The 71,453-nt window shown below is 45.3% G+C and overlaps 1 protein-coding gene and 1 long non-coding RNA gene across 3 annotated transcripts; one reads left to right on the top strand and one right to left on the bottom strand.

The window, feature by feature from the left end:
- Window positions 1-34,190: 34,190 nt before the first annotated feature.
- Window positions 34,191-40,995, bottom strand: LOC125413972 (uncharacterized). The gene is made up of 4 exons (XR_015736141.1): window positions 40,678-40,995; window positions 37,031-37,201; window positions 35,157-35,252; window positions 34,191-34,685 (listed from the first exon to the last, which is right to left on the bottom strand). It is a non-coding gene; the product is annotated as an uncharacterized LOC125413972 (long non-coding RNA).
- A 55-nt stretch (window positions 40,996-41,050) lies between these two features.
- Dctd (dCMP deaminase) lies at window positions 41,051-70,402 on the top strand. 2 transcript variants are annotated; one of them, XM_048455793.3, is made up of 6 exons: window positions 41,051-41,276; window positions 42,299-42,430; window positions 42,628-42,763; window positions 66,071-66,187; window positions 67,522-67,618; window positions 69,093-70,402. In XM_048455793.3, exons 2-6 carry the CDS (start codon window positions 42,323-42,325, stop codon window positions 69,184-69,186), a joined length of 552 nt encoding a protein of 183 aa, XP_048311750.1. In that variant the 5' UTR covers window positions 41,051-41,276; window positions 42,299-42,322; the 3' UTR covers window positions 69,187-70,402. The 2 variants fall into 2 exon arrangements, with proteins under 2 accessions (XP_048311750.1, XP_048311747.1); XM_048455790.3 differs by having other exon boundaries at window positions 41,051-41,367.
- Window positions 70,403-71,453: the final 1,051 nt, after the last annotated feature.

Below are 71,453 nucleotides of genomic sequence, written 5' to 3'. Positions count from 1 at the left end.
GAAGTCTTTGCTGGTCCACTGTTGATGATGAAGTCTTTGTTGGCCACTGTTGATGATGAAGTCTTTGCTGGTCCACTGTTGATGATGAAGTCTTTGTTGGCCACTGTTGATGATGAAGTCTTTGCCGGTCCACTGTTGATGATGGAGCCTTTGTTGGTCTACTGTAGATGATGGAGTCTTTGATGGTCCACTGTTGATGATGGAGCCTTTGTTGGTCCACTGTTGATGATGGAGCCTTTGCTGGTTCACTGTTGGTGGATGACAGCTGATGATAGATGTTTATGTGCCCCGTAAACTGCTGGCATACGCTGCTGACACCATGACTTCTGGACTTGTTTACTCTCTTGTTAGCCAGGGCTGACTAGATATCCTTGGTCTGCCTCGGCTCTCCCACAACGGACAGAAGAAAAGTGTGGCAAGCAAGGTCCTTACAGGGATCCTTATAAAATTAGCACGTGAGAAAAACATATTGACAAAGAGGAAGGCTAGGACTTCTCCGTTTCCACACTTTCCCAGGCCAGCTACAACCAGTGCCCTGGGCTCAGCCAGTGACACTCCAGAGGGTCCAAGAATGCCCTAAGGCGCTTTAGAACTCTAAATTACTACATTTGTATTGGGAACAGAAGACCAGAAGGGCCAGCTGATGCTTAAAGAACAAGATGCAGATTTGGATATCTGATAGGAGTCAGCTAAAACATGGTTGATACGCAACATCTGGGGACTATGAGTCAGCACAAAATGGCTGACACTGGACGTCTGCACCCCAAAGTTAGCAGTGATGTAATCTGTTGGGGAATTTCCTCTAAAGTCCTCTTGGGGTCAGAAGCCTTAGTCAGAACCTTTGCCTGGGCCTTCACCATCCTGCCCATGTGCTTACCTGCATGTGGCCTGTGCGCTGCCCTCTGTGTGTGCCTCTGCCCACCTATGTGCCTAGGTGGCTGCTAGGGGCTGCCTGCCAACCAGTCCGCAGGGCTGTGAATAAAGCATGCCTGCCCATGGTTCCTGAACTCTCTCCAACCTCTGGGTCTCTGAGCATCCTCCTTTCATGGCCTCAGAGCATGGACCTCACACACTGGGTAGAGTATTTAATATGCCATAGGATATGCGACACATGTACCGGTTAGAGCAAGCATGGCATAGCCTGCACTATGCAGATAAGCCAGAAAGCTTATGTCAAGGCAGCATAAAAACCCAGACTCATACAATGGGGTCCTAGTCCCTACTCCAGCTCTCTTCCTCTCCTAAAGTGTGATCTTTCTTAGCAATGGGTCTCCCTTCGCTTGCTACCTACCGTTTCTGTCTAGTTCTTTGTTTTGGGGACACAAGAACCAGGCCTCCCTTTCAGAGATGCCCCTGAACTTGGCTCTCAGTCGGGGGCAATGTTAGCTTCCCTCCAGCCTGCCTCGGTGGCAGCAGAGGCAGTTACAGAGTCACCTGGTGCCAGATGTGGGGCATATCCCCCGTCAGCTACCGGCTGTGTACTTCCATATGTGACGACACGCACACCCCTTAAAAGTCCCACTTGTGCCTCTTGCTTCTCTCTTGCCCTCTTGCCTGTTCCCTCTGTGTGTCTGTCTGTCTCTCTCCTGTCCCCATTCACACACACACTTACAAACCCTGCCCACCCAGTTACACTAGATCTGTTGCGTGTGGCATGTTCTCTTGGCCGTGGAACTCGCCAGCGCCCGCCACAGGTACGGTTTTGCTCCCTTACCCTTACAGGCAACACTGTGTCTTTGGTTTCCTTTTTGGGGTGGAGGAGGAGTTACCATTTTCACGCTATCCTTCTGAAATGTTAACTGGGATTTCCAGAGACAAAAACAGGTGAACAAGAGAAAAACAAATAGAAGTTTATTAATACATAAACGTCATGTACACACTAGAGAAAAGTACAGAGAAATAAATAAATCTCTGGAGTAGATTGCAAAGAAAGGGTTTAAGCCTCAGGTTTAAATAGCTTCCTTGTCAAAAACAAAGGAAGACTGGTGTGTGGAAAGGTCTTTATTTTTTTTTAAATGGTTAAGAAATGGACAGGCAGACACCTTAAACAAAGATAAGGTTTGCTACGTATAGTTCTGTCAAGCCTTCCTTCAGTCTCTGGAGGTCTTGTTATCATTTTCTTCCTGGTACAGAGGGAGTGATCGCCTCACAAATGACATTTTCCTTTAAAGATGGAAAAGATTTTCAGAGCTACAGCCTAGTCAGAAGCGTCTGAAGATAGTCAGCTCAAGACAGTTAATGTACCAAGGAGCCCCACTCTGCAGGGTCCCTTCTCATTTCTGCAGTTGTGTGTCGAGGTGGGGTGTTCCCAGCCCCTCTTCCAGATGCCCTGGCTTTCTCTTGCCTTCTCGTTTCTTCTTTAGCCCCTCCTCCCATTTCTCTTTTGGATTAGCTGGCATTCCTTGGCTGTGACAAAATAACTGAACAAACAATTTAAAAGAATGAAAGATTTGTTCCTGCTTGAAAGTTCAGTCTTTGTCATTTGGTGTTATTGATTCTGAGGCTATTTTGTTAGGCAGAATATCGTGGGATGGTACAAAACTCTGAGAGAGAGAGAAAGAGAGAGCGAGCTTGCGAGCTTCCAGGGATACATCCCCAATGACCTGCTTACTCTAACTAGGCCCTGCCACTGAAAGTTTCTAAAAGCCTCTTAAACTATGACTTTATCAAAGGAAGAATCCTTCTAAGGGACTGAGCCCTCACAATCCAATTACTTTCCAAAGTCCCTACCTTTGTGCCCTGCTATCATGGAGATCAAATCTTTAGCATATGAGGTTTTCGGGACCTTTAACATCCAAACCAGAGGGCCCGCCTTCCTTCCTTCTCCTCATTTGGGAATACCTCTTGAATACCTACTATGTGCAAGGCAGTAGATGAAACACATGGCCTCTTTCCTACAATTTAGTGAAGGGAGTTAGACAGTGAGAAAGAAGTAGAGATAAATGTCTAGGATTTAAGTGAGATTAGGAGTGGCCAGTTTTGATGGCATGTTGTGAGTCACAGAAGTAAAAAGAAACAGTTGGGCTAGGCTGGACAACAAGGTTTTATGGAGCCCAAAGCCGGGACAATTTGGGTGTCTTTCTTTTATAATTTGAGAACGAAAAGGCTATCATAAATAAAATAAATATTTATTTAGTAAAAGATTTATATCATCTGAAGAAACCAGAGCTTTGAACACTGATGAGATGAGAAAGGACTATGGTGCTAGAGTTGGTGGCCTCATCCTTAGACTAAACAGTTTGCTACAAGGTATGGAGACATACTTCCTAGTTATAACTGCCAGCCTGCTCTGTCAGCCATGACTGCTGGCAACTGTCCATGCACACAGGGTCGGCTGAAGCCTCAAGACTCAGATAAACTTGGCTGCAGTCAGTTCAGTGAGAAAAGAGGTGTGTTCAGGACTAAGAGGAGAGGAGTTGGCCAAGGGTATAGATATCTGAAGATGAGTGTTCCAGAAAGAGGAGGCTGATAGAACAAACTCCTTCTGCAGCCCCCACCTGTGCCAAAAGACTACTCTTTGTTCAAGGGTATTTCCTCCTTCTCTTCCTCCTCCAGTCCTCCTATCCTCCTCCTCCTCCACTTTTCCCTCCTCCCCCTCCTCCTCCTCCTCCTCTTCTTCTTCTTCTTCCTCTTCCTCTTCCTCTCCTCTCCTCCTCCTCCTTCTTCTTCCAGACAGAGACTCACTATCTGATAACCTAAGTTGGCCTGAAACCTGTGATCCTCCTAACACAGCCTTTGACTAAAGGAATCAGGTCGGATTTACACAATTAACAATATAGAAGACTTTGCTCACATCTACAGCCATTCATATGCAAGTTTTACAGTGTTTTTGATTTACCCTTTTCCTTTGTTGTAACTGTTAGTTCACCTGCTGCCAAGTACTGAGTATGGGCCCCCTTGCCTGTGAGTCCTGTAACCCAGGAAATGGCCGTGAGTGGAGTCTATGTTAGCCTCCTGAGATGGATTTAAGGAAGAGCTCTTTTGTTTTTCATTTTTGTTTTTTTTTTTTTCCTCAGCTTCATGTCGCATGGCCTTTCCTTTAACTTAGTGACAAGATGATGCTTTGTGGCCTTTGTTCAGCTGATCTCTGCCTTCTGCTCATCCATTCTTGATCCCCTTTGATCCCCTACACCAGGCAACACCTTCAGGCTTCTAGGAATGCTATTGTCCACAAGGCATAGCCTTGGACCTCTATGAGTTAGATCTTTCGGGCGGCCATTCCAATCTTGCTGTAATTAATGCTAGTTGCATCCACCTTGCCTTTTGCTGTTAGGTTCTGCCAAGTGACCCCTGCTAGTTGGGTGCTGTCATTCCCAGTGATAGCGTGGAGCCTCGTTTTGTATTCTCTCAGCTCCAGCCCCTAGAAGACCGCCATTGTAAAGCTTCTGGTAAAGTGTGGATCTTGACTGTCCCTGCAAACCTGGTATGCTCTTCAGGGGTGGTGGAACCTTTAGGAGGCAGAGCCTAGTGGAATGGGACTAGACCATTGGGCATGCATAGGGCCTCTCCCCTCTTCCTCTCTTTTACTTCTTGGCTGCCATAAAGTGAATACGCTCTTGAGCACACAGAGGTATGTTATGCTGCCTTGCTGTTGACTCAAAGACAACAGGGCCAAGTGACTATGGACCAGCCAGGAGTCCAAGTAAGTCTTTCTTTACGGGTTATCTGCCTCAAGTGTTTCATACGACAGAAAATAGTATAAGTCAATACTCCGTCTTGCGTATATTTCATTTTAGCACAGCTTAACTTTTTGATAAAATAGTTACAAACAGAAGTTGAAACATTTTTCATTTTATATTCTAAACAATTACTTAATACAATTCTTTTGGGTAATGATGTATACATAGAATATTAAGAAATGATATAAAATCCAGCCACGGGGGCAGCGGACCACTGTCCCACAATCCATGGTGCTGAACCATCGTTGAACACTCCTTTGTAATACTGTCTTCTAATCTTTGAGTACTCAGGACTCTTGTCTAACTTTCCCCATATTTATGTAAAAAAAGGAAAAGAGATTGAGCATCATATTTCTATTATCCTGGTCCTTAAATGGTATTTCACAGAACTAAATATTCCCATTTTTCCAGGCCGAAGGAACGAGTTTCCTTTCCACGGAAAGCAGACTGAAAATACAAAGGAGTGGGAGTTTGCAGCAATCTTCTTTTCATAAAAATAATCTCATTTTGCTGTTGAAGAAAAAAAACCCAGACAGGAAAGTGTTTTGAAAAGATTCTAATCCTCCTGTTTTCATAATTTGCTAACTTCACAGCCAAGAATGATTGAAAACAGGAGGAGGGATTTCTGTCAAATGCACAGCACAATGAAGTCGCGAGCCTCCAGGAACTTATGTTAGCAGGTGCATGGCTCCTTCAGCGACTGTTGGCGGTGGGCTGTGAGGGCGTACAGTTCCCCCTGGAGGGAGATGTGGAGAGTCTGCAAAGCATCGGCCGATGCTGTCACAAATCATTGGTTCGGATGACTCCCATAAAGATGATCGAGCCTGCAGTACTTGTTCCATAAATGATAAAAGAGTATGTTCGCTTTAAGTCTCCAGCCAGCTACATTTCAAATGAACGCAGCCTGGAAAGTCAGAGCGGTGTCAGGACTGTTGAAAAGTGGTTCCATTTTTCAGACAAGAAAAAAACTCTCTGATAACGTAGGGCAGCACCTGCTATTAACAGTTCGACCATAAAGCCATTAGAAAGCTTAAGGCAGTACAGCAACTTTCTGTAGACCATTTCATTGTTTTCAATTAAACAGCTATTTTGTTTTTTTAATCAACAGGTAGAATTGTGTATATACTATGCAGCACAATATTTTGATATGTGTACATTATGAAATGACTAAATATTTACTATGCATTGCCTCATGTTTGTGTAAGTGTGTGAACACATACATATTTTATGTTTATAATATATAGATATTAACTGTAAAACATATTAGGTATATGTCTGTGTTCATGTGTGTGCAGGGCCATGTGTGTGCACATACATGTAGAGGCCAGAGAAGAGTCTTGGGTATAAGTCCTCAAATGCTATCCATACTTTTTAATATAAGATCTCTTTCTGGCCTGGAACTCACTGGATTACATAGAAAGGCTTGGCAGGCCACAGGACTGGCTGTCTACACCTTCCCAATACTGGTTTATAAACTACCCACATCTGACTTCTGCCCTTCTTTTCTCCTCCTTCCCTTCCCTCCCTCCCTCCCTTCCTCCTTCCCTCTCTCCCTTTCTTTCTTTCTCTTTCTTTATATAGTTTTGGTTTTCAAGACAGGGTTTCTCTGTGTAGCCCTGCCTTTCCTGGAACTCACTCTGTAGACCAGGCTGGCCTCGAACTCACAGAGATCCACCTGCCTCTGCCTCCCAAGTGCTAGGATTAAAGGCGTGTGACACTACTGCCCACTGACTTTCAATTTTTAATGTGGTTTCTGGGAACCAAGCTTAAGTCTTTATGCATGCAAGACAAGTACTTTATTGACTGAGTCATCTCTCCAGCTCAATTTTATTTTCAAGACAGGATCTTACTTACCCTCAAACTTGCAATTCTCTTGCTTCACCCTCTCAGGTACTGGGCATTCAGATATTTACCTGGACTTATTCCACTGCATAACTGACTTTTTTTTTCTTTTAACCAATGTCTCTTTAAGCCCTTTACTCCTGATCTCTGGTTACGACCTCTGGAGACCATTTAAAAACTTTCTTTTTCTTTTCTAAAGCAGTATATCTTGGATTATCTGGTACCCTCAAAAATGAATCATCTGATTGTGGTTGTCTGCATCATTGTTAAATTTGATGCTATAAATGATATGCTAAAAGTTTTCTTCAATCTAAGTTTTAATATAGAATTCCATTTCATAAATATTTGATGAGCAAATATTCTGTGCCAGGTCCTGTGGACATAGAGATAAAGGAGGAGTTCTGACGCTTAAGAATTTCCCAATCAGGGAAAGGTAGAGAGAGGAAGATAAGCCAATATTATCATATTGTAGAGTGTAATTGATGTATAAATTTAGCATTGTGTCAGCACACAGAGAAATACCTGAGCCGACATACTGAGTAAGGGCAGGTTTCCCAGATAAGATGGTGCTGAGCTGCCTCCAAGGGTAACAGGCATTAGGTAAGCAAGCTGGTGGTAGACAGGCATTCTAGGGAAGAAAAGCCGTATGTGCAAAGCCGGTGAGGTGCCAGGCAGTGGAGCAAGACCCAGCGATTCAGGAGTAATTTGTTAACGTGGTGTGAAGGGTGTAAATAGGAAAAGGGCCATGTAGCACATTTCTGGGGATCTGGGTTTCCCTTAAGAGTAACGGGAAGCTATGGAGAGATCTAAGTGTGGGAAGGGGGGAGCATCATTTGCATATTAAGAACATCATTCTAACAACAATGTAAAGAGTAGATTCACAGTCTCCCGAAGAGGGAGATATTTTTGGAAAATTACTGAAACTATTGAGCTATCAACAAAATCCTTAAAAGCAAAGATGGAAGGACGAGAAAGATTTAAAAGCTATTTAGCTTAAAGAATCAAGGCACTTATTGATCAACTTTGGGGGAAGGGAGGAAGGGGGGCAGAGAACAGTTGCAACAACAATAAAGTTGTTGTCTCAGAGAATCCCAGAGGTGTGTGTGTGTGTGTGAGAGAGAGAGAGAGAGAGTGAGAGAGAGAGAGAGAGAGAGAGAGAGAGAGAGAGAGAGGGAGGGAGAGAGAGAGAGAGAGAGAGAGAGAGAGAGAGAGAGAGAGAGAATTAGGAAGCCGGAGATTGACTACATTCATCTATAACCCCGATTCTGGGGCGCTGCTGATTAGTCTAAGTGAAATGCAAGTTCAGTGAGAGACCTTTCCTTAAAAACATGGTTGGAAAGCAAATCCAAGAGCTTGATGTTGAGACGACGCTGTTGTCCGATGATCAAGGGAACACAGGAAGAAGACTGAAAGCTTTGCGAGGAGTGGACACATGCTCTGAGCAGCAGTGGGTCGTTCGAGCAGAGATGTCCAAGAGGCAAATGCCTAGCTGGTTTCGGAGCTCTGAGGATAAACTTTAGTTCAAGGTGCATGTCTGGGAATCTTCACTGGTAGCTGCTGCCAAGGACCCTCAAAGAGAGTGTAGAGTGAAGCTAGAGCCGGCAAAGGCTCTAGGGGAAGATATTTGAATAGCAGTTAAAGAAAAAAAAAAAGGAAATTTTGAAAGGCGAATAAAGCTGGGGTGTCAGAGCTCCCAGAAGAAAACCATACCAGGGTATCATGGGAGCTGGTAGAGCATTAGCCTGAAAAACTGAACACAGCCTACAGTGAAGAGAAAGATAGAGAGTCTGTGTCTCCTCCATTGTCACCTTACCAATTAAAATTTTGCTTTATTTTACATATAATAGCTATTAAACATAAAATACATGCTTAAATAGACACATAGCTACATTTTATAGCTATTCCTAGCAATTATGGCCATGTAAGGTGTATTGTTCTTTTTGTATTCCACGGTAATGCCAAAGGCATTCTTTCTAGTCACACTAGAAGAAAAGCCCAGAACCATATAAAGTAACTGTTCCTGAGATTTCCCTGTGTAGACATGAAATTTTATGTTAGAGAAATGAACTCTAATATGTGACTGAACGGGTTCTTTTGAGAGATAATTTATAATGCTATAATATAACTACTTTATACCCACAAGTTCAGCCATTCAGTTTTTATATTTGTCATAATGTCAGAAATTACCCTGAGGTGTCCAGAGAGTAGCAATACTTTAAATATGATGGAAACCTATTCAGAGTCTCAACACTGTCACATAAACATTAAGTCTAAATAATTGAGCGAGAAAATACATTTAAAAGGTTTGTTCCATGCATTAAGTCCACAACATTTTATAATAACCTCAAAAAAGATGGAGAGTCTAAATCTCAGATACTAAAAGTGCTAAAAAAAAAAAAGAAAAGAAAAGAAAAGAAAAAGAAAAGAAAGGAAAGAAAAAGGAAAGTCAGTTGAAACTTGGAAACTTCTGTCTTTGGTGTGATGTGCATATGTGTGTGTAGACATTGGGTCAATGCCGTATTTAGAGTCCAGACTGCCCCAGAAGAAAGATGGTACATAGATCTCCTTCGCTAAGAGATCTAAATTTTATAATAGATAATTTTGTTATTTAATATATAGCTATATTAACCATGATTTTAATTGAATGAAAGTCAACCAATTTATTCACAGTTAGTTAATGCACTAGAAAATAAGTACAGGTTTCACACATAGGGAGAGGATGCTGGTTTCCATGGATCACCATTCACAAGCAATGGGAGGGTTTCCCCCGCCTTGTTGTTTTTTTAAAAAAAAATCAGAAAAACAAAAACTGTGAGATGTTTGTAGTATTTTGAATAAGAAGTGTCCCTTGTAGACTGGGGATTTGAGTACTAGGTCCTCGGTTGGTGCCACTGTTTGGGAACTTAAATGGTACAGCCCTGCTAGAGGAAGACTGTCACTGGGGGCGGGCTTTGAGATGAAAGGCCTCATGCCATCCCCAGCTCACTCTCTTGGCTTTCTGCTCATAGTTGAGTGTAACATGATGGTTGGGCGCCATATGTAACATGAGGGGCCGGCTTGTTGGGTTTCTGTCCCGCCCGGTACCCCACAACCGGCAACTCCCAAGGAAAAATCACACACAGGACTCCATAAGATTATAAATTGATTGGCCCTTAGCTCTGGCTACTTATTAGCTCTTAAACATATATTACCCCATTATCCTTATCTACGTTAGCACATGACTCTGTACTTTTTTCAGCTGTCAGCTTACATGTTGCCTCTTCGGTGGTCTGGGCAGGAATGGCTGAGAGACCTTCCTCCTCCGTAGCCTTATTTTATTCTCATTGCCCCTCCTCTACTTCCTGTCTGGTTGACCTGCCTATACTTCCTGCCTGGCCAATCAGCGTTTTATTAAAATACATGATTGACAGAATACAGATAATTCTCCCGCACCATTTCTCTCTTTTTTTTTTTTAAACAAAGGAAAAATACCCATAGTCCATTTGTTGGGAATGTGGGCGTAGTATTTCAGGCTACTTCCTGCTGGTTGGGGGTGCTGATAATCTTATGGGGACCTAAAGAAAATTTTGAGTTATAATCAAGTCCTGACTGGAGTATCCTGTGAGTCTTGATCATCTCAGGCAGCAGTCTTGAATCTGTTCTGGATGAAGAATTCAGACATCTGGGCCATCTATTCCTGTTGGAGATTTCTCAGGTGGCCTCCCTTGATCAAAGATGATTTTTCTTAACTCAGAATGAATCCACAGCTTCTCATTTTCTGTGGAAACAAAAGCAAAATCTCTTCTCCAAAGTAACATACCTTTTGACTTCAATTTTGAAGCCAAGGTATTTTCAAAATACCTATCTTGGGTTAGTTCAGCAGTATTTATAAACAAAAGTCTTTTAGCAGCTGTTGCTCCTTCCTCAGCATTCAAACAATTCAAAGAGAGCATAATAGCATACAGTATCAAGATTCTCTGTGTATTTTCCATCTTTATGCAGCTTTATTTTAACCTCTGTTTCTTTTATTTTTACTTTTACTTTTTGAGACAGGTTCTCTGTATATCTTTGTCCTGGAATAACTCTGTAGACCAGGCTGTCCTTGAACTCACAGAGATCCTCCTGTCTCTACTTCCCCAGTGCTAGGATTAAAGGTACGTGCTACCACACCTTCAAGTCACAGAGGTCAACTACCTCTGCCCCTTAAAGTCTCAGAGGTCAATATACCTTTGCCTCCCAGGCATTGGGATTAAAGGTGTGTACCACCACACCCAGCTACTCTCTTTCTTTCCTTTTAACTTTAAGAACTTTAACTTTCAGCCTGCATATATTTTTAACACACTGTAAACCATTTAGAGGTTTTCTTTTGTCTTTGAATCTCTCTTTACTGTATATCTCTCTTTTTCTGACCACATGAGTCTTTAAGAAGAGGATGAAAGCTGTGGCTTTGACGGCTAGATCCTCGTGGCTGAGGTACCAGCCAGAGCTGTGTTCACTGCCACAACTCTATGGCGTTTCAAGGTCCTTGCCAGCAAGCAAACTGTGGCATTTTGCTTACAGACCACACTCAAGTGCTTCAGGCTGCCTGCCTGAAAGAGTCAGAGTTTGCCCTGGCAGGACAGCCCAGAAAGCCGGCATTTTAAAACAGCGCAGCTTTTTTTCCTGCTACGGCTGAAAACCGAAAAGCATGCATTCAGCTTTTCATCAACACCGTTTAAGTGCTTCGCGGCAGGACCTCTTAAAAGAGCTACAAAGTTTTGCAGCTAAAGCTGAGTCAGGAAGCCTCTCTTAGATGAGGGCACTTGCTTGCCTCTAGCAAACAGAGTAGACCCGAGAAATTGCTGCTACCAAGAAACCATGATTTACTCTATTCTTTCCCAAGCTTTCTCAAGCTTTCTGTGGATTCAGTTATCCACGTCTGGGCGCCATATGTAATACGAGAGGCCGGCTTGTTGGGGTTTCTGTACCGGGTGGGACAGAAACCCCAGCAAGCCCGCCCCTCATGTTACAGTTGAGGGTGTCAGTTCTCCACCTCCTGCCTCAGTTACCACGCCTGCCTGCGGTTGTGCGGTTCCCACCACTGACGGACTCTAAACCTCGGGAACCATGAGCCTAAATGAGTGCTTTCTTCTGTAAGTCGTCTTGGTGAAGCAACAGAAAACTAACTATTTTATAGCGGTGGGTGTACAATTGTAACCTAGAGCCATCGTTTTGTGTGTTTGGTCACATTTGCTTTATCAGTCTACATGAAGATTTAGGGGAATAAAACCTCCTAGGTGGTACTGTGTACTTCCCATTGCCTGCTTGGCACATGACTGGTGATGCACACTTTGCTCGCCTGATTAAATATCCGGCAAAATGCTACCTAAGGGAGGAAGAGTTATTTTGGCTTGCAGCTTGAGGGCATAGTCCATCATAGCAGGAAAGGCATGACAGCGAGATACTGGCACTCAATTGTCTTCCTCCTTTCCCCCTTTTAATTCAGCCTCAAGCCCCAACCCATTGAATGGAACTGCACCACCACATTAAGAAGGGGTTTTGTCTCTGTGGTTTAACCTCTCAGGAAACGTTCTGACAGGCACGTCAGAACTGGGTGATTCCCAGTTGATAATGAGGATTCGCCAACTAACCAGCTAAGCTGGAGCCTGTCAGATTTCCTTCATCACTGGTAAGCAGTCATGAGAACACAGCTAAGGTGAGGATTCGAGCACTAGTCCTTGTTTGGAAGCTGTCTTAGAAGCATGGGTTCAGGGGAGCCTGGGGCGGCCAGTCTTAGTTGTCAACATGACTACATCTAGAATCAACTAAAACCTAAGCAGCTAGGCACACCTGTGAGGGGTTTTTCTGGACTGGGTCATTTGAGGTGGGAAAACTGGTGGTTTAAATGAGATCGGCTCCATGGGCTCATCTGTTTGCATGCTTAGTCCTAAGTTGATGAGCTGTCAGGGAAGGATGAGAAGGTGTGGCCTTGCTGGAGAAGGCATGGCCTTACTGGGGGAGGTGTGGTCTTGTTGGAGGAGGTATATCACTAGGGGTGGGCTTTGAGGTTTCAAAAGCTCACTCCAGGCCCAGGTGCTCTCTGTCTGTCTCTGTCTCTCTTTTTCTCCCTCTCTCTCTGCCTGTTGCTGCCTTTGGGTCAGAATGTCATGCTTTCCGCTACTGCTCCAGCACTACGCCTGTCTATATGCTGCCATGTTTCTCACCATTATGATTATGGACTAACCTCTTGGAACTGCAAGCAAGCCTCCAATTAAATGCTTTCTTTTATAAGAGTTGCCTCAGTCCTGGTGTCTCTTCACAGCAACAGAAACCCCCAACTAAGGCAAAAGCCCACCGTAAATAGGAATCACTTGAGATCAGAAGACCCATCCTGAATCTGGGCCACACCTTTGGGTGGCAGCCTATATTAAAGGACATGCCAGGCAGTGGTGGCTCATGCCTTTAATCCTAGCACTCTGGAGCAGAGGCGGGCTAATCTATGTGAGTTCGAGGCCAGCCTGATTTACAGAGGGAGTTCTAGTACAGGCTCCAATGCTACACTGAGAAACCCTGCCTTGATAAAGGTTCTCATGATGTCATCCAGGGTCTGCTGCTCTTCTCGGAGACTTCCTCTCTCTCTATTCTGTCCCTTTGCCTTCCTGATAGAGTTCATCTTTGTTGTTTTCTCCTGCACAGTCAAGACCATGGCAAAGTGAGTGATTCTTGGGGGTGTCTGAGAAACACCCGAGGACCATGTAAAAACAGGCTCACACTTTTCAGATTCTGCTAAGTGAAGCACCCACCAGATAGATGACCCTCGCTGGGACTGACAGCCCAAAATATTTGACTCCGGCGCCCTTTCTGTTTTCTATAGCTTCTCTTGTCTCCTTCACATCAGTTTATACAGAGGCAGTCAGTCCAGCGGTGTGAGAAACCAAGCTGCAATAGCCCTGTTCTGGATCCAGGAGCCTCTTCACTCTGTAGTGGAAAACGGGAGGCCAGTGAGATTGGCGGAGATTCCTGGAATGGAATCACCTCGTGGACAGTGGCAAAGATACAAGATCAAGATCTACATCATTTGCTAGAATAAACCTTCTCTGGGGAAGGGACTGTTCAAACAGTACACTTAGGTTTTTTGCCCAGTAGTAAACAAAGATTGAAAGACAATAATCTTTATGGGTCGGCATGCTGAGAGTGTGACCAAAGCCAAGGAGAGTAGCCAGTACTCCCAATTTTCCATCATTTGCGTAGATAATCATCTTCACCCTGTCTGCCACCTATCTCGTTGGGTTGTTGTGTTAGGACGGACGCCCATTCGTGGTGTGGAATCATGAATTTTAAAGCGAGGGCCAAGGCAATCAGTTGCTTGATTCTGGCGCAATTCTGGGTGCAGACAATGGGGCTGGTGGGCGTCTATTCATCTCCAGGCAACTGTGATGAAGGGAGGCAGGGGCTGCAGTGCTAAAATGATGGCCCACAGATTCTAATCTAAGGAAGAAATGTGGAGAAAGGGACAGGCCAGAGGAGGCTCAGAGAAGAAGCAGTCTCTGCACAATAAAGGTGAGATGTGGTGGAAATCCCTGATCAAATAGCATTGACACTAAGTGGCGCGGGAGAATTGTCTGTATTCTGTCAATCATGTTTTAAATAAATGCTGATTGGCTAGGCAGGAAGTATAGGTGGGACAATGAGACAGGAAGTAAAGGTAGGGCAATGAGAACTGGAGAATGCTGGGAAGAAGGAAGCCCATTCTTCCTGAGGCTTGCCCAGATCACAGAAGAAGCAGGATGTGATCTGCCCTGCTGAAATAAGTACTGAGCCATGTGTCTAACATAGATAAGAATAATGGGTTAATATAAGTTACAAGAGCTAATAAGAAGCCTGAGCTAATGGGCCAACCAGTTTATAAGTAAGGCAGACTCTCTGTGTGATTTCTTTGGGGCTGAACGGCTGCAGGAACCAGGCAGGACAGAAACCAGAAACCCTAACAAGAAGGATCTCATGTTACAACTAAGAGTTTGTGGTTAAGAGTCATCTGTGTACATATAAAGGGATGGCAATAGTAAAGTAGGGAGAAAGGAAAGGGTTAATCTGTAGCTCCCAGGGGAACCAGGCACTGACTGGTTGGCGTGTTGGGTATGCATCATTTATGTAGACATTGCAGCTGTCAAGACACAGGCTGAGGCAGGTGTGAGGGGCATGGGGATTAGTGCTGGAGAGCAGGAGGAGGAGAAAGTGGTATTGATGGATGCTGTGCGGCTCAAGGCCTCCCTGGAACATGGTGCTATCCCTTCTCTATGGAGCTCCGGGTAAGGTGAGGTTACATCAGATGTGGCACCAGTGTGAGCAGGCACAAAAGGCTGAGCACTGAGGGTCAGATGATGGCCGACCAACCACCTGTAAAGAGAGGGTTTCGGAGGATGCTCAGCATTCCATGCTAGGGATGTGCCTGCTTGATATTGTTTTTAATTGATTAAATGGTAGATACTTACCAAAACCCGAAAGATTGAGAACTGTAAGAAAATATGGAGAAGCCAGGTATAGTGGTGCATGCCTTAATCCCAGCACTGGGAAGGCAGAGGAAGACAGACCTCTAAGTTTAAGGCTGGTTTCTTCTATATAGCAAGTTCCATGCTAGCCAAGATTACATAGTGAGACTCTGTTTCAGGAGAAGGAGAAGAAAGTGTGTGTGTGTGTGTATGTGTGTGTGTGTGTGTGTGTGTGAGAGAGAGAGAGAGAGAGAGAGAGAGAGAGAGAGAGAGAAAGGGAGGGAGAGAGAGAGACAGAGGGAGAGAGAGAGAGAGACAGAGAGGGAGAGAGAGAGATTGAGAGGAAGAAAAGTAAGGGGGAAAATATGCAGAAGACAATGAAAGTAATCAATAATCTGGTCCTTGGTGAGAACTTTTAACTATTTTATGTTTCCTTCCAGTCTACTCTACACATATCTGCACAACGCAACTGTGATACGTAGCTTCCCATTAAAATGACATCATATCACAGGTATAATGTTGTGTCCCTGCCTTGGTTAATTTCCATTACCAATGTAGTAGGATTTGGGGTCTATATGAAAACACAGCTCTGGGTGTATCTGTCCATAAGGATGTTTCCAAATATTTTTAACAGAACAGGGGAATGTCAAGTGGGTGGCACCAACCCTTAGGTTGGGGCTTAAGACTGAATGAAAAGGAGAAAGTGAGTTGGGCACCTATATTCAGTTCACTCTTCCTTCTTGCTCCTGCCACCATGCCTTCCCTGCTGATAATAGACTCTACCTTCCAACTGTGAGGCAAACCAAGCCCTTCCTTCTTTAAACAGCATTTGTAACAGCAATGGGGAAAGTAACCAACATACGTTCCAAGACACAGTACAGCAGCATGCTGAATACACAGACTCTGAAGCCAAAGTGATCTCAGTTCAATCTTCACTGCACATTGATCTTAGTCAGGTTCTTCTGTCTTTGATTCATGTTTCACATTTATAAAACAAGAAATCAGAGAATTAATTATGCTGTCAGTTAATATGCAGCTTAAATGGGACCATGCATATACAGCAACTTATTGCAATGATCTGGCACACATCATGTTACAGAATATTAATTCTTTTCTTTAACACAACACAGATAGTTCTCAAAGTCTTTGTAAAAGGCGGGATGTCCATGGTCTCAGCACCCATTGTATCAATGTACTCTATCTCCATCCCCCATCTCCATACCCCTTTTGAGACAGGATCTCATTATGCAGTATTGGCTGGCCTGGAACTCTGAAAGATCTGTTTACTTCTGTCTCCCAAGTGCTGGGATTAAAAGCACTCACTACCATGCCTGGCCTAGATCCATCCAATTCCCCTGGAAGCAGAGGGGCTTCGGGCTCTGCTACCTATTCATGTGGTCTGGGCTGCATAGCGTAACTTCTCTAAACTCAATTTGCTCACCTGAAGAGTGACTAACGACATCCCTACCGAGTTTTGTGATAAGCAGTTTCTACCTCACATGAAGGGCTCAGTCAAGTTAGTGACAATGGTGACGTTCACAGGTCACTTAAGCTGTCTCTGATTTGTGTCTGCCACAGCACGTTAGTTTTGCAGATTCCGGGAAGGGAGGCTATCTAAAAGGATAGTTTACCAGGAAGGTGGGGGGCGGGTCTGATTGGTCAATAGACAAAGGTGCTTTAAGTTTTTCATGAAAGGCACATGCAATGTAAAACTTTTTGAATCAATTTGCATTCTGGTGAACTTTTAGCATCCACCTGACACAAGCAAGAATCACTTGGGAAGATTCAACTGAAGACTTGCCTGCATTGGAGTGACCTGTAGCCATGTCTGTGGAAGACTGTCCTGATTGGTAATTCATGTAGGAGGGTGTAACCTCCTGTGTGCAGCACCATACCTAGGCAGGTGAGTCTAGGCTGTACGGAAAGGCTGAGCATGAGCCAGGGAGTGAGTCAGTAAGCGGCATTCCTCCACAGTTTCTGCTTCAGTTCCTGCCCCAACTTCTTTCAGTGATGAACTGTGACCTGGAAGTGAAATCTGAATCTGAATAAAAATCCTAAGTTTCTGTTAGTCGTGATATTTATCACAGCAACAAAATGAAACTAGGGAAATTTCTCTCTCTCTCTCTCTCTCTCTCTCTCTCTCTCTCTCTCTCTCTCTCTCTCTCGGTGGGGGTTAAGACTATTAAGTCATGTAAAAGGTGAACCACTTCCTTGAAAAGTCTGTGCAACTTTCTGCATAAACAGACTCTGCAACCATCAACTTTATGATCTCCAAGCCACACCTATGGTGCTTACTTTCTGCCAGGGACAGGAAACTTCAGAGGTGAGCATGCCACGTGTCAGTTTACAGTGACTTAAAGCACACACTCAACTATTAATTTTTGTTGACCTCAGACCTTAGGACTGAAGTAGAACTTAGCATGTGTCGTACTGGTTTTCATGTGATTACTAAACTCACTATTTCCCACAGACATAATCTTCTGCGTGATGGCTGAAATAATGAAGAATTCAACACAATATGCCTTATTGTCAGAGAAAATCCTGGTAGATTTTCAGCGATTATCACAGTTGATGACACAAGTCTCAGTTTTAAAATGTAATCCGAATTCTTTTTAGATGTCTTCAGTTTACCTCTTGCCCCATGATAACAATAGTTAGAGTAATATGAAACTTTATAATAGTATATAGAAGTCAGAAGCCTCTATTGGGAAGATAATGCTATAAAGGAGTCAGGTTCCCATTATGGCCAGGAATAGAACTAGAATGGGAGACTCTGACTGCTCTTTTGTTGATGTCTCCTCATCATGAGGCATCCAAAGCAAGTCAGCCAGTAAACCTCAAAGCCCCTACCTGCTTCGGGAGTTAAGATTTCTACCAAACATAGAAATTCTGCAGGACAAATCCTGATTATAAGAGTCTACAGATGCCTGGGAAGTTTACAGATGTAAGACAGGGTGTAGTAGGAGGCCGCTTGTTTGTTTCCAGCTTCCCAGACCACAAAATAACCTCTCAGAAATAATATTATTTACATCACTGCTTGGCCTATTAGCTCTAGTTTCTTATGGGCTAGTTTTTACATCTTAAATTAACCCATTTCTATTAATCTGTGTATGGCCACGTGGTAGTGGCTTACCAGGTAAATTTCAGGCACATCTGTCCCTGGTGGCAGCTATATGACTTCTCTCAATTCTGCCTTCTTTCTCCCAGTATTCAGTTTACTTTTCCTCTTCCCCACCTAGCTCTACTCTGCCCTATCAGAGGGCAAGGCAGCTTCTTTATTAATTAACCAATAAAAGCAAAACATATACAGAAGGACTTTCCACACCATTTCCCCTTTTCTGTTTAAATAAAAAGGAAGGTTTTAACTTTAACATAGTAAAATTATATATAACAAAGCAGTTATCAAGCAAGAATTATAGATACAATATTTATATCTACTTTATCTTCTATCATAACTGAGGAAAACTGTAACTCTAACTACCAACTCCATCAAAAACTCCAGAAGGATATAATATTACCTAAGTAAACAGGAAATGCTTTGTAAGCAACTTCCAAAATTCTAGAATTGACAGAGACATTTTGTTGTCTTGACAGTCACCCAAAGTTCTTCTGAATGTTGGAGCATCCCATCTTCAGCCTACAGGCCCATAGTATCTTTCAGACTTTCCCATGAAGCAGGAAATTTCAAAGACAGTTCTACCTATATTGGCAGTTTGTCAGTTACTTTCTTCTGTTTCCTGGAGAATGTCTGGCAGTCTCTTTCATGAAGCAGGAATCCCAAAGGACTGTCTCATCTTCCTTAGGCAGCTTCATCAGTCATTTTTCTGTGGGTCCTGTAAGTCCAGTTTACACAGTATAACATTAAGCAGTCCAGGCAAGAGCAGTTTCTTGCCCAAATGGTTACAAACTCCATAAGGAGCCTCTTCAGTGCCCATCATCCTCTTGAAGTAGATTGGTACTGCCACGAGCAGATGTGTCTCATTGTCATGAAAAGTCCTAAGCTCTTAAACATTTTAAATGCCTTATTCTGAAGGTCTTTAAAAGATTTGAAGAATCCCTATCTAACTGAAATATATCTCTATATATCTAGAAAGTATAACTAACATGACCACAAACTGGGCTATTGTAGATGACTGTCTATTAACCTGTATTTCTTAACTATACATTACATTTTTAAATGAGCTGCACAAATACAATACCTTAATCAAAAGCAGAAATACATATAAGATTGACCTAAAATTTGTATCAATAGACCAAGATCCATACCAATGCAAATCATTCATATCTCTAGTATACCCCCTTTAAATGTAAACAAACATTTATAAATAATATTTGAGAATTTGGGCATAGTTCTCTCCAAACTGCTTCCTGCTTTTTGTTGGTTGAAGTATTTTGGGGGGTTTTCACAGAGACCTTTCAGGTAGCTTTGGTTTATCAAACTACAGTAGTCTGAATGAAATCCATAGGTTCTCATCTTCTGTGGAAATAAAAGCAGAACCTCTTTTCCAAATCAACAATTTTTAGACCCAAATTCTGAAGTCAAAATACCTCTAAATTATATATGTTGGTTTAGTTTAGCAGCCTGTACAATGAAATGTCTCTCTGTATTTAGCTCATTAACAGTCAAAAAGTTAAAGAAAACGCAATAATGTACATAATTTAGATTCTCTGTGTCTATCCATCTTTACATGGCTTATTTTTCTTACTCTATTAATTTTCTACAAGTTTAATATTTATTTTATTATCTTTACTCCTTTAATCTACGTCTGCACTCTTTTATATTATACTTACTGTCTCTTTACCCTTTTTCTTCTCTCTCCCAAGCCTATGTACATTTTTAAACACACGGTGTCTCATTTAGAGGTCTTTTATTTCTGAATATGTCCTATCTTGTATCTGAAATCCTTTTCTGTCCAGGAGCAATTTTTAAGATGTGAAGCAGCATTGTTAGGACTAAGACTCCTATGACTTTTGGCTCTACCCAGCCCAACATGGCAGAGGTCCATTCACTGCCTCTGAGATCCATTCTCTCTGCCCCAGATCCAGGGTCAGGTCACAGCCAGTCTAAACTGCCATTAAGCAAGTTGTAGCAGTCTGTTCATAAGCCCCATTTAGATGCTCCCTAGCTGGACCTCCTGAAAGAGTCAGAATTCCTGCCAGCAGCACAGCGCAGAAAGCAGCCACTTCAAAACCACGTGTTTTTTTTATACTGCTGAGTCAGGAAGACCTCTCTTAAAGGAATCATGACTCTGCTTGTTTCTAGCAAATAGACCAAGAAGCTGTGTTAAACTTTGATTTTACATGGATATAGTCAACCATGTTGGTGTGTCAATTTGTAGTAGAAGGGTGCTTGTTTGTTTCCAGCTGCCTAGACCATGAAATAATCACCCAGAAACAATATTATTTAAATCACTGCTTGGCCTATTAGCTCTAGGTCCTTGTTGGCTAGTTCTTATATAAATTAACCCATTTCTATAAACCTGTGTATCACCACATTGACTGTGGCTTACCGGATAAAGTTCTGGCATGCCTGTCCCTGGTGATGGCTACATGACTTCTCTCAACTCTACCTTCTTTCTTCCAGCATTCAGTTTAGTTTTCCCCTGCGTAGCTCTACTCTGCCCTATCACAGGCCAAGGCAGCTTCTTTATTCATTAACCAATGAAAGCAACACATACACAGAAGGACTTCCCACACCAAGCAGAGAATTGTCTAAAAATCATATGGAAACCATGTCTTTGCATATGCCCATAGTTTTCAGAGCTACCACCAGGGTCTGGTGGATCCAGACTCAAGAACTGTCATGTAGTCCAAATCACTTTTCAGATCTCTAGTGTTTACTTCGATAAGGGATGGAAGCTGATCATGAAATCCCATGCTATTTCAGCTGTGTTAGTAGTTGGTAAAATGTTGTGACAAGACAACCCTCACCTACGAGAATGTGATAAATCCAATGCATGTTTTCATAGGGGTGTGACAGGCTGTATATTCTCTTTGCATGTGGATACAGCCTTGTATTTGTTCCATCACATCTGATGAATATTCATTTCTATAGCCTATGTCATGTCTGTAGTGAACGTTCAATAGACACACACACACAGTCAGTGTTGATGGTTCTTAGGCCTCAATGTGTATGAGAAACTCATGGAGAGTTCACAAAGCTTCCAGTTCATGTCACATCTAGGTCAACGTGGGATCTCTGAGCTTGGGACTCTTTATCATGCAAGTTACATGGCTCCTGATACCGGCCAGAAGTCTTTACAAGGAGATAACACACGTACAAGATGCTATTTTTTCATTTCGGGAGTCCTTTTTCTTTTTAAAACTAGGAGACATGTAATTTTAAAATGCTATTATTAAAGTTTTATAAAAAACTACACACTGAAAACTTCCCAGCATGAACAAGCATCTCGATGAATTAATCATGTAGGGGCACACTGTGTCATCAGCATCAAAGTCAGCAAAAAGGACTCAGTCAGCTTCCCAGGAGACAGTTCACTCCATATCTTTCCAATGCAGAGCTCCCCATGCTTCTCCCTAAAGATCCCGCTAGTTTTATCTGCTTTTGAATTTTATATATTTGGAATCATGCTATTATTTTGTGATTTAGGGTCAATTTGTAGACGTCATACCAGTTAGTTTAGTAGATTTTTTCCCCCATGCCAAGGGTTGATTTGAGGGGCTCGTGTGTGCCAGACAGGCACTATACCAAACTTCAAAATAAGTTAATATAATGATTTCTAATTGGGTATTGAAGAACTGTGGAGACAAAAAGAGATCCACAATGACACCAAGTTTAGGACACGATCACCGCCTCCAGGGATGAAGAAACCTAGGAAAGAAGCTGGAATTGTTAACATTTAAAAGACACCTCCCTTTGTCAGACATCTCAGACCTCTAACAAGATGCAGTGATGGAGGAAAAGAACTGAGAACCAGTAACAACTGATGCTATGAGAAGGTGTGGTCCTTCTTCTTCCTCACTTGCAGTCTTGAGAGAGAGAGAGAGAGAGAGAGAGTTGTGAGGAGGCAGGAAGAGGCAGAGCACAGAAGGGAAAGGTGGGCTTAAAGATGGAGAATCTACTATCCGGGTCAGTTTTCTTTGCTCTACATAATGCTTAACCATGCTGCCTGATGAGTCAGCAATTCATTAATCTTTATTGCTATATAATACTGTGCTGCATTAATATAGCAATCTTTTGTTTTGCCTTTAAAAGACTTTATTTTTAGTTGTGTGTGTACCTGGAAGGAAAGGTCTGTATATATGAGTACAATGCCCATAGAGACCAAGGGAAAAAAAAGGCATTGAATCCCCTGGGGCTAGAATTGCAGATGGTTGTGAGCCACCCACCATGGGTGCTGGGCACTGAATTCAGGTTCTCTGTGAGGCTGTATGCACTCTTGACTTCTAAGACGTCTTCCCAACCCTTGGTTACCATTTTATTGTTGATAGATACTTGTGGGTTATTTTCTATTCCACACAATTATAAATAATAATGAGAAGAGCTTTTTTTTTTTATTGAACTCTACATTTTTCTCTGCTCCCCTCCCTACCTCTCCTTTCCCCTTCAACCCTCTCCTAAGGTCCTCATGCTCCCAATTTACTCAGGAGATCTTGTCTTTTTCTACTCCCCGTGTAGATTAGGGTTCTCATTGTTGTCTAGGTTCTCTGGGATTGTTATGTTTAAAACCACTTATGAGTGAGTCCATGTGATAATTGTCTTTCTGGGTCTGGGTTACTTCACTCAAAATGATGTTTTCTAGTTCCATCCATTTGCTCTGAGAAGAGCTCTTTTTAAACATGTTTGGCATGCATGTGCATATGCTTGTGTGGATATGGTTAGAAATAAAATTTCTGGGTCAAAGGAGATCTATACATTTAATGTATCAGGTAAGGCCAAACAGTTATCCACAATAGCCCCAAGTGGACACTAGCACCTCTGACACACGAGAGTGGCCAGCGTCTGCTCATTCCAGTCCACCCTCCCTACTGTCGTTCCTCTCATGTTAGTCAGTCTATCAGGATAGCATCATGTGATTGGATTTCTAATTCTCATTTCCTTGATGAGAATACTGAGTATTTCAGATCGCCCTCTGTAAGTTTACTACTAAAATATCCTGAGCGGGTTTGGTTTTGTTTCACTAGACTATTTTTTTCTGATCGATTTGGAAGACTTCTTTGTAGATCTGAATGAAGTCCTGTATCAGTTATATAATATGCTTTTTCTTTGCTCTGTTGTGCCCTCCCTCATTCTCTTAATAAAAAAACAGAAATTCTTTTGTGGAGGTTAGGGAATAGCTCTGTGGATCATTGCTCTCCTTTAGCCTTTCTCTGACTTCTGGGGATTAAATTTAGGTGGCCAGGCTATCATGGCAAGCACCTTTATTCGCTGAGTCATTTTGTGGGTCCCAGAATATTCTTCATTTAATGAAGTACAATGTATCATGTTCCCTTAAATATCTCTTATTTTCAAAAATATTTTCCTAAGATCAAATCATGAAGACATTTTCTCCGATGACTTTGAAAACCTGTGCTGTCCCATGCAGAGCCGCCGCCCATACAGGATGATTTCGGTTGACAGTAAATCCATGAGCCATATACAGTGAGTGTCTAAGTGCATTAGGTAGCATAGAATTAATCTGAGAACATTTCCACCACTTCAGAAAGTTCTGCTATATTGCTCAGTTTTCACATTGGCTCCGCAACCCACCTGGGTTTAATTTTTGTGGCCGTGCTTGGTAGTATCCAGGGTTTAACTCTTCCCATATGGTCTTCTAATTAACCCAGCACTCTCTGCTCTTCTTCCCCACCGTTCGGGCAGCACTAACTAGTAATTTAGGAAGCTTCCATTTAAAGTGGGCCTGTTTACGTGTGCTCTCTCCTGCTCCATTAGTTCATTTCTCTACCTGCACGCCATTAAGTACCACATGGTCCTTGTTAGCATCCTTAATAACTCCTGATGTTCAGTAGCACAACTTATCCCAACTTGTTCTCCTTTGACCGCACTTTGGCTCTTCTCTTACACTACCATAGGTATTTTTAATTTAATTTTTTTTTTAATGTTCAAACAATTTCCAACTCAAAGAAAAGTTTCAAGTACGGAACAGAAAGAACTGTTTCCTGCGCCATTTTGGAGTAGGTTGTGCCGTCACTCTTGGACACTTCAATGGGTTTCTACCAAGGACACCCTTGTATAACCCACAGCCAGCCAAATCAGGTTTTCAGCTCTGGGATTTGATTGTCACCGAGTCTCACCAGTTGTCCCAAGGACCCAGCTGAGGGCTTTTGTGTCTCTGTTCGTTATCAGCCAAGAACAACTTCCTCAGCTGTTCCCTGAATGCTGTGTTCTTGACTCCACAGGCGACTACAGCCCAGTCGCTCTGTCAAATGCCCAGCAACATAGATCTGTCCTTGTTGGCTCATGTTTAGACGAAAATAGAAATAGATATGGAAATTTGGATATTGTATTCTCAAGGTCTGTCACCTGGAAAGATCTGGGAATGGAGATCAATAGAGGTATCTTCCACATCCTGGATTTTAGTAGCGCTAATATCTGTCAGCTTATGTATATTGTAAACAAGTTCACATCAATATCCAGTTCTGTATATATACCTCTTCTCTGTCAGTGGGAAACCATTGTCCTTAGGTAATTATGCAAAAAGGAGGGCAGAAAGGAGGAAGAGAAGGGAAAAAAGAACTGTCTGTCTGTCAAGGTCCGTGAAAGGGCTACTGATTGGCATTGCATTGACTCTAAACTTCAACTGAGGAAGAACTTACATCTTTACATTACAGAACCTTCCAGCCCATGAATATGGTGTAAATTCCTTCATTTATTTCAAACCCTTTTAATCTACCCTGTAATGGCTTTAGTTTTCTGTGTATTCATCCATCCATCCATCTATCTATCCATTCAACTGTATATCTATCTATTATCTATTAGTCATCTATCTAGTTATCATCTATTATCTGTCTATTTACATCTACCACCTATAATCTATGTATCTATCATATATTACCTACCTAGTTATCATCTATCTAGTATCTATCATCTATTATCTATCTAGTTATCAACTATCTATCTGTCTATCTGTCTGTCTGTCTGTCTATATACCTACCTACATATCTGATATTTGATTTCTTGTTATTTATTTTACATAGTAGCTTTATGAACTTTTTGGGTATTTAAACCAGTTTTATAAGAAATTCATATTATTTTTATAAATTGTTTTTATTTCCAATATTTCTAGAACATTAATTTTTTAAATAAATTTATTTATTATGTATACAGTGTTCTGTCTGCATGTATGCCTGCATGCCATAGAGTGCACCGGATCTCATTATAGATGATTGTGAGCCACCCTGTGGTTGCTGGGAATTGAACTCAGGACCTTCGGAAGAACAGCCTCTGAGCCATCTCTTCAGCCCCTAAAACATTAATTTTAATAATTTTCAATGGTGATGTTTCCACATACCTAATCACAGTCTGTCATTTTAACAAGTTTGTTTTGAAAAATGCTTCTGTATGTATATTGTATGCACACATGCATACTCGTGTATGTATGTGCACATGTAGAAGACACAGGTCAACATTAGGTGGTGTCTCTCCACCTTGTCTTTTAAAAAAGATTATTTATTTTATTTTATACATCTGAGTGCTTTGCCTGCATAGATGTATATGTACAGTGTGTATACCTGGTGCCAGAGGAGGCCAGGAGAAGGAGTGGATCCCCCGGAGCTGGAGCTGTGGGCAGTGGCGGACTGCCAGGTAGGTGCTGAGAATGGAACTTGGGTCCTGGGCAAGAGCAGCAAACGCTCTCAACAGCTGAGCGATCTCCAGCCCCTCCACCTTAATTTTTGAGACAAGGTCTCCCACTGAACTTGAGGCTCACAACTTTGCTGGACTGTCTGACCAGCTAACCTCAGGTACCCCCTTCTTTCCCAGCACTGAGATTATTGGGGGACACAGTTCCACCTGGCATTTTTACATGGATGTAGAGGATTTGAACTCAGCTCCTCATAGCATTGTTATCCATCGAGTCACCTTTTTAGGCCCCTGAAAAGCTTTTAACATTAGAATTCCTCCCTCCCTCTCTTCCTTCCTTTTCTTCCGAGACAGGGTTTCTTTGGGTAGCCTTGGCTGTCCTGGAACTTGCTTTGTAGACCAGGGTGACCTCAAACTCAGAGATCTGCCTGCCTGTGTCTCCCCAGTGCTGTAATAAAGGTGTGTGTCACCATTAGCCAGCTAACATTGGAATTTCTTAATAAAAATAGTATCTTAGTTAGGGTTTCTCTTGCTGTTACAAAGCACCATGACCAAAAGGTAAGTTGGGGAGAAAAGGGTTTATTTGGCTTACACTTTGCTATTTATCACTGAAGGAATTCAGTTCAGAACTCAAATAGGGCAGAATCCCAGAGGCAGGAGCTGGTGCAGAAGCCACGGAGGGATGCTGCTTACTGGCTTGCTTCCCATGGCTTGCTCTATCTATCTTTCTTAGAACCCAGGACCATCATCCCAGGGATGGCACCACCCACCATGGGCTGGGCCCTCCCTCTCCCATTGATCACTAAATGAGAAAATGCCTTCCAGCTGGATCTTAAGGAGGCATTTCCTCAACTGAGGCTCCTTCCTCCGATGACTCTAGCTTGTGTCAAGTTGACACACAAAACCACCCAGTTACAAATAGTCAAATACAGATCAATAGTCTTTTTCAAAATTTTTCTTTTAGGTATCTTTATTTTATATTTGAGGTGTCACTTGCATGTATGTCTGTGCAGCGTGCATGTGGATGGTCCCCGAGGGGGTTAGAAGAGGGCATAAGATCCCCTGGAACTGGAGAGAGGTGTGAGCTATCATATGGAGGCTGGGCCTTGGTTCCAGGTCTTCTGCAAGAATAGCACGCGCTCTTAACATCTGAGTTCTCTCTCCAGCCCTAGATAAACATTTTTAAAGATGATCGGTCCGGGTAAGGACTCTTGCTCTCTTCAAGACTTGGGATCTGTACTCAGGTGTCTTGGTGGCCTCTGAAAGAGTCTCCTTTGTAAACAGAGTTTTGGGGTCTCTATAGACTTTCATCCACAGACCAAGCATTTTTCTTCTTGTCTTAGAAAATGGAATCTGGCAGGGCTGGGGGTTATAGCTCAGTGGGCAGAGTACTTGCCTGGTGTTTGTGAAACCCTAAGTTTAAGCCCCAGCACCTTGTAAGCCATGTACAGTGGCCTACACCACTAATCCCAACACTTGGAAGGAGAGGCAGGAAGATCAGACGTTCAAGGTCTTGAGGTGGAAACCAATGTGTGAGAAGTTGTTTCAATAAATAATAAAATGAAATAAGATAAACCGTTGTCTGTCATGGTGGTTCACACCTGTAACTCTAAGACTGGACAGTCTTAGGCAGGAGGGCTGCTGTGTGTTTTAGCATAGCCTAAGCAATGCAGTGAGGGCCAGGCCAGCTGGGACTACAGAGTGAGAACTTGTGTTTAAGAACAAACAAATGATAATAAAAACAAAACCAGAAGAGGAAAGAGAAAATCTTGAGTCTCTATTCCACCTGTTGCTTAAGCCAGCGATGTGGGAGCCATTCTGTACATCTCTTCTCTCTCCACCTGGTCCGAAGCAGCACATTCTGTCTTGTGGACATCTGGAGCAGTCTTCTATCCGGTCCTCTTCTCTCCTGTTTTTCTACAGTGGCTGGATTCTCTCTCAGAACTGTACACTATGCATTCCTTCCTTCAGTGGGCTCCCTACTATGATCAGAGTACTCAAACCTCAACGCAATGGTCTGAGTCCTACCCCTCTTTAATTCCATTGCCTTGTCTTCCTTCTGGATTGTTGTCATGCCTTGTGGTAGTTTGAACGCAACTGGCCCCCATTAGATCTATAAATAGTGGTGCTATTAGGTGTGACCTTGTTGAAGTAGAAGTGCCTGGTTGGAGGAAGTACGTCACTGTGGGGGTGGGCTTTGAGGTCTCCTATGCTCAAGCTACACACACTTCAGTTCACTTCCTGTTACCTGTGGATCAAGACGCAGGGAGCAAGAAATTTATGTCAAGAGACTGAGGGGCAGGAAGTGATTACTTTCTAAGCATGGGTGCTGCTGTTTGCTTCCTGTTGGGGACAAAAAGTGAGAACAAGGACCCAGATTGTTGTCCCTTGAGCCAGTGTGTGTGTGTGTGTGTGTGTGTGTGTGTGTGTGTATGTGTGTGTGTGGTGGTAGGTGTTACAGCAACAGAGTTAGGAGCTGCCAACTATAGCTGCACTGAGAGGGCTTGAGACACTGACCAGCAAGACCAGACAAAAGGGACATCCGGTAGGTTGAAAGGAGGGAAGGTCCTGATCCTTGAGGGACCCATTCCATCTTAGTAGGTCTTGATGTCCCCAACTGGAGAGACAAAGAGACCATGTACCTGTGTGTGTTCCTTGAGAACCAAACTCCCTTCTCCCTGAAAATAAAATATTGCCTTCCACTCTTTTCACTGTGTATGTGTGCTTGCATGTGTGTGTGTGTGTGTGTGTATGTGTGTGTGTGTGTATGTGTGTGTGTGTATGTGTGTGTGTGTATGTGTGTGTGTATGTGTGTGTGTGTATGTGTGTGTGTGTATGTGTGTGTGTGTATGTGTGTGTGTATGTGTGTGTGTGTGTATGTGTGTGTGTATGTGTGTGTATGTGTGTGTGTGTATGTGTGCTTGCATGTGTGTGTGTGTGTGTGTGTGTGTGTGTGTGTGTGTATGCGTGTGTGTATGCGTGTGTGTGCACATGGATGCATTTCTCTTCCTGGCTAGAAAGAGGTGGGGAGGACAGTGCTTTACCAAAACCCGAAATGACAACGTCCACATTATTTTTCTGGATTGCGTCAGAACTCTATGGAGAAGCTGATGTAAGCTCTAGAAAAGTCAGAAAATGGACATTCGTCTGCTCGCCTGGGCTTTATGGCTTCCAGGTGCGGCTCAGATTGCAGATGAACGAGTGCCTGACACCCCTGAAAGCAGGAGCCCCGGCTTCCTGGAGGTCCAGCTCTGACAAGTAACTCCTGCTACGTGGATTTCCCTGCTGCTAAAGGTGATTGGACGGACACCTGTGAGGGCTTTTGTATATGCGTTTCCATGAATTCCTAATACGTTCACCATATGGCAGCAAGTCTTCCATCTGCTTCAGAATTGCTGCAGTCTCATGCAGTGCTTTTCCCAGGACCACTGGACGTAGTCTGCAATGACTTTTCTCTTTCATTCCTGCCGTTGGCTAGCTTTCTCTATAGAACTTCTCTTTTTCCTTTCTTTTCTTTCTTGTTTTCAGAGACAGAGTCTCACGTAATCCAGGGAGCCTCACAATTGATATAGATATAGATATAGATAGATGATATAGATATAGATGATATAGATATAGATATAGAAATAGATATAGCTCTGGGTAACCTTGAACCCCTGCTTCTTCTTCATCCACCTCTTGAGTGCTAATGTCATAGGTATTATGACTTTATATCATTTATTATTGTATTATACATACATGTATACGATGTGTGGGGTGAGGCATGCATGTGCTATGGTGCCTGTGTGGAGATCAGGGAACAACTTTATAAAGTCACTTCTTTCCTTCCACCTTTATAGGAGTCTCAGGCATCCAACTCACCTTGTCCAGCTTACGCGACAAACACTTCTAACCCGCTGAGCTGCCATGGCCACTCCGGGACTCCAGATATTATTAGGTTTGGTTTTCTTTTTCTGTTTACAAAAAAACAATTAGCGTGTCTGGCAGGAGCAGATCTGTTGCACCCATGATGCCCAGTGGAACATTGGTCACAGGCGGTCTGGCTGGTCTGCCTGTCCATGCGTTGCTGCCATACAATAGTCAGGCTGAGTCATTTCTGAAAATCAAAGTCCATTCGGCTTGTGATCATGAAGGCTGGAAAGTTCAAGACCAGATGGGTGCATGTGGCAAGGCCATTCTCATTAGTGGGCCCTCTACAGAACCCCAAGGGAGCTCAAAGAATTTCATGGTAAGACAGGAAGATGACAAACAGAGACTCCTCCCTCTTTCATAGGGTTCCTAGTACCCCACAGTCACGGTCCCATCTAACGGAGATTTAACTACTTCCCAAAGCTTCACCTCCAAACGCCATTGACAGAACTTAGTGGATTAAACCTAATTTCTTTTTATTCCTTCATTTTTAGCGCTGGGGCATTTTAGAATTTTAGAATCTGGGTTTCATGCATGCTAGGTCGGTGCTCTATTGCTGAACTACACCCCCACCCGTCTCTTTACTTCTCATTCTGAGGCAAGGTTTCTCTAAGTTGTCCAGGCTGTCCTCAAACTTGAGATCCTCCTGAGTCAACTTCCCCAATCTGAGATTACAGGGCCGTGCCACCAGGCCTTGTTAGAGGATTACAGTTCAATATTCATTTCAGAGGGAACAAATACCCAGACCAAAGCAGTTGCTGAGGCCACCACTTCCCGGCTGTGGTGTCCAGATTTGATTTGCTTCTCACTGGCCTGCAGCAATCTATGGCCTATGGCCAGCAAGGTCAACTGGATTTGTGGGTTACCCCATTACTGATTTCATGAGGTCCTTGAGTCCGGCATGTTTTTTTTTAAACCTTCTAAAATTATCTAAAATTATCAGCTGGGTGGTGTTGGTGCATGCCTTTAATCCCAGCATTCGGGAGGCAGAGGCAGGAGGATATCTGTGACTTTGAGGTGAGCCTGGTTTATAGAGAAAGTTCCAGGACAGTCAAGGCTGCCCAAAGGAACCCTGTCTCAAAAAACAAAATAAATAAATATAAAATGAGTAAAATGAGGGCCCGGGAAGACATCTTGGTGGGTAAGAGGGCTTGCTCTGCCAACATGAGGACCTGAATCTGAATCCTCATCCACCGTGTAGAAAGCTGAGCATGGCCTTGTGTACCTGTAACCTCCGCACTGCGAGGAGTCAGGTGGATCCTGAGAACTCACTGGCAAGGTATCCTAGCAAAAATGCCCAGCTTCTAGCTGCTGTCGAGATGCTGTATCCAAGCAATAAGGTCGAGAGCAATAGAGAAAGATATTTCCTATCCTGCTACGGCCACTGCGGGTACTTACACAGGCAGATACCTGCACACGCACACACACACACACACACATACACACACACACACAGAGGTGGGGGAGGGAGGGGGAGGGAGAGAGGGGAGAGAGGAGGGGTAACATCGTACAGAACTCACATTTCAGCATCAAAGTTCTCCTGGACACACCACTGTCTTTTTTTTTCCCCACCTTTACAGCTTTTACAGGACACCAGTAGGCCTTAGGACACACCTGACATTTATATGGCCCTAGCACCTGCCACTTCCTGTGACTCCTCCCTGGCCCTCCACCTGCAGTTTGTCACCTCTTGCCTTAACGTGGGAGTTGCGGGTGCTGGAAAGGATTCCTACAACACGGTGCTTGTGAGGATTGAAGGAGCACCAGGGTGTGGGGCTCTGCCTGGAATACACCCTTCTTGAATGTTCTCACTTTTCCTTAAATGGTCTTGGAGCACAGCACAGAGAGATGGCACCACAAAGGGGACTTTATGTTCTACCAAGGACTGCCTTGTACTAACGAGCCTCCTGGCAGTGTCAGGCATCCCTTCGAACCCAGACCCTCTCCCACTGCTTTGACACATCCCTGGGATGCAGTGCAGAACAGCTGAGTCTAATAATGAGCTGGTAATACCATCCTCAGAAATCCCCGAGTTTGCTTGACGGTGGTTCCCTTGGATCCAGGAGATGAAGAGACAGGGGTTTGTCTCTCCCTTGTCTCTCCAGGACACTAGAATTCTGAATCCTCTCCTGAAGTGACTCTTGTACCCACGATCATTCTGTGTTCATCTGGCCACTAGAGAGCACTTTGAGACTAACAAAGTCTGTGCCCAAGCCTCCTTTGGACTCTGCTGTCCTTGTGACGGGGTGGGGGGTGCATTTCCTCGCTGCACTGCACCATCTAGCTTCCAGCAGTGGCTCACAAATGGCCATCAAGGCTGATGGATGCACTCTGTGAAGCTTAGTGACCTGTGGTAGTGATAATGAAGTATTCTGATGCGCAGATACATTTTATTCTGTCACTATGGTTTTCTGCCTCTGGTGACATCACCTAATTTGTACTGCTTTACGGCATCTTTGGAAGGCAAGCGTTTTCGCCAGGGTCCCAGTTTCCTTATTGCTCCTATTCTTTTCTGTCAGATTGAATTTCTCTCAAAGAGAAAATATTGCTCGATATTGATTCCAGCGCACAAGATAATTTCAGGTTCTCACTCGGCAGTTCAGCCAAAGCCCTGTTTAAAATCTCGAAGAGGTTTTTCAAGGCTAAGAGGCACAGTTCAAAAGAACAGTTCTTAAATGTGTTTAAAAGACCCTTGGCTACATTTTCTGATGGTCTCATCAGCACTTTGCACTGATACAGTTCCCATTGTTATCACAACTGAACCATATCATAGGGAGTTGTACCAGCAAGACCATCACGCTCTCTCAAAAAAGCTATAAAGCTTTGATGTTTTCTGGCCTATTTCTTACTGTGCTCTTAAAATGTTTAGCTTCTGCTGAGCCAAATGTGTACTTGCAAAGGCGAACGCAGTGAAAAACTCTTCAAGCATCCTGGGTACCGCGGTAATATCCAGACGTACAGCAGGAAGATGAGTCTTTACTAGGATGAGTGGGAGGGGGGAGCTCTCCGCGCTATGCTTTGGGAATGACTAATGCCGACCTTCAGCTGGGCTTTGGGCCATCAGTGCTGGGGTCTAGCTGTGGACACAGTGACGAACTCGCTTTGCTGATCAGTGCTTACGAACATATCCCAAGGTCATTCCATCATGGCGTTAGTGTTTGCATCAAAGAGAAATCAAAGACGTGAGCTCTAGCCACGACTCCTCCACAGATGGAGGCGTTCCGAAGGATAAGCTTTCAGGGGGTTTCTTTGATGTTTTTTCTTTCTTTTTTTTTTTTTAAAAAAATCCTAAATAATTTTTCCCTCGTTTGAATGACACTTGACTCTCAAGTAGAGAATATTTCTGCATGTGAAATGTCAGCGCCATCTAATAATAACCCACTTAAAATATGCCGCAAAAATCACTAATAGAATTTCCCACCATTTTATAAAATGAAATTCTTTTCCTCTGTACCAGTACCCGGTTCCTAGAAGCTTCTGGAATGGCAGCTATTACAAACACAATGGACTTCTGCTCTGAGATGTGAACTTGCTTTCTCGCCCGTTACCAACATGTGCCATTCATGCTGTGGCACAAAAATAGCAAGGGGCAAACTGGCACACAGGTGATTAACGACGACTTTTGAGAAAAATACACCTCTGGGTTTCTCTGGGAGCCACGACTATGGAAACATCCAGGGAGTGAGAGCTGAGATGAGAACTTCTCTCTTATTGTACAGTTATTCTTGGTTTTCAGCAGCCACTTTCTTCCTCCAGTCCTGAAGGCTGAAGGGTGGGCTACCTCATGCTCTTATTTCTGTATTTCATGGGATAGCTTGTGTGGGGGTGACAAAATAGTAGTCCTCTATTTTTTTTTTACAAATATTTATTTATTTATTATGTATACAATATTCTTTCTATGTGTATGCCCGCAGGCCTGAAGAGGGCACCAGACCCCCTTACAGATGGTTGCGAGCCACCATGTGGTTGCTGGGAATTGAACTCAGGACCTTTGGAACAGCAGGCAATGCTCTTAACCTCTGAGCCATCTCTCCAGCCCCAGTAGTCATCTATTTAAAGGTAATATTAGCTCTGGCATTTCGACAAGGCTGGAATAAGGCAGTGTGTGTGTGTGTGTGTGTGTGTGTGTGTGTGTGTATGTGCGCGCGTGTGCATGCATGCTTGCCGGCCGGGTTCTCAGGAGCTCTCAGGAGCTATGGTTATGCGAACACTTATAAGGGTTTTCTCTTTGAAGGATGCAGAGATGGCATGTGCATCTCTTCATCTGGGTTTCATTCCAGAAGCAAATACGGATCCCTGCCAGTGGAAATCTTTTCTTCTGAGTTGTCCAGGAATTGAGTAGGGCAACTTTTGTCTTCCAGTTATTTTTTTATGTGTCCTTTCTCTTCGAGACAGTCTTTCTATGTAACCTAGGCTGCCTTTAAATGAATTAAATAGCCCAGGGTGGCTTTAAACTCATGATCCTTCTGCCTCCAGCCTGTTGAAGTTACAGGCATGTACCATCACAGTTAAAACGCGAATGATCGATATATATGTCTGCTCAGACGCCTATTCTTTGTGTCTTGTTTATTTTATACATGCCTACCCCCTCCAGTGAAGGTGGCCTATGAACTGGTTAGGATGCTGAGGAGAAGCAATATCGAGTGGAGGAGGGCTAACCCTGTGCTGTTTAGATAGGAGTAGGAGTTTGTTTTTAAGGCAGAAGACAACCTGAACCTCCAAGTAATCCTGGTCTGTGTGTGGCCAGTTCTTTCATTGTTGTCTTACATTGCCACGTAATCATTAATATTGCAAACACATTACATAGTTTTCTCTTAGACAGAGAGAGAGAGAGAGAGAGAGAGAGAGAGAGAGAGAGAAGGTTGATTTGACCTCGCGTTCCTCAAAGTCTTCAGGTGGCTCCTTCCATAGGGGTGTTTTCAGGAGAGGGCTGTGGTTTGATTCATAGATTCGATGGGAGTGTGGTGGGAGAAAAAAAAATCTCACCGGATCAGTTGTGTGGACTGCAGCAAGCCAAGCAATCTCCCAGGGCCGGTATTTCCTCATCTGTAAAAAGAAGGGGCCGGACTCAATGATTGCTAAGGTCACTTCCAGCTCTGTAAATTCTATGCTTTTAAAAACTGCTCAGCTCCTGCAAGGAGAACATCTTCAGTTTCTGGACAATGGCGCCCAGGGTGTATTTATGCTGACCTCCGACCACATTCTGACTTTCTGCTCTAATGAATCTGGGCTTATTCTTCACTAAGATGGCTCAGCTCCAGGAGCCCTTGGTGTGAGTCTAACACTGTGTAGATATTGATTTTTCTTGCAGGATAGTGGTTACTGTAACCACCAAACTATTAAATTCCACTCCTTTCTGGAGGGAGGATTCCACAGGTGCCTTGCCACTGCTTCCAGCTGATATTTAACGCTCAAATCCGGAGCTCATCTGAACGCAGCATTTTACTAGGATCTTAGTATCTTAAAAAGCTTCATGGCCGATAGATTTCCCCCTTCCATCATCTTAGAGTTACCTACCAGACACGGCAGCCGTCAGAGGCGACCACAGATGGGACCTGGGCTCTGTTGGCTATGTTTTCCGTCCCCTTCTCTGTCAGAGCTTAGCGCCTCTCACTGTAAATAGAATCAATGGTTATTCAAACAGGACAGGCTCCCTTCGCCATTTTGTTTGGTCTTTTCGCCTCCCCACCCAAAGGCATTAGTTCCCTGTTGTTGTCAGGGCACCGATGTCCCTCTCATCATATACCTCTCTGGGGAGCTATGACATGAAAACATTCACGGACTCCTGCCTTTTTATTCAAGAAGTTTACCCCCAGCAAGGTCTCCAGTGACTGAAGAAAAGGCCCAACGGGGTAAGAAGCTATACTAGCCGCTAACTTCTACACAAAATTTAACAGGGCTTCCATTTCAATAATTCTTAGGCATTCGCCTTGCTAGTCCAGCTAAAACACACAACACCACAACCTGAGTGGTGAGGGCAGATAAAGAACTCGACACACAGAACTGTAATACCTCCTCGATTTCCCTTCAGAAGACTCCACGGTGACCCCAGAGCAGAGCGTGTGTGTAATGAGGTCGTTAATATTTCTACAAAACCAGCGGTCTGATCAACCCTCTCCAGGTAGGCACTTCCACAGCCGCAGCCTGAGTGACGGTTCCACACGAACACCATCTTTCTGGGTACAACACAGAAAGCTTACGTGCCCGCCTGACAGAACTGAATTTTAAGAAGCGGGGTGATTGGCACTCGGTAACTTACACAGAAGTAGAAAGTGGTACAAGAAAATTGCCCGTTTCTTTTAGATCTACATTTTATGTAATTTTTCCCCCTTTAAGAAGCGATAAGACATGTAATTTCCATCAGCTTCAGTCGGTTATGTATGAAAGAGGCTACAAGTTCAGGTCTGTAGAGGAAAAGCAAGCCACCAGGAGAACTGGCACAATACGAGAAGGCAGACAGCCTTCATGGCTGCCTTCACTTCTGGGGCTACAAACGGCTAGTTTGGGGCCAAGAACAAAACCACAGAGTTGGATTCTTTTGTCTTAAAAAATAATTCTGTTTGCTCTTGGTTGCTTGACCCACCAGCCCCAAAGTCTCACGTGCCAAACGCCCCTCCATGGGCCAAATGCCCCTCTATTAAAGGTAGAAGAGGAAGCAGAGAAAGGGATTAACTAAAGCTTGCAGCTTTGTTTTATGTGTTGGGGAATACATATGGTTTGGCATAAAGCCATTCTTTTCTGCTGATTTATTTCGTCAGCCAATATTTCTTGATCAATATATTTACTGATACACAAACAGAACACGGTGAATGGCTCCAGACTGTTGTAGATGAAAACCTGTTATATTTTATTTAGAAGTTAAGGGCGACTGTAGCCTCTTGTCACACTGTACCTTCCCTTAACTCACTGCCAAAATCTCTCTGGGGTCTATGCCCCATATATAATATACAATTGCTTATAGATATGTTTTTATATCCACATATATAGGCACACACTGAGAGCAAAGCATCTTCACTTTGCATATGCCAAGTCAACCTTTCTCCACTGACCTTCATTATAATTATAAAATAATGAAGGTTAATTGGCAATCTTGAACTCATAACAAAAAGTCTATTTCTAATAGAAATATTCTGTCATGTCAGCCACTACTTTTTCTACCTCTCACTGAACACACACATACAACAGACCTCATACTTGAAAACACATATTATATATCTCTCTGTGCGTGTGTGTGTGTGTGTGTGTGTGAGAGAGAGAGAGAGAGAGAGAGAGAGAGAGAGAGAGAATATACTGAGTTTCTATATTATCACCATGTTGTTTGTTGTTGTTTTTTTAACTCTTGGAACCCTGCCACCCAGTTCCCAAATAAATACATAGAAACGTATTCTTACTTATGGATGTCCAAAGCTGGGTTGTGGTGGTGGTGGTGGTGGTGGTGGTGGTGATGCACACCTTTAATCCCAGCACTTGGGAGACAGAAGCAGGCAGATCTCAGTGAGTTTGAGGCCAGCCTGGTCACAAAACAAGTTCCAGGACAGCCAAGATGGTTACACAGAGAAACCCTGTTTTAAAAAACAAAACCAAAACAAACTTAGGAATGTCCGGTCATAGCTTGGCTTGTTTCTAGCCAGTTTTTCTAACTTAAATTTTCCCATTCCATTTTAAGTATGATTTTCCTCTGGGCCTTTTACCTTTCTTTATTCCATATATATATATATATATATATATATATATATATATATACATACATATACATACACACACACACACACACACACACACACACACACACACACACACACACATATATATATATATATATATATATTTCTTTCCTTCTTACTCCCTGGCTGGCTGTGTGGCATCCTCCTTTCCTTCTCCTTTTCTCACTACTTGTTCTCCTCCCTAGATTTCTCCTTCTATTTATTCTTTCTGCATGCCAGCTCCACCTATCCTCTCTCCGGCCTAGCTATTGACCATTCAGCTCTTTCTTAGACCAATCAGGTGTTTTAGGCAAGCAAAGTAACGCAGTTTAACAGAGTTAAACAAATGCAACATAAAGACCGCAACACCTCTTTGCATCATTAAAAAGCATAAAAGAATGTAACACATCTTACACTAATATTCCACAGCATCATCAACCTTTTTGTCACACAGGAGATGATATAATCGTCCCTTGTAACCCATTCTAGTTTGGACTGCAGCATGGAAACATAAAATAACCAATCCTTCAAAAATCAGGAACTCTGGCACTTATATACACAACTGTTGGGCCATCAAATGAAACTAGCGAATGGGGATTTAAGTTCAACTGGCGGAGTGCTCATGTGATTACACACCTGTACTCCCAGCACTGGGAAGACAGAGGCAGAAGCCATCTCATCTACATAGTGTATTATAGGCCAGTCTGGATACCCAAGACCCTTTCTCAAAATAAATAGATAGAGATTGATGGTTGGATAGAGAGGTTAGGTAGGTAGGTAGGTAGGTAGATAGACAGATAGATAGATAGATACATACATACATACACAGATACATAGTTAGGTACATGCATACATACACACATACACGGACAGACAGGTACATACATACATACACACACAGATAGATAGATAGATAGATAGATAGATAGATAGATAGATAGACCGACCAATAAACTCAAGTGAAAACAAGGTTATTCTAATAGGCTGCTTAAAAGCAGCATTTAAACATTAAATGGATCAGCAGTAAGGTTCATTCATTCTTCATTTACTGGGTAGGAACAAGAGCTGGTTTGTTTATTGTGATTTTTGCAGCAAAAGTATGTAGTAGAAATTAATATTCAAAGAATGATTAAATGCATATTGTTAATTCAACAGAAGCCCCAGGTCAGCCCATTTTGAAGGTCACTAGGGTACTATGAAGTAATTCATAGTCTGGCCTGACTGAAGCCCTTTTACCCCCCTCTCATAACAAACTTGATGCATGTATTGACTACTTCCCATACTCAGGCCTTTGTTTCTTTAATTAAAAAGAATTTTCCTTCTTGGCAAACATAAGAGACAGAATTATTAGGTGATAGCTGGGTAGGGCAAATTATCTATGGATGCCATCAAAGTCTCTTCCAGGGGAGCCTCAGAATTTTACTATGACTGGCATTTTCAAGCTGGGTCCCCCACACTCATGAGCTACTGAAGGAATTATAAGTAACGTAATACACATAGATAACCTGACGTTCCATAAGACACAGAGTGGGCCAAAGTCTGACAAGAGCCTTTACGACCATATTGCTGCTGTCTGTCTCTTGTGACATCTCCTCACCTTGCCTAGGGAGGTTAAAAACCTAGATATGACTGGAAGTGTAGCAAACTCCTGTACTGTGGTATTGAAGCAAGAGCCTCAATTATAAGCCAAAATGAAAGGTATTAGCGAGAGATTTAACACCTACAGTCACACTTGGAGTTACAAGGTGTTAATGAGCAAGACGTCGGAAGGCATGCATTTTTCTCACTTGGCTGTCTGGTTTTACTGTTGGCACAGAGACTTCGAAACCTCCAGTTGTGAAAGCACGAATCAGGAGTCTTTCCCGTGTTATGAATGATACCCTCGCTAAGATGAGGGGCTTGCAGGGGAATGCAGGGACAGTGAGGGTCACTGTTTGTAGCAAGCAGGATCCGGAATTTACGGCAGAGGCAGATGTGTGAACTGACCAAAATGGAGAACGAAGAGAAGTAACTAAATTATGTATGACAGCCTTGACGCGGCCGAGGAAGGAAGAAAGCTTAATGATGCTGTGGTTGAAGGACCAGCAGCAACTGGTGATGTATTAGCTGTACGTCGGTAAGAAGAGGGATGAACCCACCAAGACCCAAGGACTATAGATGAGGGTGACGAAGACCAAGCCGTGGGTGGGGGAGAGAAACCACTTGCTCAGGACATAATGAATTTTAGTGGCAACATGAGAGTCAACTAAAGTTAACGTGACATGAAAAATCATCGCTTTAATCCATGTGGCTCTTTCAAGCCTGTGTTTTATCAAGGCAAAAAAAAAATCTATAGTTAACAATGAAATATTTTTCCCCTCTTTGCTTTCCTGGCTTCCGTCAAGAGCAGTACATAATTTAATTATGGAATCTACAGGCTGGACCATGGAAATGAAGAATGATGTGTCTGGGCTAGTGAGAAATTAGGTAGCCCCAACTGTTTGTTCTCATCATTCTTTCTCTGTGAGGCTAAATTAATAGTTAACAAGCTTTTGTTTGGATTAGCAGATGAGAAGTGCAGATCAGAATTACTATAAGTACAGAAAAGTGAATAAAAGACCCAACGATTCTAGATGCCCCGGACCTGAAAGGGGCGAAGAATGAAGGGACTTGGTTTGGGTGTCTATAATAAGCCCTAAGGTTGGGTCCTCCTAGCTAGCGGTGGTTTGTCAGTTTCTTACAAGGAGGGTGTAGGCATGCAGCCGTGTCCTGAGGCCTCATACTTGTAGTAATTCATGATTACTACAGTAGCTTTTATTTATGGAGAGAGTAGGATGGAGTGTGGGTAGTAGCCGGTAAGATCCATGGGTAAGACAAACATCGACGCTTGTTATTGTGTGCTGGAACAAAAGTTCCTCCAAACTTACGGGTTTAACGTCGGCGTCCAGTAAAGGACGTGAAAGAAATGGAGGTAGTTCCTTGGGGCATATGATCTTCACAGACTTTACCAGCATGTGCGTACCTTGACTAACTGGAGAAGGGTCCTTTCGCAGGCCTGGAGTAGAAACTCTAACCAGGTCAACAAAAATGCGAATGCAAATTAACTTTCGAAGTATGAGGCCTCAGGACACGGCTGCACGCCTACACCCTCCTTGTGTGAAACTGACAAACCACCGCTAGCTAGGAGGACCCAACCTTAGGGCTTATTATAAACACCCAAACCAAGTCCCTTCATTCTTCGCCCCTTTCAGGTCCGGGGCATCTAGAATCGTTGGGTCTTTTATCCACCGTTCTGTTCTTATAGTAACAGCGTAAGGAGGGAGTTATGGGTTCAGAGGACTGGGAGGCGCACTCACCATCAACAACTAAAAAGAGCGAGCTCTCAGGCCCGTGGGTGTGGCCAGGTACGATCCCTTTCTGAGCCCACGCCCGCACCACCAGGGCAAAAAAGCCCAGGGCAAAGCATAAAAGTAAATGCAAAGGTGACCGCAACGCTGGGGTCCCACTGCCGGTGCCGCGGGACAGACGCTGGTTCCACGCGTGCAGGGCAGACTGCCGACCCGCTGTGCTTCAGGACCCTCGGTCGCGGCACCCCGGGGTCACCAGGGGTCTCCGGGGGTCGCTACCCGCGCGGAGGTGCTCGCCGCGCTCGTCCCCGCCTCCCCTTCCGCTGCGCGCGGGCTCCGCCTCCCTCCCGACTTCCTTCCACGCGGCGGCGGCGGCGGCCGGGGTTGAATGGTGCGAGCGTGGCTTACAGCCTCCTCCGGCTGTCGCGTCCCCTCGCGGAGGACCCGGCTTGCTCTGCGCTCAGCCTGCACGTGGGGCGGCCACTCGCGGGCGAGCGGGCTCGCCGCCGAGGAGGAAGGGTGCTCCCCGAGTCTCTGCTGGCGCGCACGTGGTGGGGAGGATGGAGACTTGAGAACCTGGAGCAGAGTTGGGAGAAGTGGCCAAGACTGTGCGTCATTTCCCGGCTGAGGTGTAGCAGTTTCTCCCCGAGACTGGTGACTTCTCAGCCTCAGTTTCCTCGTTTCTGAAGCTGCTCGTGGGTGGGTACAGAGCCCCCAGGGAGTTTTAAAGCAAGCCCAGGGCAGCCCGGGGTGGAGAAAGTGTCCTCTCTCGCTGCCTTCCCTTCCCCCTCCAACCCTTACAGCAGGCGGGAAGCCAGCCCAACCAGCAAGTCTCCCTGTTGAGCAGGGTTGCAAGGGCGATCGAGCCTTGGCTCTTGTTGTGTGGCTTCTCATACCTATCTGTCCACTGCTAAATATTGCCCTGAAGTCTGAAGGGGAAGTTTGGGAAATGCCCACCTTAAGATCTCACTCAGTGAATGGGGTGACCCTGCATTGCCGAAGTCCTTCCCTAGTTTATTTTTCAAAGGATTCTCTTAGCTGAAGTTCTGTGCCTCTGCCCACCCATTATAGAGACCTCTTAACCTCTCCCCCTTTGTAAAGACCATCTAGGCCAGGTCCTAAAGCCCATGCTAGAGAACCTGGCTGTAGTATTAGCATTTTCTCCCCCCCCCCCCACATTTAGTTCACTTCTCATAGTTGATTAATCGATTTATTTGGAGAAACGTTAGTTCCCGGAGTGAACTAACCCCATTTTAAATTTTATTTATTTATTTATTTATTTATTTGCACTGGACTTAGAGGGCAAATTTCCCGAACTGGCCTCATTTAAAATTTTCTTTCTTTTCTTCTTTCTTACTTTTTTCTTTCTTTCTTTCTTTCTTTCTTTTCTTTTCTTTTCTTTTCTTTTCTTTCTGTTTTTATTTGCAGTGGGCTTAGACGTCAAATTCCTGAGTTCTGGGTCTGTACTATGTGTTGCTAACGCCTGTTTTAGCTGGAAGTGAGGGTCTTAAGTGGGTAGGACCCATGTTTTGTGATTTCTGCTTAGTGGGTACAGCTGCAGGTGCCCGGGGCTCAGGACTGATGCATTTACTCGGAAAGCAGATTGACAGTTGCTCTTCTCCGTGTTTAGGGACCCGTGACTTCGAGACCCAACATGAGTGACATTCCCTGCAAAAAGCGGGAGGACTATCTGGAGTGGCCTGAGTATTTCATGGCGGTGGCCTTCTTATCAGCCCAGAGAAGCAAGGATCCGAGTTCCCAGGTAAGTCTGCAGGCGGGCGTTCACATACGTGCAGAGATGTACACAAAGAGCAGGTGAGGAAATAGATGCCCGGCAACGTAATGGCAGAACCCATCTGCTGCCCTTAGTGCCCACCTCCCCCATGCTTCTGCACCACCTCCCCAGGGGCACACCGGCGATTCGGAGTGACCAGATCCTTGGGTGATGTTTCTCTCTAGGTTGGAGCTTGCATTGTGAATACAGAAAACAAGATTGTTGGGATTGGGTACAATGGAATGCCCAACGGGTGCAGTGATGACCTGTTGCCTTGGAGGAGAACGGCAGAAAATAAGCTGGACACTAAATATCCGTACGGTAAGGCATCTGCAGGCTTCATCCTGCTTCCTGTCATAGCTTAATGAGTGCTTCACTGAAAACAAGAAACAAAAACGAGTCTTCCTTTTCAGTCATCAACAGGTGGAAAGGGGAAAAAATTGTAATGAACTGCGCTATCTTCCTGTTTTCCCTCTTTGAGGCAGTGTTTTAATTAATTCTTTGATAATTTTATCTTCTTTTAAGATTTATATATTTGTTTTTACTTAAGTACCTGTATGTGTGTCTACATGAGTTTATACGCACTACATAGGTGTAGTCCCACCAGCCAGCTCCCAAATCACTGCAGAGAGGCTTATTAATTATGAAAGCATGGCTTATATCTAAGTAGTTCTTTTTTAAAAATATTTATTTATTTATTATGTATACAATGTTCTGTCTACGTGCATGCCTGAAGAGGGCACCAGGCCTCATTACAAATGGTTGTGAGCCACCATGTGGTTGCTGAGAATTGAACTCAGGACCTTTGGAAGAGCAGGCAATACTCTTAACCGCTGAGCCATCTCTCCAGCCCCATCTAAGTAGTTCTTATAACTTAAATTAACCCATATTTTTTAATCTTTATTCTCTTATGTGGTTTGCTTACCTTTACTTTGTAAAGCCCACACTGCTTGCTCTGCAGCCCTGGCATCTCTTCATAACTCTGCCCTTCTTCCCAGCATCCTCTTGGCCCTGAAAATCCTGCCTAGCTATTGGCCGTTCAGCTTCTTATTAAACCAATCACAGTGACATATCCTTGCACAGTGTAACCAGATATCTCGTAATGCGTAGGCACAAGTGACAGCAAAGGCCCAAGAGGATGGCAGGTCCCATATAACTGGAGTTACAGGCATCTCTCCAGCGCCTCCTGTCCCCATCTCTTAAGTTTTAAAGAGCCACTGATGGAAGCATGGTACTGTTACACAGGCTGGTCCTGCGGTCCTACGCTTGCTGCCTTTGTGGGTCTGGTGTGCTTCTCACTGGCCTGAGAGCCTAGAGACACCAGAGCATGCAATGAAGGCCTCAGCCCTTTGCAGAGAGAGCAGGGGCACATGTGGGGCGGCTCTGTGAGTGGTTTCTTTACTTTGGGGAAGCCGAATCAGCTTGTGTTTATGCTAAGCAAGCAGTAATGCCCTTGATGTGCTGAGAAGCAAGATGCGTTCGGCCTCATGAGGACGGGAGTCAAGTTCATCCCTGGGAAGCTGGTACCAGACTGAGCTGGGCATCAGGAAGTGGATGGTGTGCCTCCATCTCTGTGGCTTGGGTCTCTCGACCTACCATGGGCTATGTTCAAAACCAAAGGCAGCAGTATATAGAAAAGAAGCCCTTTGCCTTGGCTCTTTTGCTGTATTGGTTACTGTTGCTGTGACCAAACTGACAGAAGTGACTTAGGGGAGGAAAGGTTTGTGGGGGCTCTTGGTTACTTTAGTTCATCATGATGGGGTTGTTTTGGCACTGGGGATGGCTCTGTCCTTGGCGCAGGAAGCGTAAGGTGGTGTCTGTTCACATCCCGTGGACCAGAAGCCAACTGCAGAACCGTGTGTGTGTGTGTGTGTGTGTGTGTGTGTAGGTATGTATGTATGTATGTATGGTGGAATGGGGTAATAACCTTTAAAGGCTCACCCCCAGTGACCCATTTTGCTAGGTAAACCCCATTTCTTAAAACCTGTACACTTGAAAATAGCTTCTTCACAAGCTGTGGAGTTCAGTGCTCAAAACATAAGCCTGTAGGGGACCTTCTAGATGGAAGCCTGTAGAAGTTTCTGTCCCGCCCAGTTCCCATGGCATTCAGTCCCAAAGAAACACACAGGCTTATATTAATTATAAACTGTTCTCTTCACTCAGGCTTATTATTTACTAGCTCTTACAACTTAAATTAACCCATAATTCTGGTCTATGTTTAGCCATATGGCTTGGTACCTTTTCTCAGTAAGGCATTCTCATCTTGCTTCCTCCGTGTCTGGCTGGTGAATGCATCTCTCTGCCTTTTCTCTTCCCAGAACTCTCGTAGTCTTGTTGCCCTGCCTATACTTGCTGCCTGGCTGCTGGGCTATCAGTGTTTTATTAAACCATTACGAGTGACAAATCTTTATAGTGTACAAGGGCTTTCTCCCACAGCAGAACCGTAGCAGTCTTTGCCTATCTCAACCCCAGTGGGAATCCCTCCCTCCAGAGAATACATAGGAGAGGAGACTTTGCTTCTTTTTTCCTTCTATTTTTCTGTCTGCATAGGTGATCCCAGAAGGGAGTCACATTGGGTTGCTCTTGTCCATTTCTGGCTTTTCGTCACATTGCACCTGGTATTTATGTCTCAGAATGAACAGATCGACTCTGTAGGAAGCCAAGTAGATTAAGGTCATCTAAATGGGAAGGATTGTGCCTTCCGGAAGTCAGGTTCAGTGTAAGACCTGTCTCGTTTGTTGGCTCTTTTGGTAGGCTTTTTCTCTGACTATTCCTCGCGAGGAAGTCCATGTCTGCCTTTAGTCTAATTTATGTATTTTTCACTAATGTTCTTGGACCTTAATCTTCTTAAGTAAGCCCCAGAAGTTTCTTTTTAAACTGCCGAAGGGCAAATCCTGAATGTTTGAGAGGAAAGGGAGCAAGGTGCCTGGAAGGAGAGAGGGAATTGAGGAGTAAAAGGGTAGAGACCACTGCAAAGCATCCAGAGTTTTCAAGGGTATAAAGAATAGTTCCGTGATTAAGGGGATTGATAGTCAACTTAATTTCACCCCTGGTAGGAGTAGCAAGAGCACAGACAAATTGGGAGAGCGTGAAACTCTCTCTTCCGAGGCCCGGCGACAGCTCATGGTAATGAGTTATGTGAACAGTGTGCTGGCATATTTTAGAAACTTTGTCACCCTGGTTTCCGTAAGCCTCTGATGGGAAGAAAGAGAGGGAAATGATCAGTTGTTTTGAGGTCTATGCAAAATGATTTTTCACAGTCCAATTTGATGTCCCATATAAAAACGACCAGAGCGAAAAGGTCAGTACGTTGAAGATCTGCATTGAAACATGACACTCCAGTCAATATTTCTCCGCGTCAGGACAGTGACGTGTGGGTCCTTCCTCCGAGGAGTTCTTATACAGAATATCGGTCTGTGGTACCCAGGCTGGGGTTGCTAAAGGTATCAGTGGATAGAGAGTGCAGCGTTGAAGGTCGCCAGTGGTCACTGGGCACTTCTCAACGTGGGCCGTGGGCCTTCAATCACTGAGAGGCCTGGGAGTGTTTGTAACAGTGTTATAGAAACCAAACCAAAGACTGAATTACTGTCTCACACACCTCTCCCCGCTGCTTGGTGCTCTGTACCCTCGGTGGCTGGCTTTATTCTGAAGCTGCTGTCTTGTCAGGGGTGGGGAGCCTCTGGAGCGGCTTCCCAGGCAGAACTCAACCTACAAGGCTTTTGTCCAACCCACTGGTTCTCCTTTACTGAAGAGTTGCTGAGTTTGGGTGTCTGTCTACAGGTTTTTTGTTTTTTTTTTTTTTATCATCCGTATGATTCCTCTAGGTTTTCTGAGCTCTTTGCCCTCGCTTATCAATTATTCATTTTATGTGTAGCTGTGTGAGAACGTAGACAATTTTCGTTCACGAGCATAACCTTGTAATTTGATGTACCATAAAAATTGTAGAAGGTATTAAATGGTTTTTAAAAGGCATTTAGTATTACTACCGTCATAATATCTATGTAACGACGGGCTTTACGTCTAAATAATGACGGCTGTGTGTGCGCTGTGCACTCATTCCCACCTTTCCAGGGCTGTTCGGGCCACTGAGAAGGGAATGTTCGGATTGCCTGGGATCTAGGAGGATGTTAGGAGGCATTTTTTTTAAAACTTCTGTTTTAAGCTTATAAGCGTTAATTTAAAAAAAAAAAATTAAGGCCATAACTGGATGCTCTACCTCTTCTCTTCCCTCGCCTATGTTAATGTGGGCCAAGCTTCTCCATAAGAAGGGATGAATGCATGAAGCCCTTAGAGATTTTTCAAGAGCTCAATCCAGTGCTTCTGAGCTGCTAAGTCAGCAGGTCCTGAGGACAAATTTCTGTTGTCACCTTGTTGGGGTAAGAGAGACCAGAAGCAGTAGTGAGGCACACCTTTGGGTGTGCCTTTGAGGGAGGCTCTGGAGAGACCTGAGAGGATTAGGCCTGGCCTGGAATGTGGGTGACTCCTTCTCATAGGCTGAGGCCCTGGCCTGAGGAAAGCAGCTGGGGTGGGGGTTGGGAGTAGGGGGGTGGGGGAGTGGGGGTGGGACAGGGGCTGGAGGGACTGGAGGGCGGACAGTGACAGACTGAGCTCCAGCATTTCCATTTCTCTATCTCTGATCTGCTATAATGTAAGTAAGAGGGTTCCAGCCTTTACTGGCAGGAGCTGGTCCTGCCCCCATGCCTTTCCCTGGGTGACAAGATGATTCTGTTGGGGGTGTTTGTACAGGGATGGGGGAACATCTGATACAAAGACCTCCTCGTCAATGGAGAAAAGCTTCAGATCTCTAATGACATCGGGGTTGACAGTAATATCTTATTTATCAGATGGCATTTATATGGGCTTGGGGACAGTTCTTGGGCCACACTAGGTCCTTTGTAGTGTATCCCACAGAACCCCAGGCTTCTAAATCTACTGCATCTGCTTCTATACCCCTTTCAAAGTACCTTCTGTGATGTTACAGTGTAGGGTGGCATCTGATTCCGGGCAGCGTCTGTGTGTGCGTGTGTGTTGTGTGTATTTAGTGGTATATCTTGTATTTGTTCTTGGACAATTTCATACTTGTAAACAAAATATCTTGATCATATGCACTGTGGTCCCTACTGTAATGATTGTTCTGTCTCTTTAAGAGACAAGCCACGCCCACTCCCTCCCCCATCTGCTGAGGCAGGCTGATCTTCAGCTTCCAGCCTGAGCTCTCTCTCCTTTTCCGCCTGCCTCTCTCCCCACTTCTCCCCTTCCCCTGCTTCTGTCTCTCTCTTCTCTCTCTCCTCTCTCTCTCCCCTAATAAATGTCTAACTGTATGGTTAGACATATCTCTGTGTCTCCCACCCGCCGCTGCCCACATGGCTTACTGGAGACCAGCCACCTTCCTGCCAAGTGGTCTTGTGCACTGTCCCTGCTTGGGACTGGCTGCTTTCAGGGCCCGCTGCCTGCCGCCACATGGCCCGCTACCACCACTTGGGGACCTACAGCATTTCTGCTGCCTACTACCGCTGGGGAACCTGCAGCATTTAAAATTTTTCCATTACACTTACTCCCTCTAAACACCCTAAAATGTCTGCCTCCCTCTGTTACTTCTTGTGTCTTATTTCTGGTAACCCACTGAGTACAGTTGGCGTGCTGACTGATCTCACTGGATTGGTCCTGTGCAGGTACCCACAGCCGCAGTGAGTGCCCGACCGCTGCAGTCATGCGTGTCCCGAGGACCCGCTTCACAGCACACATCCCCATCTTCTGACACGCTTTCCGTCTCCTCCTCTGAGATAGCTCCTGGGCCTTGGAGAGGGCGTGTGTTGATATAGGTGTTCCGTTTAGGGCTGAGGACCCAATAGTCGCATATTCTCCGTACTCTGATCAGTTACGAGTCTCTGCATTACTGCTGACTGATGCGGGGAGAAATTTCTGTGGCCAGGGTTAAGGGCATTCATCTACGTGTATAAACACAAATATTTAGAATATAGTTTAACAGCATGCCCATTTAGCAAGACAGTAGCTGTAGGAGCCTCTCTAGGGTCATCACCTCTCTAACCAAGAACTCTGTCCAGGCTGACAGTATCAGGCATGAATTCTGATCTCCATAACCCCATACCACTGTCTGACCAGTGCTCCATCTGGCCTGGAGGGTTGGTGTTCTAGCGTGAGGGCTTCACTGTTGGCTGATATCACTGATGGCCTTTCTCCCTCAGTGGCTTGCATAGAACCTGGCACGGTGAAATCTAGCGAGCAGGGAGGAAGGTTTTAGGTCAGTTCCAGTGTGATTTTTCTCTCTTTGTAACCAAAGCATGTGGTATCTTCAGCATAGCATTCTTATCATCTAGTTCTGGTGGACAGCGGAAACAGCGATGGTACCCTGTGATGTTCTGGGAGCCTTTGACCAGGCTGTTTCTGCGGCGGCACTCCAGTGCCTGCTGTGGAATTCAGCTTCTTTAAGATGGTGTTTCTTCTTCTTTTTCTTTTTTTTTTTTTAACTTGAGCGTATTATAGCTTAGATGCAGTTACATCTCAGAGATCAAATCCCTGGGGAGTGGTGGCCTGGCCTAGTGTAAAACTGTCAGCCACTTGCATATGACGTATATTAACATGTCTTCAGGGGCGTGCCATGGGCTGTGGATAAGTTGGCAGCCCAATTCCAAAGTGATGGTATTTGGAGGTGATTAGCCGTTGAAGGTTGAGCGCTCATGTATTGTCATCAATGTATCCGTAAAGGGACCTCAGAGAGGGCTTGCTTTCCATCCCGTAAGAAGATGGTTGCTTATACACCCAGGCCAGGGCCCTCACCGGCAGGCATCATCTTGTTGGTCTTCAGCTTCCCGTCATCATCAGAACAGTAAGGATTAAATGTGGTATTTTGTCATAGCAACCCAAAGTGACTAAGCCGGGGAGCCTGAAAAAATCATGGAAATCCAAGTTTACCAATAGTAATGCAGCTCAACTCCCCGTTACTCATTCTGGGAGCTTGGAGTCATCAGCCTTGACTGACACTTGGTGGGGAGAAGGGAAACGTAGAATGCTTGTAGCAGAATAGAAAGAAAGGCAGCCTTCTGGGCTGTCTCTCTAGAGAGGCATTATGAAAGGGTGTTTTTGTTCTCCCAGCCTTAGGATCAAAACTTCATGAAGCTGTTTGATTATGATTAAATTTTAATATGGAAAATGAAAATCCCCCTGCTAAAGAAACTACTCTTCCATTCATTCCCTTCCCCACCCCTGAAAAATCCAAAAATTAGTATGATGTCAGTGCCAGTCAGAGGCAGGAAGAAGGCAGCCTTGTTCAAGTGAGCACTTCCCGGGTGAGCAACAATTAGAATACCAGGAAGCAGCAAATTTATCTAATTTGCCGCATAAAAAGACTCGGGAAGATTTTGATTTTTATGAGGGGGAGGTAGGTTGCTAAACTCACGATGAAGCGTTCAGCTGACATTCTTGTGAAATTCATTACAGTGCAGCACTTTTTCTCAACAATACCAGTTTCATAACATGGAGGGAAAATACTCTTGGTAATTCAGATATTGCTCGTTCCTTGGGGTTTGTACCACGTTTGGAGGATACAGTTTGTAGACGTCATGGCTGTCGTAGAGTCAAGTTCTTTGCCTGGTTAAGCGTCAGGAAATTTTTACACAGTGGATGTTACAATCCCATGATGCCCTGCCTTGCTCTTTACCGTTTTTGAAGGATTTGGTGTGTGAGTATGTGTCTTCGTCCGTCAGGAAGCGGGATTGCTATGCTGGTCCCATCACGTGTTGTCCCGTTAGGAACCCCAGTCCTGATGTCCGTAGGCGTGGGTGGCACCTTTATTCTGAATGCCCTGGGCAGAAATGGAGTTGTAGACTTCTGTAAGAATCGGGTCCCGTTTCCACAGGAATACTCTGGAAAGAAACCAGTGCTGCGGAGGCCAGGGAAATGAATGGCACAGTGGGTAAGGGCACTTGCTGCATAAGCGTGAGGCTCAGAATCCAAATGCCGGGTACCCACAGAAAAAAAGGCAGGCGTAGCTCCGTACCCCTGCAGCCCTCGTGCCGGGAGGGATGCAGACAAGAGGTTACGGGGCTTGCCAGTCACCAGCCTAGCTGCAGGTGTAATGAGATGCCTTATTTCAAGGGAATTAAAGCAAGAGAGCGACATAGCAAGACACCCAGTGTCCTCCTCTGGCTTCCGTGTATGCACAGGCACACGTACCCAGGCAGACGTGAGTATAGGCGCGCGCTCGCACAGAGGGAAAACAGTGCGGGGAATGAAATATTGAAAAACCGGGAATTAATTAAGGTGACAGATCCACATGGCAGCTTTCACCACTCTTGCCGGCGGGCGGCAATGCTTCTTTAAATTCTGCATTTAAATTTAATCTTTATTTTTCATGTTTAGCATATTGTTAAGCATGCAGAGATGTCACTTTAGTGATTACGTAGCCGTTCGCCTCACCCCCCCCCCCCACACTGACATTTTCCTGACTGCCATGTGGGTGATATATTTCTTTGGCATCTAAAAGGTTAGTCTTGAGACACTAATTTATCAAGAAGTTGGGAGACTGATCCTCCTTAAGCCATGACTTCCTTGCCACTTGTGAGAGCTCCGTAGTGATTAAGATCAAATTTGTCCTTCCGGTTGAAACCGGATGCCCGCTGGTTTTGTTAGGCAAGTCCGCGGATTTGATGACTCGCTGTCTCTCTTTCTGCAGAATTTCATGTTGTGTGTAGCGTCCTACCATTCCTCCCCTACCTGGCCATCCGGGAGTTGAAGCCTGACAGCAGGTCTGACTGGGGACTTTTGTGCAAGTAACCTATTGGCTCTAGGCAGGTAACCTATTGGCTGTAGGAGAACCTTTGAGCCCTTGGGATGGAGGAAAATCACGTACATTGTTTTTATGAATCAACAGGCAGGCCACCATGGTGTGTGAAGTCAGGTGTGTTGGGGTCTTTTCCTTGCCATTTATATTACCCAGCTTGAGATAAAACTAATTAATTATAATACCTTTAGGTACAATTCCTCATAAGAGGCCTTCAGAATTTCTGTCAAATAAAGTGCATATTTTTTATTGGCACAGACTTAGTTGTAGTTAAAGCATCGGTGATCATTTCGTATGAAAATCTCGAAAGGATGGACAGTAGCATAATCCCTGTCCCGAGGAGCAGATGTCGGAAAAGCTAAAATGTCTGTGGCACTTAGACCTTGCCATCAAAGCACCCATATATCCCCATATTACAAAGAGCGATGTTTGAAGCCTGCTCCCCTCAGAGAAGCTGGAGACAGTTGTGGCTCTCAGGCTGATGACCAGAAGTGTGCTAAGGGGGAGTCTTATCCTCTACCTTGAAATAAAAGGTTTCCTGAAAAGTTAGTATTTTCAAGAGAGTTGGTTAAATGCCACACATCCCTTCTCATATTTTAGATTCAGGACTTGGCATGTACTTCTCAGTCTCAGTCTCTGTCAACTTAAAAACACTTGTGTTGCCTCTGTGTGCCTGCCTTTGTGTGTGCACATCTCTGCATCTCTGTGAGTGCACATGCATGTTTTTGGGAGCTGCTGGATGATTCTCCCGTCTCCACCGTAAAGCACTTGCCATGTGAATGGTGGGATTACAGATGTCCATAAAGCTACATCTGGCCTTTTGCATCTATTTGACGGTTTTCTGTGGGTTCTGGGGTTAAACTCAGGTTGACAGGCTTGCATGGCAGGTGCTTTCCCCTGGGATATGTCACCTTCCCGACCTCTCCATTTCTTTATGGAGTAGTTCATTGCTGAAAATTCTGCCAGTTCTGCAATTACAAGGAAACAATACTCATAATGCAGCCAGTGGCGTGTGGTTGGTGTGGCTCTGTCTGCCTACTTCTGAAGGCATTCCCGGTCCAGGCTGCAGGCTGGGAATGTTGTTTGTGAGGGGCAAGGAGAATATCATAATGTAAGGAAGGATGAATTAATAGATAGAGTCAAGCTTCAGACCTGTTGGCACTCAGGGGCCTCACCCTTGGGGCCTAGACGGACATGTCACCAACAGCCGCCAAGGTGTGACACCGTGACTCCTGCAGCCACTGAGTGGAGTGCTCACCCTGTGCCCTAGGCTATAGCCTCTTATAAAAAGCAAGCCCTTCTCTCCCCTCTCTAGTCCTTCCGCTCTTACTGAGGCCACCTCTGCATCCCCACCTCACACTGCCCCAATAAACCTCCCAACTGAGGCTGTTACATGGTCTGTGGTGTCCCTTAGTTCCAACACACCAAGGTTACCTTTCACTGTTAAACGAGTACACTACCTCCCTTCCCTTTTGCTTTAGTTTTAGGGATGTGGGGGGGCGGGGGGCTGAACCCGTGCCTCGTGCATGTTGGGATGCGGGGGGGGAGGGGGGACGATGGGGACGGGGTTGAACTCAGGCTTCGTGCATGCTGGGCAAATTGTCATTGAGCCACATCTCTAAGGTAAATAGAAACCAGTTAGAGACAGTGTTCACTAACAAATAGAGGGAAGTAGCTAAGGAGCATAGGCTAGCCCCTAAATGTAGAGATTAAAAGGCATTAACTAAGAGAAGGTTTGGGGGGCTGGAGATATGGCTCCAGTGGTTAAGAGCACTGGCTGCTCTTTCAGAGGTCCTGAGTTCAATTCCCAGTAGCCACGTGGTGGCTCACAGCCATCTGTAATGAGATCTGGTGCCTTCTTCTGGTCTGCAGGTATACATGCGGGCAGAACACTCTATACGTAATAAATAAATCTTAAAAAAGAAAAAAGGTTGGGAAATGGCGATAGAGGAGAGGATCTGTATGTGAGCGAGAGAGTAAATAAATCTTAAAAAAGAAAAAAGGTTGGGAAATGGCGATAGAGGAGAGGATCTGTATGTGAGCGAGAGAGAATGTGTGACCACGCGAGACCTGCAGGAGACCTGCTTAGAACTGTAGAGAAAAGAGGCACATCTCAGACCAGCCAGGAGGAGCTTCCTCCTGTGATGCAAGCCCCAGCGATCTTCATTTGAGCAGAGAAGCACGCTGGGCTCTGGCACTCACCCGTGCTGAACCCTGACTTTGGTGATCCCAAAGGCTAGCACACTGCCATCCCGCCACCCGAAGGGCCGGCACCGGCTCCTTAGTAGAAGTGCAGATTTTATCTCTTTGCTTCTTTCAAATGATAGATGCCATAGTAAATTTAAAATATTGAATCCGATAACCGAGTATGAATTTTTAAATTCTGCAATTAAAAGGCTTTGTTGAAATGTCATTAATTTTGAGTTTAGGTGAATAAAAGGAAGCAGAACTCTTTGGCGGGTTTTTTTTTTCCTCTCTGCAAATGAGCTATCCCTTTTCAGGGTTAAAATAAGTGCTAGTGGATCATCTATTCTTTTACCAGCCTGAGTTTGTCAGCGAATGAAGAGGTTGTCCTCTCCAGTCGTGTTGCTTCAGGTTTAGAACTATGTGTTATCGGGCCCTGGTTGTGGTAGAGTGTGCTGTCCCATGTATCTGTTTGCTTACTCACTCCGGGGTGGTGTGGGAGAATTATCTGTATTCTGTCAATCATGTATTTTAATAAAACGCTGATTGGCCAGGCAGGAAGTGTAGGTGGATCAACCAGACAGGAAGTAGAGGCGGGGCAATGAGAACAGGAATATTCTGGGAAGCAGGAAGCTCCCTCTGCCATTCCTGCCCAGATCACTGAAGAAGCAACATGTGAGCTGACAGCTGGAAAAGGTACTGAGCCACATGGCTAACACAAAGTAGAATTATGGGTTACCGTAAGATGTAAGAATTAGTTAATAAGAAGACTGAGCTAAGGGGCCAATCAGTTTATAATCTTATGGAGTCTTGTGAGTGATTTTTATTGGGGCTTGCCAGTTGTGGGGTACTGGGCAGGACAGATACCCCAACAAGCCGGCCCCTCATGTTACACCGGGGCATCTTATATTGTAATTCTCTCTCTCTCTCTCTCTCTCTCTCTCTCTCTCTCTCACACACACACACACACGCACACACACACACACACACACACACACCTGTGTATTACATGCCCAGCACTCTGCCAGTGGTGAACAGGATGCATGTACTCTGATCTGTTTTCACAGCATCTGCAGGTTAATTGTGGAGGTGGTAGGTGTTAGTGTTAATGAAATGGACTACTCCTTTCAGAGATCTGAAGGGTCAGGTGGGTCAGGGAAAACAGGCAGGTTGGTATTGGGAGATGGGAGAGGCATCCCAGGAGGGACCCCTTTAAGAGATTGTTGTTTTGTGCTTTGGGGCGACTGTATGCCTCTCCCGACTCTTAGGTCGAAGGCTGTCCCTAAAGTGGGGGTATTAAAGGGTTGTTGATCATGACGGCAGTGCCTTGGGGTTAGTACCCTTAATAAAGGATGCTCAGTGAGGAACTGGGGTGAAGTGTTTGCCACACAACACGAAGCCCTGACTTTGAAACCCTGGAACCCACATCAAGCCAGGTGTGGCGGTGCACATCTGTCACCCCGGTGCTGAGGGACAGAGATAAGGGAGCTTGTAGCATCCTGGGGCTTCACAGCGAGCTTTCCAGCCGGATCCACAAATTCCAGGTTGAGTTGGAAGCTGTGTCTCAAAAACTAAGTTACGTGAGTGATTATGGACGACATCCCAGTGTTGGCTTTGGGCTTCCACACATGTGAACATACGTGTAGGCACACACACTGACATCAAGGCCTAGTCGAGTTAGCTATTTGAGAACTCAGGGAGAAGATTCTATCTGCAGTCCAAGAAGGAAACCCTTTCCAGATACCACGTCTGCTCGTGCCTTGATCTTTGCTTTCCCAGCATCCAGATCTGCCAGATGTTAAGTGTCTGTTGCTTAGAATTTAGCGCTTTGTTAGAGCAGCGCAAATAGACTACGGTGGGTTTTGTGTGTGTGAAATGGGTGCTTGGCACCAGAGTGGCAATGGGAGCCCAGCTGTGAGGCAGCTGCAGAAGAGGGAGGGAGCTTGGTGGCTTGAGGGTGCTGGAGCAGGGAGGAGCAGGTGAATCCACAGTGTGGGTCGCTTGGAGAGAGCATCGAGCAGACGGGTTGATGTGGACGCCAAGATGGAGGGGGAAGAATCGCTCCTCCCTAGCAGTTCCAAGCTGTAGGGGAGCTGGCAGTAGGAAGAACAAGGGGTGGGGGAGATGAAGAGAGTGTGTGGCTGTGTAAGCTCCCGACACAACTGTATGTGCACTGGGGAGGGGAAAGAGGTCCAGGTTGGTGCTGCTCCCCCCCCCCCGCTGGGTCTGACTTTCTGAGTGTCTCCATGGGAGGGTGAGAGGGGGGTATGTACCAAGACATGGGTCGGGGGGGGGGGGTTCTGACCCATGAGAACTCCAGCACTTGGGGGTTGGGTGTAAGAGGCAGGACCTGCTTAAGAGCAGTGTGACTGCAGGGAGGGCCATAGAGCTTTTTGGGAAAGGGGCAGGGGGCAGGGGTGGGAATGAAGCCCTTGCACTCTGCCCAGGTCCTCCAAGAGCCCTATAGATTGTGTCTGTGTTTATCAGGGTGTTGGTGTTGCCAATAGCACTTTCAACAGTGGTAGGCTTTGGAGTCTAATTGGAGCCAGTTGAAGGAAGGATGGACGGTAAGGATGCGGGCTGTTATGTCGGTAGGGTTTTGAAGCATGCAATTCTAACAGAGCCCAGTAATATAGGACAGTGTAGGACTGGGTCAGGGTCGTGTAGTCTTGAGACGGGAGATCGTATTTTTAATTTCTTGATTTTTGTGTCGTGGCAGGCATTTGTTGATAAAAAATCATCCAGGAGAGTAAGACAAACCAAGAAAAGGGAAAAAGAGGCAAGGCGTTTCAGGACGGGGCCAGGGAAGGCTCCCAAGGGTCCTGTTTAGTGAGAGGAAGAGGGCACAACTAGGGCAGAGGGGGCCAGGCGACAGCAGCCCCAGAAGTTCTGGAGTGTGAGATGCAGTGGTTCTGATGAGCCCAGGGGGCGGAGCCGAAAGAGCTGGAAGGATTGGGAGAAGGATGCCAGGCCGGGAGCCGCTCCTGGAAGGCCGGCCTAGGAATGCAGGGGTTTCAGGACCTGCATGGCTTGGACAATCCCGAGCTGGTGAGCTCATCCCACCCATCTCTCAGGCTGAGACGGAATCAGAGTTGCCAGAGCATGGATCCCGACTTTTGTTCCAGTGCCCGGTTCACTCCCAGTTTAACCTTTAAAAGCTGGGGACCCACCAGGCCAGTTTTGAAGCCCGGCTGTGTGTATTTACATGACAGACAGTCAGGGTGGTTGGCGCTTTGTTGCTCCCGGTACCTCTTTAGTGCCTTTCAGCCCTTGCACGTGTGTTTCATGTGAGCCGTAGGTAGGGTGTTGGCCCGGCTTAGCCATGGATGAAATGCAGTTATTTCTACATCCTCCCCCTCCTGACCTGATTGTGTGCCCTTAGCACATAGGGAAGCAATGTAATTAGAGTTCTGGGGGCTTTATTATCAATAATGGAAACACCACAGTCAGAAATGTCTTTAGCCCTAAGCACTACCATTGGGGCTAAGTGGCTCCCCTGGGTGCCTTGAGTTGTTACCAGCAGCTCTATTGAGAGGCAGAGGAAGGGGGTAGAGGATGGGAGGGGAACAGAACTGCGGAGGAGAGAAAAAAACCATGTACTCCTGTGGTCCAGCTGCAGCGTGCCTCCAGGGCCACCTGCTTACTCCAGGTCCACCCTAGAGGGGAGGAAGCGACACAAGCTTCCATTACAGAAGGATCTTGTGCATTGTGCCCTTATTGGATTCTGAACTCTGTAGGGTTCCTGAGGGTGGGGGGATTTTTTTCTCTCCCTGGTCAGGAGGCTGAAACTCAGACATACCGAAGTCCATCAGAGTCCTGACCTGAGGAGTTGGTGGGTGATGGACAGCCATGTGGGCACCGTAAGGGGGAGATAGAGGGGAAAGGCAGAGCTAGCAGCAGCTCTGAGAAGCGGGGTATGCTTTTCCATGAGTGGCCCCAGGAAGTCACTGCAACAGCCAGCGGGGCGTGGGCAGTTCGTGGATGCTATACCAGTTCCAGCCTTGCTCGGAACTTGGGGGACTTGGCAGCTTTTGAGCTAGGAGCTTGTGTCTTTTTGTTTTTCATTTTATTTAAATAACTTTTTTTCATTTATTTTACATACCAGCCAGTTTCCCCCCTCCCCTCTCCTCACATCACCTCCCCTTTCCCATCTACCCCCCTCTCCCCATTCACTCTTCCTTCATCTCCATTCAGAAAGGGACAGGCCTTCCATGGGCTTGCCCAAAGCATGGCACATCAAGTTAAGGCAGAACCAAGCTCCTCCCCTTACCAAAAGCCAGCTAAGAGCCAGGGAGAGGTCCTGCTCTCACTGTTAGAAGCCTAAGTAAGAGACCAAACTGCCCAGTTGTGCCTTCATTTTTAAACCTGGTGAACTTTCCACCATCATTTTCTAGCAGAGACCTCTCTGGGTACAGGGCGGAAGTAGAAAGTTAATAGATGTCTGTCCAGCCGGGGGCGGCTTTCTCTGAATTATCTTAGTTTCCTGTTTTTATTTCCACATACAAACTATACTATCATGTCTCATGCGAAATTGTGTGTGTCCTTGATGCTTGAAGGCTGTGAGGTTCTAGTCCGCGATCTTCCGAGGAGGAAGGTCACCGGCTAAATGTGGGGCTAGGAGAAGGGAACAGCATTAGCATGGACACATTGGCTGGCCAGGCAAAAATGCTACCCTTTGTCACCTCTGACATCAGGGAAGCCCCTGGTGACCATCTCCCAGAAATCCTCACCATGGCAGGGATCTCCTAGGGTTGAGCCATCCTTTCTCTGACTTCTGACTGGCCGTAACAAAGTCATTAGCATAATTCTTTCTTTTCTATTGCAAGGCTTTCTCCTCCAGGTTCCCGGGTGCTCTTCCTGTAAGTGTGCACAGAGAAAGGCAGAAGGGTGTCATTCGGAGAGACTTGGGCTTCAGATATTTGGAAAACTCTGATAACTAATCGGCCTGCTACTTCACAGTTATTAACCTTGCTATAGGAGAAGACTGGGTACAGGTGTTGGGGGGTGGGGGATCCCTTCAAGTGTCACAGCCAGCAGAGAAGTGATCCAGGTGAGGTAAAACTGAAACTCAGGTTAACAGTGTTATTCTTTTGGCCTGTTAAGGGGCAAGCCACGCCCACTCTCGGCGACCCCACCCCCACCCCTGCCCCACCATCTTAGACTCACTCTTACTGTTCTCCTCTTGGGGTTGTGTGCATCTCCCCATTTCCCTCTCTCTCTCTCTCTTTCTCTGTCTCTCTCTCTATCTCTTTCCCTCTCTCCCTTCCCCTGCCCTCCTTTTCCCCTTCCCCTTCATAACCACCTGAATAAATATTTCATTCTCACTCTACATGTGGTGTCTATCCAGTCTCTGTCTCCTGCCCGCCTGCTCTGTGAGCTCGCCGGCTGCTCACACGGCCCCCACAGTCGTCTCTGCCTTGGGACTAGAGTCCGCTGCCTGCCTACAGCTGCCGCCTGGGGCACGCTATCATTTTTTAAAGTATAAAAAGCAGGATTTGGCTGACCCTGGGTCAAACACTTCTAGAGCAGTGGTTCGCATCCTGTGGGTCACGACCCCTTTAGAGAGTCAACTACTCTTTCACAGGGGTCAGCCAGGACCATTGGAAAACACAGATATCTACGTTATGATTCATAAGAGTAGGAAATTGCATTTGTGAAGTAGCAATGAAAATAGTTTTATGGTTTGGGGTCACCGCCACATCAGGAACTGTATTAAAGGGTCACAGCGCTAGGGAGGTTGAGAGCCGCCGCTCACTGTGGAGAGTGGCAGCAGGCATTTTATTGTTAGCATATTTAAACAGTACAGTTTGGGGAAGAAGTTTCCTGTTGTTATACAACTCCCAGTGCGCTAGGAGGACGAAGGCTTGACTTCATCCAAACTCTTTGCAAAATACGCGTGACATGTTGTGCAGTGGCGGCGGCGTGCGCCTTCAATCCCTGCACTTGGAGGCCAAAGCAGGAGGATCTCTGAGTTCGAGGCCAGCCTGGTCTATAGAGCGAGTTCCAGGACAGACTCCAGAGAAACCTGGCTCCTAAATCAAAACAAGCAACAACAACAACAAAAACACAAGGGCCGAGGATCTAGTGTGGTTTCTGAGTGAGATAGCGGGGAGGTCAGCAGGCTCTGAGGTACCTGCGACACTTCCCTCAAGGGCGGGTTCTTCTGACTGAGAAACAAAGCTAAAGGTAAAAGTTTGGGGCAGAAGAATCTGGGATAAATGTTCTTGGTGAGGTGGTGGTGGGGGGCCCTGATTTACAGATAGCAAAGGTCACCTGGTCACTAACAGCACCCACTCCCAGCCTTCTGGGTGGAAACAGATACTCATTTCCTCTCGAGGAAACAGCCCTGTGTGGTTAACGTTCCTGGTGTCCCTGGTGGTCTGTGAGCACTCATACCTGCTGCGACACAGGTGTGACATTGTTTGGGAGCACATTCTGGAACCCTCGGTTTCAGGTGTGGGGGTAGCCATAAAAAGTGAGCCTCTAGGGTTGGGTGGAGTTTTGGGTAGTGGAGGCTGTGGTTAATTATTGACTGGAAGGAGAGGTATGTGAAAGTCTGGCAGTGACATATGAGGCCTTGTCAGGGCATCTTTCAATAATTAAGAAATAAGGAGTCGAAACTCCATTTTAGTTCTAGACGCCGAAGCCGTTCCTTAAATGGATCGCTGAGAAGCGTGCGCGCTTCCTCTTGGTGCCCGTTCCCTTCAGGCATCGCGCATTAGTGAGGGCAGAGGTGGGCATAGCCGTGCTCCTGGAGATGTGCCCCAACTTAGGGACTCTGACACTCGGGCACCCAGCGAGTAAACTCACTTAGATTCTAATTTGGAGAATAATGGCAAAGAGTTTGGTTGTCAGCACAGAGGTGGGGCAGCCTGTTAATAATGTGTATAAATCAGCCTTCAAGTGGGGTACCCCGTTTATATGTCAGTCCCTAATTGCAGGGTGAAGTCCAAGAAAAGAGAAATGGGGCTCCTGTGTTTCTCATCGTGTCTCAGGAGGAGACTAAGATTGTGGTGTGTGTGTGTGTGTGTGTGTGAGAGAGAGAGAGACAGACAGACAGACAGACAGACTGACTGACTGCCAGGTTATGTGTGTAGCACTTAGAATTTGTTTAGTATCATCTAAACATGTTTTATTTTTCCTATTTTCTTTTCTACTTGAGTAGCTGTAACAGTCCTGGTGTCTAAAATAGATGTTATATTAGTCTTACATCGAATACGATGGACGTCAAATCTATAAAATGTTGAATCTCTTAAATCTAACAAGGATGGAGTACATCCTGTTAATTTGTCAAACTTCCAGAGAACTGCCTCCATGAGACAGTGAGGATTAATCAAGCCCCAGTGAGAGCGAATTTGAAAAATACAGTTTTCTAATTATACAGTCTCTTCTCAGTGGGCCAAGGTTAATGCAGTTCTGACAGTAATAGAAAAAAGAAAGAAAGACCAAAGTGTATGAATTGTCTCATAATCACCTGAAACGGGCTTGATTCTGGTCGCCACGCTTTCTGTGCTTTGATCTGGTGTTTTCAGCACTTGTTCTTTCCTGGTTATATGATGTTGGGGTAATTAAAGGGTTCATGTCACTCTCTGTGTTCTTCAGAGATCTGCGTTATTTGGGGGCTTGAGTCTTTTCTTAGCTGTAGATATGGATTTCTAGTTAATAATGTGAAAATTCATCTTTTTTTTTGACACTGTGGACTGCCTTATGAATACTTGTTAAGCATTGTGCATCTTAAGTTCTTTGTCCTGGCCTTGTGTGAGTATAAAAATCTCATACAAGAACTGCCAGACAGAAGCAATCATGGTTGGTTTGGAGACGCAGGCATGCTGTGGGCTTTGCTTCAGGTTTTAAGGAGTCTTGTACCACCAGGCAAGCAAGCAGCACCTGATAATAAATTTATTTAAATGATTTTGTGGCTTCCTGGGTTTGGTTGTATGTTTCTGTAATCCCAGAACTCAGGCTGAAGAAAGGATTGCCTTGAGTTCAAGACCAGCTCAAGCTGCACGGTGAGTGCCGGTCCAGTTAGGACTGTAGCAAGACGGTGCCTCAAGAAACAAAATACCACGGAGAGACAGACAGACAGACAGACAGACACACACACACACACACACACACACACAGAGCAGGGCTATAGCAAGACAGTGCATCAAGAAACAAAATACCGCAGACAGACAGACAGACAGACAGACAGACAGACAGACACACACACACACACACACACACGACAGGGGCATGAGAGAGAAATAAGGGTGTTAGAGGCCAAGACTCAGATCAGGGAGAAGAAAAGAGAGAGGAGGGAAAGGCCGTGTGTGGAGGGCGGGGTGTTAATGCGGGGAGTGGTTATGACTAACGAATGTTCTATGCATGTATGACAAGGGCACAGTGAAACCTATTGTTCTGTATAATTAATATGCCCTAACCCCCCCCCCCAATTGGATAGAAGAAAACTCGAGGTTCTATCTGCATTACAATGAGACAGTTATTTTTAAAATTAGACTAGCAGTTGTTGAAATGATTTCTTCTTTAGAAGGAAGTTAAAAGCGCCGAGCATCTGACCTCTGCTGAATGAATGAGGACTGTGTACGGGTTGAAGGAGAAGGAGGCCGAGAAAGGGAAGCCGGCACACAGCTCCGGGAGTGAGGGCTGCAGCCTTGTGTTTGGCCGAGAAAGGGGCCCCTGTTTTGTTAGTGAGAGCCTGCCCTGGGGAATGGAGGAACGAACCAGGATGTTAGCAAAAAGTCAGAAGGCGCTGTACTTCATATTTTAAAAATTGCTTTTATTTATTATTACTATTATTATTATTATTATCTCTGGGGAGTGTCTGTATGTGGGGTGTGTCTGGGTGTGTGTATGCACACAAGTGTGGGTGGTTATGGCTTATGTGTGACGTCTGGGGACAGCCTTGGGTATCCATCTGAAGATATTTTCCACCTCATTGACTTCAGCCCCATTGACTTGGACCTCAGCCCCATAGACCAGGCTAGCTGGCCAGAGGGCTTCTAGAGATCCGCTTGCCTCCTGTGTCTCTGTCCTTGGGATTGCAGACGTGCACCACTGTGCCCAACCTTATGTGAATACTGGGGAGCTGAGCTCACAACCTCACTTTATCAACTGAACTGTTTCCCAGCCTGCTTTTACCTTATTATTTTATTTTATCATTTTTAATTTGTAATAAACTTTCCCAGGGCTGGTATTAATGGTGCAAGCATCACTCACCTTATTGAAAGCTCACAGGCCTTCTAACGCTGGGCAAGCTGGGTGTTGAGCACCGGAGCTGTTCCTGTTGGAAGCCAATCTCCATTCCGTTTCCTAGGGAACATTTCCAAGCTGTGGGGAGAGAGAGATACTTGGACTTGTGGCCTTCCTATCCAGCACTAGGACAAGACGGGTTGGGCATGTGGGTGTGAAGCGAGCTTTCTGGCTTGAAGCATCTTTAGGGATCACCGGCTTTCAATGCATGTAGGTAGCTGAGAATTAGGCCCCAAGCATTCTGCTCCGGCGCACACTAAGCAGATTGAGTGAGTGGACGGTTATCAAGTTGGTCTGTTATCCCTCCTTAAGGACAGTGTGGGGCTCTAGGCCTGAGACCCAACCGAGGGGCTCTTCACAGATGGATGAAGCCGTAATACAGAGGCTGTGGAGACCCCTGCCTGTGTTAGGCTGGAAAGACATAAGGCCTGAATGAGGCCCTGAACGGAGGGAGTGTGGGAAGTTCCAAGGTGGGAGTGAGATGTGCAGGTCCAGGCTGGGGAGTCTCTGGACCCCTTTAGTATTAGTCAGATAGGCCTTGGTAGGAAGGGGTTCTGGGGAATAGTATGTCATGGTTTCTGTCGTGGTTTCTAAAGTTAAAAGGAGGGGTGCAGGACTAACAAGAACAGTTAGAGTAGGGTCTGTCATCCCTCTCCTCAGAGCCCACGGTTTCCCTTTTGGTTGTCACCTAGGCATTGGACTTTGAAGGTGCAAGCTTGTGGGTTGGGAGCTGGCCTGTGTTCCGACAGTCGTCCACCTTACCCAGACAGCCTCATCTTCTCTTAATAAGCAACTTCACACTTTTCATCCTGTGACTTTCGAGAAGATACAGGACGTCTCCTTAGAATCCTGTGTCTTATTTCTGTAAGCTGCCCGTTTCCTGCCATGGCAGAGGGTCCCCAGGGTGCTCTGTTTCTTAGGGTGATTTTCACGAATGAGCTTCAACTTCTAATGATAAACTTTGTTCCGGACAGCCTCAGGAGAGTTAGACAAAAGATAGTTGTCATCACTTGATAATTCTTACAGGGGAGGATACCATAATACTGTGTAATAGCAGATCAGAGTCTTGGAAGTTCTGAATAATATTCCTTAAAAGATGAACGTGTGCCCTGGCAGGCTTGCAGAGCAACCGCTAGTCCGGCAGAGACAGCTGTGGGTCCCTGCAAGGTCCCCAGGGGCCATGTCAGAGCAGGCGGGAGCGCATCCTGGGCAGGCTGGCTGTGGGCAGGCAGGCAGGAGACAGAGACATGGACATGTAAAATGAGATTAAAATATTTATTCAGGGGGTTATGGAGGAAAAGGGGAGGGGGACAGAGAAAGAAAGGGAGAGGGAGAGAGAGAAGACAGAAAACACATGTGCACACACCAAGAGAGGGAACAGAAAGAGGCCAAGATGGTGAGGAGAGGTCAGAAGTCACTGGGAGTGGGTGTGGCTTGCCCCTTAAAGGGACCAGAGAACAAAAGGAATAACATTGAATGCTAACTCCGGCACCATTCCCAGAACACTTCCTAGATGGGAAAGCCCATTTTTGATATCTGAATAGAAGAGATTTTTTTTTTTTTTGCTGTTTCCCAATGTCACCATTAATAATTGGGAATTGCATTTCCTTCTTTATTTATCCAATAAATACTTAACACCATTATATTCCTGGCATGGCATTAGACTCTGGGGGAAACTACAAAGAACTTAGAAGGCTGAGCTCTGTCCCCAAGGGGGGGGGGCATAAAGGAAACAATTATATCTAATTGTTTTTAACACTGAGCAGTGTTAATGCATCTATCCTGTCGTCTTGGTCACTAGGGGAGAAGGGGCCATGGATACCTAAGTCCACTGGCCATGTGGCCACTCCAACCCTTTCTGAGCTCTCTTCTGTCTTCCCATGGCCTTAGAGTTTATCCGGCCGTGATACTTGGGGAACAGGACTCAAGCCCCTCTGGCCAGCCATTGCTCTCTGCTGGTCTGTGATTTGGTGAATCATTATTTCTTTAGTTGCCAGAGAACATTCCCTTTTTCACTCATGGCTGAGAATTCCTCCTCCATGGAATCAGTTCCTAGTTTGAGGATGTTAGTATGCCCAGACATTTCCTGAGAGAGCTCTCGCTTAGCTTCCCGGTAAAACACTGCCAGGAGACTGGTCCTTCATCCTTCTGACCCCGAATAGATTCTCAATAAATGTGCCTGACTATCTGAGCAAGTAGTGATTGATGCCCAGGGTCGTGAGCCTAGGCCACCATTCACCGACAGCCTCAATGGGTGGAAGTTGCATGGGGAAGCTGGGGCAGGTAGAGGAGATCTTTGAAGGGACCCACATTGGTTTTCTAGGAGTTACATGTGGTTTGAACTCTGCACTCTGCGGGTGCTTGTTTTAGTATTGTGTGCATAGTAATATGTTAGGGATCTCAGAGAATCCTGTAGAGCAGGGCTTCCCAAAGTTGTTTGCACATTTGAATCATCTGGGGGATTCTCTTCAAAGTTCCCAAGGCTAGACCATCGCTCTCCAGTTTGGAACACTTACTAATTTGGACACTCCCCCTGGGTAAATGTTTGAGTAATTGTCCTAAGGAGCGTGCCAAGGTTGTTGTAGAGCGCACACCCAAAACCTTCAGTGATGCTACCCAATGGCCGGGCAGAAAACCTGATGGGCAGTGGAGGGATTCAAAGCTATTTCTTTGCTGGAGTTTTCTTTATTTCGCCCCTGCGATGAGGGGGTAGCAACAGCTAGCCTAACAGAACAGGGAACTGTATCAGCTTTGGGAGTATTGAGAGAAAGGAGGGTGCTTCTTTTGACCTTGAACTCGGGCAAGGATGCCTCTGTGATCCTTTGGAATCATTGGTGGGTGGATCTGTGTGTAGAGGGCTTGACTGCTCATTGCTCTAAGGTGGATGAGGGTGTTTTTAAAATAGATAAAGAGCTGGTTGTCTATTGGCTTTCTTTCTCTTTTCTTTTTCTTTTATTCCCCCTGTGGGCTGAACATGATGAGGGGACTCAGAATAGAAATTCTTGGCTTCACTTCTTGCTCTTGTGTTCTTATGCCCCCCTGCCCTCTTAATAGCTGTGCTGAATACCCCTGTGTGTGCAGATCAACACACAAATGAGCCGTTTTATGTGGGCAATTCCATACCCCAGGGTCTCGTGGAGCAGTGAGGTATTGCTCCACTTAGGGTGGGTGGAGGTACTTGACCTCAGCCCCTCCTGGTGCTCTAGGTGCAGCTGCCGGAACAGCTTCCTCCCCTGCTAATCACCACCCGGACAGACCACGGGGCCCTTACTTTGGTGGTCCCGGTATTGCTGTTTCTAATCAATTTATTCTTATTCTGTGCTGTTTCTGAAGTGGAGACAGAATGACCTTTCATGAGCTGCAGCCTAAGCCCCTCTCCTTCCCTTTCTCAGTGTGCCATGCCGAGCTGAACGCCATCATGAACAAGAACTCTGCGGACGTGAAGGGCTGTAGTATCTACGTCGCCTTGTTCCCATGTAACGAATGCGCCAAGCTCATCATCCAGGCAGGTAGGAACCAGGCCTTCCCATTTGTCACATTTGCATTGGAGCCTGCTCCTCAGCAGCTCCGTGCGGGCGTGTTTGATCTTAACGCGGTTATTGTTTAGATCTAAATTAATTGCACTATCAACTTTGCAGGGTGTTTCCCGTGTTTTGTTTTTGAGAGCTGCCAGGTATTCTAGGGCTAATTGCATCCTCTGTGATTCTTAGCATGTTTTTAATTTAGTTTGCAACTTCTTAAACGGCAAGCTGCCAGAAAACAGCACAGGCATTGCATGTAATTACTGTCAGTTTACCGTGCTCTGACACATTGTGCATAGATTAGGGGGGAGGGAGGGAAATGAACTTCTGTCAGGAACAAGGTCAGCTGGGAGTCTCTATATCAAATTTTAATTTGTACCTAATACATGGTAGATATTTGAGACTCTAAGTATACCTTTGCAGATGAATATCATGAGACTCAAATGTTATCCTGAGCTTTCCTCTTGTGTAACATCTGCCATAAACCTACCACGTTGTATTCTGTATATTGGGCCTGTATTTGAACCGTCACATCTAAGAGTGAGCTACCCTTTATCTCCATAAAGCTCTCAGTTGGAGACTTAAAGACTTAACATGTTTAGCCAGATGGGTGGGTTAAAAGGATGTGTGTGTTCACCATGAGCCCCTGGGGTGTCAGAAAGGAAGCCGGCTGAAAGCAGACCACAGCCACCATTCAGGGGCAGCATGGGTGCCCATGAAGCTGCCGCCATGAACCTGTCATTTTGGGGTGCTTCCTTAGCCGGTCGTAGGCAAAGAGATTTGCATCCGATGCGTGCATAGAGCGCTGCGTGGAGTCATCCCTTCTGAAGGGAGTGCAGAGCTGCCCTCAGGAGAAGATGCTTCGGGGTCCTGGCAGAGGCTCATGCTACCCGGGGACATCATCAAGCAGATCTGCCCTCCACAGTGATGGCAGAGCCTTTCTTGGAGGCCTAATGTCGTTGACCTCTGGATTGCCCAGCACCCTCCAGTTACCCACCTTAGCCTCCTGAGTTGGGTAGATGTTTGGTGAACAAAGAATAGTTGCTTACCTGTCGTGAAGAAGATTTGTTAATTGGATGAAGGCTTGACACGTTTTCACTTTGCATTTGTATACTTAAAAACAAAATCCATAAAGCCTGGAAGGCAGATTAAATGCAGTCCCCTCTGTGGCCCTGGGAGGCCGCAGGGGAGTGGTTCAGTAACTGGACATTGTCTGCAAGCTCCCTTGGAAAAGGTAATTAATCATAGGCGCGGGTTCTGTCTCTTTTGCCTGTCTTTCGCATTTTGTGTCCTGGCTTATCTTCCACTGTTATTTTTTTCAGGAATAAAGGAAGTTATTTTCATGTCGGATAAATACCACGACAGCGAAGAGACAACGGCCGCTCGGCTCATGTTTAAACTGGCTGGGGTGACGTTCAGGTAGGTTGGGGACTGGGTAGAAATGCATGTGGCCCGCCCTGAAGTCTTCACGCGTGCCAGTGTGTTTGGAAATGTGGCGGCATGTGCCTCTAAAGATTATTGTAGGTATGGAGTAATGAGAAAAATATCTGGAGATGTCCTGTTTAGTGGTTGTATTTTAATATTAGTGACTTGCTAAGGCTTAGACTAATTACGCAAGTGGCAAGAAATTTAAAAATTCACAACTTTTGTGCTAGTCCTGCCAAGCCTTTATAAATTTTGCATATGTAAGGGCTCTAGTGGAGATAGTTTACGATGAAAGCTGCCTGCCAGGGTGAGACACTAGGAATTCTTCTCTGAGCAGTGTTTTGAATTAAGAGCAGAAGCCCTTCCGATTGCTGTGATCATCTTTGCAGAGGGGGGATTATGTTTTCCTTGTACGTTTTGCCGTCTCTTATGAGCAGCAGGAAGTGGTTGCTAGAATGGGGAGTTCTACAAAGCGTCACCATGTCTCTGGCCAGCGGGGATAAGACCCGTATGATGGGCGACCTGCATCTAAGAATGCCCCATGACATTCTTAGAGATGTGCAATATTTTATTTGTTTTCTGAGACCGGGCCTCTTTATGAGTAGGCCCTGTCCCTGAGCTTGCTATTGTAACCCAGGCGGCCTCCTGCCTCAGTTTCCCCAAGTGACACCGCCCACCATGCCCAGTTGGAGATTCGATTTTTTGCATGATGCATGTCTTGAATTATGGTACCTTATGTACCCTAGTTTGCTTTCTGTTGCTTTGATTAACCACTGACTGAAGCTAACTTGGGGAGTAAAGGCTTTGTTTGGTTTATGGGTTCAATATAGTCTAGCATCCTGAAAGCTGGGGCAGGAAGTAAAGTCAACCTGGAGGCAAGAACTGAAGCGGAGACCATGGAGGAACACTGCGTACATGTATTTGTTTCTTTTAAAAAGCCTCCAAGTATCTTCAGTTATGGTAGACGTGTTGAATATGAAAATGTAGAAGACTTATTATTTGCTTCTGTGGAGCTTGATGTAGAAAATCTCCCCCTACTTCAGTGAGCTGTCTTTCTGTATATATCAGATGCAAGAGGAAGTGTACTGTGCTTGCTTTGGAGCGCCTCTAGTTGGCTGCAGAGATTTCCTAGAAAATGAAATACATTTGACGGGGAAACTGTAATCGGATATCATGTTGTGCTGCTAACTTGTTGGAAATCCTTTGACTCCCGGATAATTCATGAACTCAGATAGTTGAAGAACACACAAGCCGAGCCGCCCCATGCCTCGTTCTTGTCTTAGTCTTGCCTGCCCCGTGTTCTTCTCAGTATGGGGCACTATAATTGGCTCCTATAGAGATAAACTAGCAAGTGGATCCCGGGATAGTTCTTCTCTCTACACTGGAAATACTGTTGAAGCTGAAATCAACAAATTACTTTAACTACTCATTGGATAACTCCTTTACATATTTTGTTTTTCACGTTTAGGAAATTCACACCGAAGTACAGCAAGATTGTCATTGACTTTGATTCAATTAATAGCCGACCGAGCCAGAAGCCTCAGTCAGTTCCGCCTCGTTAAGTCCCCCAGAAGGCGGCTCGTCTCCTCTAAGAAGCCGCCGGTGCCTTTCATCTCGAAGTTGCACATAACTTTTTAATAGCCAGCGTAGCACATGTAGACGTCTAAATAATATGAACCCTTGAATCTTCCTCACTTTCCCTACTGTCACCTGGATCCACGTCTGTTTAAGCTGTGGATTTAGTTTGAAAAAGAAACTAAGGGCCTACCCCCGGGGCTGGAGCGAAGTCCTTCCCCATCCACTGCCAGTGTGGCTGGGATGAGGGTCAGGGCAGAGTGTCTGCTTTTGTCATTCCCCAGGTTCCAGCAGCCGCTCCTCGGTGCTCCATGGGCCAGGACACACAAATGCTTGCTTGTGTTTAGCAAGAGTGAGCAGACTCATGGTGATGTCAACATCTGGCCCAGATGAAAGCATACCCTGCCACATCCTTGGAGAAACAAGCAGGACCCAGTGTGACCGTAGCAGGAAATTTTCTGCTGCGGAGTTGAGGGGAGCTGTCACCCACCTACCCAGGGAAGGTGAGGACGGCCTGTGTCCTGGCAGATGATCAGTTCTTGCTTTCCCGTCACACGCACAGCCGTGGCATGCCGTCCCTCTGGAGGTTAGCGACCCCTGTGGCTCCAGCTTTTCATCCCTGGTTTGTTGGTCATGTAGCACTGTTAAATTGATCCGAGTGACGAGTGGCTCCCCGAGGAGGCTGCCTATCACTCCCCCTAGACCAGGCTCTGTTGGTGACAGCTGGAGTTGTATGACTCAGTGGTGTGGGGCATCCCCCCCCCATCCCTGCTGTGTGGGAACATCGCTCCTCCAGGTGCCAACATGGTTCATTTCCAAGGGCACCCTACAACCGGAGGGTACGTTAATTCCTGTCCTGTAAGAGAAGTGTGTGTTTACCTGGCGGTCGTCCATTCCGACCCGCTGGGGATTGTGCCCTGTTTGTGTCTTCAGCCACACAGGCAGCGTCTCCTTCATCCGTGTGGTTGGGGAATGTTCCGCTGTGTGCTTTGTTTTTAATTTCATCTAACTTCTGTTAAACATGCTCAGTGCCCTTGACTGAAATGGTTTCTTTTAGGGAACTCTTATTTTTTTTGTGGGTCTTTATTTTGTCCCGGAGATTTTTTTTGGTTATGTTTTTTACTCTTGTGTTACGGGGCCTTTTTGTAATTTGGCTCTTTGCCAATATTATTAAAATTTTATTAAAACCTACCAACACTAAAACATGATCGTTTTTATGTTGTTGTATATACTCAGTTCTGCTTGTGTTTTTCTTTACTGACTGCAAAGCACATTACACAGGTTTGTCAAGCTCAGAGACTATATGAACTATGAATGCCATGTTCTTTCCAGCATTGGGGTTGGGGATGCTTTTTTCTTTTTTTAAAGACAGTGTATAATCTTTTAAAATTGTGGGGGGGGGTGAGTGTGTACCATGCCACAGTACACAAGTAGGGGTCGAAGAACTTTTTGGTCATCGGTTCTTTCCGTCCACCTTGCTCTGAGGCAGGCATTTCTCTTGTCCTTGTCACGACTCTGCACACCTCCGGAGCCTCACATGCGGGCATGCTGTCACCTTCAGCTTTTTACAGGAGTTTAAGGGCTTGAACTCGGGCTCGAGCAGAGTGTGTTTCTACCAACCGAGCCATCTCCCTGGTCCCTGGTTCTCTTTTTATGACTGGATTTCAGTGGTAGGAAAAGCCCGATTGCTACCTTGTTTCCATGTCTGTCTCTGGTTAGCGCTTCTGATGGGCCACAGATCTTCCTTTGGTCATACTTCAGGCCCCAAGCCCTTCCACTCTCCCTTCTCCGTGACCCTCCTTTTTTTCCTCAGTGGATTTCTCTTTTTCAAACCTTTGGTTTGCTCATATATATTTAAGACCAAAGGAAAGTAGACGAAATCAGAAAAGAGACAAAGATGGAATAGATGTCTAGTTTTCTGTTGCTCCAAGTTAAAAGTCCCTTATGTAGATAGGTCTAGGGGCTAATAAATCACCAGTACATTTATTTTTGATTAATTTTGATGCCATGTTATGTTGTTATCTCAGTTACGTTGAATTGTAGTGGAAAAAAAAAACTACGTTTTTCTTTTCCTCTCGGAAGGAAGGTAGTGACAGGCAGTGGCTGGGTTGCTTGTGGGGTGATAATGCCGTAGATGTAGGTACACAAGTCTCTGCTTCTGGACCCTTGCTGAGCCTGGATTCCTGGTGACTGGGTTGTAGGTAATTATGTCTTGGTCTCCGCCGACACTCCAGGAGTGGAATTGTCCTGTCCA

The sequence above is a fragment of the Myodes glareolus genome, chromosome 23 (genome assembly GCF_982192425.1).
Source record: "Myodes glareolus chromosome 23, mMyoGla1.1, whole genome shotgun sequence".
NCBI lineage: Eukaryota > Metazoa > Chordata > Mammalia > Rodentia > Cricetidae > Myodes > Myodes glareolus.
Note: the sequence above shows the minus strand (reverse complement) of the source record. Positions and strands in the feature narration are given on the sequence as shown.

Coding starts and splice junctions, on each gene's coding strand:
- Dctd (XM_048455793.3), top strand. CDS start 42,323: ATGAGTGACATTCCCTGCAAAAAGCGGGAGGACTATCTGGAGTGGCCT. Junction 42,431..42,627: donor GCAAGGATCCGAGTTCCCAG/GTAAGTCTGCAG, acceptor GTTTCTCTCTAG/GTTGGAGCTTGCATTGTGAA. Junction 42,764..66,070: donor GGACACTAAATATCCGTACG/GTAAGGCATCTG, acceptor TCCCTTTCTCAG/TGTGCCATGCCGAGCTGAAC.